The sequence below is a fragment of the Oncorhynchus nerka genome, linkage group LG9b, assembly GCF_034236695.1.
Source record: "Oncorhynchus nerka isolate Pitt River linkage group LG9b, Oner_Uvic_2.0, whole genome shotgun sequence".
Taxonomy (NCBI): domain Eukaryota; kingdom Metazoa; phylum Chordata; class Actinopteri; order Salmoniformes; family Salmonidae; genus Oncorhynchus; species Oncorhynchus nerka.
This window is the reverse complement of record NC_088424.1, coordinates 19,134,743-19,206,831: the sequence shown is the minus strand read 5'-3', so window position 1 is coordinate 19,206,831 and position 72,089 is coordinate 19,134,743. Positions and strand designations below refer to the sequence as shown.

The 72,089-nt window shown below is 42.0% G+C and overlaps 2 long non-coding RNA genes across 2 annotated transcripts; both read right to left on the bottom strand.

Annotated features, from left to right (window-relative positions):
* Positions 1-19,323: 19,323 nt before the first annotated feature.
* On the bottom strand, positions 19,324-20,283 carry LOC115114394 (uncharacterized). The gene is made up of 2 exons (XR_010461785.1): positions 20,119-20,283; positions 19,324-20,004 (listed from the first exon to the last, which is right to left on the bottom strand). It is a non-coding gene; the product is annotated as an uncharacterized LOC115114394 (long non-coding RNA).
* Positions 20,284-31,191: 10,908 nt separating this feature from the next.
* Positions 31,192-33,637, bottom strand: LOC135565686 (uncharacterized). The gene is made up of 3 exons (XR_010461786.1): positions 33,555-33,637; positions 31,372-33,187; positions 31,192-31,280 (listed from the first exon to the last, which is right to left on the bottom strand). It is a non-coding gene; the product is annotated as an uncharacterized LOC135565686 (long non-coding RNA).
* Positions 33,638-72,089: the final 38,452 nt, after the last annotated feature.

Genomic DNA, 72,089 nt, shown 5'->3' with positions numbered 1-72,089 from the left:
CGAGGATCCAGACCTGGAGCCCGTGATGGAGACCCAACACCATGCAGGATAAGCAGGATATACTGAGGAGCTGATCCAGGGTCCTGGAGATACCATTGAAGAGAGAATGCAGATGAGTAGGTGCATGAAAGTGTAATATTACTACCTGCTGGAGCACACACCTCCTCTCTGATTGGCTCAATGGTCTGACCATTACTGTCACCTGCAAGAGATGCAAAATATGTTATTCTTCTATTATTACTCTGTTATAGATCTATTTTCAATGCATCAAAACTAAGTTTAGATACAACAACAATTTACTGATTATAGTAGATGACTTACATGCAGGTACTTAAAGCTAAATAAATGTAGGGATTTACATTGTGGCTGAAACTGGAAGTTAAGTTAAAATTACAACACACAGCACAACAAGATTTGCATATACTTAAAAAACATCTTCCTTCGTCTGGTTCGGAATGGACCACCTCTTCTCAAACCTTTGAAACCCCTCCCCAAATATAGAGGTCCGGTTCCTCCGGCAACAATTCACGGTCCGGTTCCACAGAAGCGGAGGGATCAGTGTAGGGAGCGGGGACTACGCCCCGAACCGGAGCCGCCACCGAGGGTAGATGCCCACCCGGAACCTCCCCTATAAGTTCAGGTTTGCGGTCGGGATTCCGCACCTTTGGGGAGTACTGTCACGCCCAAAGGTGCCCCGTTTTATTTCTCTATTTGGTTAGGTCAGGGTGTGATTTGGGGTGGGCATTCGATGTTGTCTATTTCTATGTTGGCCTGATTTGGTTCCCAATCAGAGACAGCTGTTTATCGTTGTCTCTGATTGGGGATCATATTTAGGCAGCCCATTTTCCCACTTTCTGGTGTGGGATCTTGACTATGTTTAGTTGGCTGTCTGCACTAATTTGCATAGCGTCACGTTTCGTTTGTTGTTTTTGTTAAGTGTTTCATTCATTAAAAGAGAATGTACGAATACCACTCTGCGCCTTGGTCTCACTCATACAACGATCGTGACAGTAACAGCAGACGTTTTGCTGCTAGTTGATGTATCACCACCTGGTATGGCAACTGCACCGCCCACAACTGCAGGGCTCTCCAGAGGGTGGTGCTTTCTGCACAACGCATCACCGGGGGCAAACTACCTGTCCTTCAGGACACCTACAGCACCCGATGTCACAGGAAGGCCAAAAAGATCAAAAGGACAACAGCCACCTGAGCTACTGCCTGTTCACCCCGCTACCATCCAGAAGGCGAGGACACTACAGGTGCATCAAAGCTGGGACCGAGAGACCGAAATCTTTAAAAAAACAACAACTCTCAAGGCCATTCAACTGCTAAACAGCCATCACTAACACAGAGAGGCTGCTGACCACATACAGGCTTCAAATCATTGGCCACTTTAATAAATGGATCACTAGTCATTATAATAATGCCACTTTAATAATGTTTACATATCTTGCATAATTCATCTCATATGTACAGTGGGGAGAACAAGTATTTGATACACTGCCGATTTTGCAGGTTTTCCTACTTACAAAGCATGTAGAGGTCTGTAATTTTTTTATCATAGGTACACTTCAACTGTGAGAGACGGAATCTAAAACAAAAATACAGAAAATCACATTGTATTATCTTTAAGTAATTAATTTGCATTTTATTGCATGGCATAAGTATTTGATCACCTACCAACCAGTAAGAATTCTGGCTCTCACAGACCTGTTAGTTTTTCTTTAAGAATCCCTCCTGTTCTCCACTCATTACCTGTATTAACTGCACCTGTTTGAACTCGTTACCTGTCAATCAAACAGACTCCATCCTCTCCACAATGCCCAAGACCAGTGTAAGGACCTCAGGGCTAAAATTGTAGACCTGCACAAGGCTGGGATGGGCTACAGGACAATAGGCAAGCAGCTTGGTGAGAAGGCAACAACTGTTGGAGCAATTATTAGAAAATGGAAGAAGTTCAAGATGACGGTCAATCACCCTCGGTCTGGGGCTCCATGCAAGATCTCACCTTGTGGGGCATCAATGATCATGAGGAAGGTGAGGGATCAGCCTAGAACTACACGGCAGGACCTGGTCAATGGCCTGAAGAGAGTTGGGAACACAGTCTCAAAGAAAACCATTAGTAACACACTACGCCATCGTGGATTAAAATCCTGCAGCGCACGCAAGGTCCACCTGCTCAAGCCAGCACATGTCCAGGCCCGTCTGAAGTTTGCCAATGACCATCTGGATGATCCAGAGGAGGAATGGGAGAAGGTCATGTGGTCTGATGAGACAAAAATAGAGCTTTTTGGTCTAAACTCAACTTGTGTGTTTGGAGGAAGAAGAAGGATGAGTACAACCCCAAGAACACCATGCCAACAGTGAAGCATGGAGGTGGAAACATCATTCTTTGGGGATGCTTTTCTGCAAAGGGGACAGGACGACTGCACCATATTGAGGGGAGGATGCATGGGGCCATGTATCACGAAATCTTGGCCAACAACCTCCTTCCATCAGTAAGAGCATTGAAGATGGGTCGTGGCTAGGTCTTCCAGCATGACAACGACCCGAAACACACAGCCAGGGCAACTAAGGAGTGGCTCCATAAGAAGCATCTCACGGTCCTGGAGTGGCCTAGCCATTCTCCAGACCTGAACCCAATAGAAAATCATTGGAGGGAGCTGAAAGTCCGTATTGCCCAGCGACAGCCCCGAAATCTGAAGGATCCGGAGAAGGTCTGTATGGAGGAGTGGGCCAAAATCCCCACTGCAGTGTGTGCAAACCTGGTCAAGAAATACAGGAAAAGTATGATCTCTGTAAATGCAAACAAAGGTTTCTGTACCAAATATTAACTTCTGCTTTTCTGATGTATCAAATAGTTATGTCATGCAATAAAATTCAAATTAATTACTTAAAAATCATACAAAGTGATTTTCTGGATGTTTGTACCTATGATAAAAATTACAGACCTCTACATGCTTTGTAAGTAGGAAAACCTGCAAACTCGGCAGTGTATCAAATACTTGTTCTCCTCACTGTATATACTCTATTTTATACCATCTATTGCATCTTATCTCAGATCTACTTCTGTACATAAAGTATATTGAAATGCATATTGTGCTTTTGTCCCAACTTTTCACTGGTACTGAATGTTTCTATAGACACATGTGTAACTTATAGTTTTTGTAAGGGGGCTGTATATCCTGTTGTCACAGTGGGCCTCAGAGCACAGTAGTACACAGCAGAGTCAGACAGCTGTAACCTCTGGATCGTCAAGGGGACTGATTTTGATTCGGATTTAAATGTAGTTAAATTGAGATGGGCATCGAATCTCCTCTGGAATTCAATGGCATTATCTGATCCAAAAGTAGCCCGTTTCAGCATATACTTTGGGAAGTCATTAGCTCCCTGCTTGTACCAGAACAGATCTGGATTTCTATCTACAGTATCAAATTGACAGCCCAGTGTGACCTGTTCTCCCTCAGTAGCGGTCACATCTCCTGGTGGCTGAATGACTGAATCTTCTCCTTTGCATTCTGGAAAATAATGTAATACACATTTGTATTTGGAGGAAAATAATCGGGCAAACATGATTGAGGTGATAAAAACGCATTACATTAATACTGGTATTATTGTACTGAAATGTATATTTACAAAATAAAAGGGTTGGAGAAAAGACAGTAAGCAAATAAATAAATTAATAGTTATCATGATAAATGATAGTTATCATACCACAACAAAATGCAGCAAGGATCAGAAGTTTATTCAGCCAAGATTCCATGTCAACTGTGAGATGGATAGGTAAGGAGAGAGCAAACACACTCGCACAGTACGTGTCAAGAGCTTTTGAAACCACTTCTTTAACTCTGCCTTATGAAGCATTGAGGAGGAGCTTCCACTAGCCTCTCTAAGAGTCTTATATCACACAATCAAATCGTTTTTGGAAGGGGGGTGTTGTCACAGTGGACTTCAGAGCACAGTAGTAGCTGTACCCTCTGGATCATCAAGGGAGCTGATTTGGTGAAGGAATTGAGATGGGCATTTTTTCAAATTTAGCTTAAAATGTCATACTCAAATCTAACTGTCTGTAGCTCAGAACCTGAAGCAAGGATATGCATATTCTTGATACCATTTGAAAGGAAACTATTTGAAGTTTGTGGAAATGTGAAATGAATGTAGGAGAATATAACACATTAGATCTGGTGAAAGATAATACAATGAATAAAACATGCATTTTGGAGTCATTAAAACGTGTTTTTCAACCACTCCACAAATGTATTGTTAACAAACTATAGTTTTGGCAAATCGGTTAGGACATCTACTTTGTGCATGACACAAGTCATTTTTCCAACAACTGTTTTTCAGACATATCATTTCATTTACAATTCACTGTATCACAATTCCAGTGGGTCAGAAGTTTACATACACTAAGTTGACAGTGCCTTTAAATAGCTTGGAAAATTCCAGAAAATGATGTCATGGCTATAGAAGCTTCTGATAGGCTAATTGACATCCTTTGAGTCAATTGGAGGTGTACCTGTGGATATATTTCAAGGCCTACCTTCAAACTCAGTGCCTCTTTGCTTGACATCATGGGAAAATCTAAATAAATCAGCAAAGACCTCAGAAAAAAAAGTGTAGACCTCCACAAGTCTGGTTCATCCTTGGGAACAATTTCCAAACGCCTGAAGTTACCACGTTCTTTCTGTACAGACAATAGTACGCAGGTTTAAACACCATGGGACAACTGAGCCATACCGCTCAGGAAGGAGACGCGTTCTGTCTCCTAGAGATGGACGTACTTTGGTGTGAATCAATCCCAGAACAACAGCAAAGGACATTGTGAAGATGCTGGAGGAAACAGGTACAAAAGTACCTATATCCACAGTAAAACAAATCCTATATCGACATAACCTGAAAGGCTGTTCAGCAAGGAAGAAGCCACTGCTCCAAAACCGCCATAAAAAAGCCAGACTACGGTTTGCAACTGCACATCGGGATAAAGATTGTACTTTTTGGAGAATTGTCCTCTGGTCTGATGAAACAAAAATAGAACTGTTTGGCCATAAAGACAATCATTATGTTTGGAGGGAAAAGGGGATGATTGTAAGCCGAAGAACACCATCCCAACCGTGAAGCACGGGGGTGGCAGCATCATGTTGTGGGGGTGCTTTGCTGCAGGAGGGACTTGTACACTTCACAAAATAGATGGCGTTATGAGGGAGGAAAATTATGTGGATATATTGAAGCAACATCTCAAGACATCAGTTAGGAAGTTAAAGCTTGGTCGCAAATGGGTCTTCCAAATGGACAATGACACCAAGCATACTTCCAAAGTTGTGGCAAAGAGGCTTAACTTCTTTGGGGTACCCCCCCTTCTTCTCAATTTCCGCCTAAAGACATACCCTAATCTAACTGCCTGTAGCTCAGGCCCAGAGGCAAGGATATGCATATTCTTGATATCATTTGAAAGGAAACGCTCTGAATTTTGTGGAAATGTGAATTGAATGTAGGAGAATATACCACAATAGACCTGGTAGAAGAAAATACAAGGGAATAAACGTACATTTTCTGTTTTTTATTGTTGCTGCATCATCTTTCAAATGACGAAGAACAGCCAAACATAGATAGGATGCTGGGGATGGTTCAAATGAAGAACATAAGATGGCAACAATAGATGAGCAAAGTTTTAGACAGATAACTTCAAAAATGAGCAAGCTACATGACATTGAGCATGAAGTCACCCAGGTGTCCCACACAAATGTACCCAAATGTACCCAAGTGGCCGAATTGGTACAGTGATACATTTGAAGGAAATAACTATATACAAAATACATAAATGATATTCTAACACACCCCCCCCCCCCCAAATAAATATATATATGATAAAAATAATAAAATAAATAAATAATAATAAACAAACAAATAACAAGGGTAAACTATTTACACATTTTCTATTTACAATATTGTGGAGACCCTCAATCCTCTACAGAATATTGTGCTGCTGGTGCCATGGCCCATAGCAGTCTCTTTCTGCTGTAAAGCAGAGGCTTACTGAACAGGTGGTGCAGGTGATGGGGCATTTCCTGTGACAAAGGGCACAATGACATCGCCCTACTGTGCCCTTTTTGCCCTGTGGCACATTCATGCCTGCAGAGATGAATCTGGGCAGGTGAACACCACTGGTTGGAGCAGAAGGTGCTGCAGTGGACTTGCTGTGGCTAGCAAGCTCCTGGATGAGCAGCTCCCTGAAGGCTAGGTGTGAGATGGGGGACTGTCCACAGCTCTTGGCCATTTCCTTCTGGAGGATGAAGGAATTCACCACAGCAATGTCAATGAAATGATAGAAAAATGTTTTGTACCATTTCATGGTCTTGTGAAGAACATTGTAGTATCTTATCAGTGCATCTGACAGGTCCGCACCTCCCATGCTCTTGTTGTAGTCCTTTACAGCAGCTGGAATGGGGACATTTTTTTGTGGTCCATGCCCCGGCACCGTCCTTCACACGCCTGACGACGTGATCTCCACTGAAGGACTTGTGGATACTGGAGCACATGACCACCTCTCTGGTATCTATCCACTTCACAAACAGCAGGCCATCTTCACGGATCCATCACATGGTACCCCGCTCAGCCCGCTTAGGCATGTCATTCACCTTGGTCTTTGGAAATCCCACCCTGTTGGTACGAATGGTGCCACAAGCCGACACCTCCCGCTTCATCAGCTCTGTAAATAGGGTAGTGCTTGTGTAGAAGTTGCCCACAAACAGTTTGTAGCCCTTCCCCAGCAGTTGAAAATCCAATAACTCCATAACGGAATCATAACTCAGTCCATTCCCGGTAGCAAAACTGTTTTTCCCCTCATAAACAAAAAAAATTGCAAGTGTAGGCACACACAGAATCAGCCAAAACAAACAGCTTGTAACCCCATTTGGTTGGTTTGTTACACATGTATTGTTTGAGGCTGATTCTGGCCTTTGAGGCTACCATCCTCTCATCGATGGACAGGTTCTGGGCGGGCTGAAAATAAGTCTTTCAGGCATCAACGATGCTGGGGTAGAGAGGTTTTATTTTACAGAGCCTATCAAACCTTGGTGTGCCTCTCTTCTTGTCATTCTCCCCATCAACTTCTGGGTCACTGATGTGAAGCGCCCGTGAGATAGTCAGAAACCTTTTACAAGACATGCCAGTCATGGGGAAAGGCAGTTGATAGAGAGCTGACGTTTTCCAGTAGTCCCTTAGAGTTTTCTTCACCAGTCCCATGTAAATGACCATTGAAAAGTAGCAGAAAAGGTCTGACATGGAAATGGTCTTCCATGCCTCTTTCTTTCCTGCCTGCTTCTTACATTTACATTTAAGTCATTTAGCAGACGCTCTTATCCAGAGAGACTTACAAATTGGTGCATTCACCTTATGACATCCAGTGGAACAGTAGTGCACCTAAATCTTTTAAGGGGGGTGAGAGGGATTACTTTATCCTATCCTAGGTATTCCTTAAAGAGGTGGGGTTTCAGGTGTCTCCGGAAGGTGGTGATTGACTCCGCTGTCCTGGCGTCGTGAGGGAGTTTGTTCCACCATTGGGGGGCCAGAGCAGCGAACAGTTTTGACTGGGCTGAGCGGGAACTGTACTTCCTCAGTGGTAGGGAGGTGAGCAGGCCAGAGGTGGATGAACGCAGTGCCCTTGTTTGGGTGTAGGGCCTGATCAGAGCCTGGAGGTACTGAGGTGCCGTTCCCCTCACAGCTCCGCAGGCAAGCACCATGGTCTTGTAGCGGATGCGAGCTTCAACTGGAAGCCAGTGGAGAGAGCGGAGGAGCGGGGTGACGTGAGAGAACTTGGGAAGGTTGAACACCAGACGGGCTGCGGCGTTCTGGATGAGTTGTAGGGGTTTAATGGCACAGGCAGGGAGCCCAGCCAACAGCGAGTTGCAGTAATCCAGACGGGAGATGACAAGTGCCTGGATTAGGACCTGCGCCGCTTCCTGTGTGAGGCAGGGTCGTACTCTGCGGATGTTGTAGAGCATGAACCTACAGGAACGGGCCACCGCCTTGATGTTAGTTGAGAACGACATGGTGTTGTCCAGGATCACGCCAAGGTTCTTAGCGCTCTGGGAGGAGGACACAATGGAGTTGTCAACCGTGATGGCGAGATCATGGAACGGGCAGTCCTTCCCCGGGAGGAAGAGCAGCTCCGTCTTGCCGAGGTTCAGCTTGAGGTGGTGATCCGTCATCCACACTGATATGTCTGCCAGACATGCAGAGATGCGATTCGCCACCTGGTCATCAGAAGGGGGAAAGGAGAAGATTAATTGTGTGTCGTCTGCATAGCAATGATAGGAGAGACCATGTGAGGTTATGACAGAGCCAAGTGACTTGGTGTATAGCGAGAATAGGAGAGGGCCTAGAACAGAGCCCTGGGGACACCAGTGGTGAGAGCACGTGGTGTGGAGACGGATTCTCGCCACGCCACCTGGTAGGAGCGACCTGTCAGGTAGGACGCAATCCAAGCGTGGGCCGCGCCGGAGATGCCCAACTCGGAGAGGGTGGAGAGGAGGATCTGATGGTTCACAGTATCGAAGGCAGCCGATAGGTCTAGAAGGATGAGAGCAGAGGAGAGAGAGTTAGCTTTAGCAGTGCGGAGCGCCTCCGTGATACAGAGAAGAGCAGTCTCAGTTGAATGACTAGTCTTGAAACCTGACTGATTTGGATCAAGAAGGTCATTCTGAGAGAGATAGCGGGAGAGCTGGCCAAGGACGGCACGTTCAAGAGTTTTGGAGAGAAAAGAAAGAAGGGATACTGGTCTGTAGTTGTTGACATCGGAGGGATCGAGTGTAGGTTTTTTCAGAAGGGGTGCAACTCTCGCTCTCTTGAAGACGGAAGGGACGTAGCCAGCGGTCAGGGATGAGTTGATGAGCGAGGTGAGGTAAGGGAGAAGGTCTCCGGAAATGGTCTGGAGAAGAGAGGAGGGGATAGGGTCAAGCGGGCAGGTTGTTGGGCGGCCGGCCGTCACAAGACGCGATATTTCATCTGGAGAGAGAGGGGAAAAAGAGGTCAGAGCACAGGGTAGGGCAGTGTGAGCAGAACCAGCGGTGTCGTTTGACTTAGCAAACGAGGATCGGATGTCGTCGACCTTCTTTTCAAAATGGTTGACGAAGTCATCTGCAGAGAGGGAGGAGGGGGAGGGGGAGGAGGATTCAGGAGGGAGGAGAAGGTTGCAAAGAGCTTCCTAGGGTTAGAGGCAGATGCTTGGAATTTAGAGTGGTAGAAAGTGGCTTTAGCAGCAGAGAGATTAGAGGAAAATGTAGAGAGGAGGGAGTGAAAGGATGTCAGGTCCGCAGGGAGGCGAGTTTTCCTCCATTTCCGCTCGGCTGCCCGGAGCCCTGTTCTGTGAGCTCGCAATGAGTCGTCGAGCCACGGAGCAGGAGGGGAGGACCGAGCCGACCTGGAGGATAGGGGACATAGAGAGTCAAAGGATGCAGAAAGGGAGGAGAGGAGGGTTGAGGAGGCAGAATCAGGAGATAGGTTGGAGAAGGTTTGAGCAGAGGGAAGAGATGATAGGATGGAAGAGGAGAGAGTAGCGGGGGAGAGAGAGCGAAGGTTGGGACGGCGTGATACCATCCGAGTAGGGGCAGTGTGGGAAGTGTTGGATGAGAGCGAGAGGGAAAAGGATACAAGGTAGTGGTCGGAGACTTGGAGGGGAGTTGCAATGAGGTTAGTGGAAGAACAGCATCTAGTAAAGATGAGGTCGAGCGTATTTCCTGCCTTGTGAGTAGGGGGAAGGTGAGAGGGTGAGGTCAAAAGAGGAGAGGAGTGGAAAGAAGGAGGCAGAGAGGAATGAGTCAAAGGTAGACGTGGGGAGGTTAAAGTCGCCCAGAACTGTGAGAGGTGAGCCGTCCTCAGGAAGGAGCTTATCAAGGCATCAAGCTCATTGATGAACTCTCCGAGGGAACCTGGAGGGCGATAAATGATAAGGATGTTAAGCTTGAAAGGGCTGGTAACTGTGACAGCATGGAATTCAAAGGAGGCGATAGACAGATGGGTAAGGGGAGAAAGAGAGAATGACCACTTGGGAGAGATGAGGATCCCGGTGCCACCACCCCGCTGACCAGAAGCTCTCGGGGTGTGCGAGAACACGTGGGCAGACGAAGAGAGAGCAGTAGGAGTAGCAGTGTTGTCTGTGGTGATCCATGTTTCCGTCAGTGCCAAGAAGTCGAGGGACTGGAGGGAGGCATAGGCTGAGATGAACTCTGCCTTGTTGGCCGCAGATCGGCAGTTCCAGAGGCTACCGGAGACCTGGAACTCCACGTGGGTCGTGCGCGCTGGGACCACCAGATTAGGTGGCCGCGGCCACGCGGTGTGGAGCGTTTGTATGGTCTGTGCAGAGAGGAGAGAACAGGGATAGACAGACACATAGTTGACAGGCTACACAAGAGGCTACGCTAATGCAAAGGAGATTGGAATGACAAGTGGACTACACGTCTCGAGTGTTCAGAAAGTTAAGCTTACGTAGCAAGAATCTTATTGACTAAAATGATTAAAATGATACAGTACTGCTGAAGTAGGCTAGCTGGCAGAGGCTGCGTTGTTGACTATGTAGGCTAGCTGGCAGTGTCTGCGTTGTTGACACTACACTAATCAAGTCGTTCCGTTGAGTGTAATAGTTTCTACTGTGCTACTGTGCTGCTATTCGGGGCTAGCTGGCTAGCTAGCAGTGTTGATTACGTTACGTTGCGTTAAAAGAACGACAATAGCTGGCTAGCTAACCTAGGAAATCGCTCAAGACTACACAATTATCTTTGATACAAAGACGGCTATGTAGCTAGCTATGTAGCTAGCTACGATCAAACAAATCAAGCCGTTGTACTGTAATGAAATGAAATGAAAAATGTGATACTACCTGTGGAGCGAAGCGAAATGCGACCGGATTGTTGAGTGCGGAAGTTCTGTTCGGTAGACGTTGGCTAGCTGTTGGCTAGCTAGCAGTGTCTCCTACGTTAAGGACGACAAATAGCTGGCTAGCTAACCTCTTAGCCCCATACTTATTGGTGTTCGCCACCAGGGAATCAACAACTGACGAGGTGAAGAACAGTTGAAAAAGTTGAAGGGGACTGTGCTTTGCAGTCATGTCCAGTTGAGGTCCTGGCTGCCTTTTGGGTCTAAAAACTGGTGGATTTGGTTCCACATCATCTTCTAACACAGAATGCCAACGACCCTCTGGCCCTCTGTCTGCAGGTTTCTCTCTTGCCCACCTCCTCTTCTTTGTCACTGACTTCTCTAGATGGCCGGTTAGGTGTGGAACCGGAGACAGCGGGGGTCCGGCTGGATGAACCAGCTTCAGAGGGAGATGGACACCTAGACATTGGCGGCTCATAATCAGAATCACTGCCACTGTGAAAGATTTAAAAAATCAGTAACAATACTTCCACGTATGAGCTCTGTATCAACACGTAAAATAAACAGATATATATAGAGTACAGGGAACATAATCACTATGGTGAAGTGCTGTTCCCTGTTCCCTGTACTTTACACATTTCATTACAGATGATATTTTTATATAATGCAAATAAAATAAGAAAATCAACCAAAAAAATCTCAAATGAATAATATTTCATATTCATTTCAAACAATGACATTAGCATTAGAATGTATCAATCCAGCATGGCATCCTAGATGGCAGCCGTGTATGTGCAAGTTTTAGATTGATTCAATGAACTATTGTATTTCTGTAAAAAAATGTTGTATGAAGTCTGCCCAATTGTGCCTAATTGGTTAATATATACATTTTGATGTACATAACTATGCACTCTCCTCAAACAATAGCATTGTATTTTCACTGTAATAGCTACTGTGAATTGGACAGTGCAGTTAGACTAACAATAATTTTGTAATGAACACTGGGGAGACAGAGAGCTGGTTTCAAGGGCAGAGCACAGCAGGTGTTTAGTGAAAGGCACCATAGGATGAGGAAGATAGCTGGGTCCAGGGGAGGGCAGAAGGTCATACACGGTAGGTTCAAAAATGGCAACAGTACAGGCAAGGAATAGGCGAAAGGCGTTGTGAGTGAGGCAGGTAAAAGCTCAGAAAAAGTGTGTCTCAAAACAAACAATACCTCACAGTGATGAGGTGCAAGGAACTGAACTAAATCACGTGGGATGATTACATGCAGGTGTGTGAACAGGTGATTAGAATCCCGGTGATTGGGATCTGGAGAGTGAACTGGAAAGTGGGATGAATTCAGGGGATCTAAGTGTTTGGGAGTGTGAGTTTGACGCAGACGTTACAAATGTAAGCTTTCTGCCCATATAAGATATGTCTATGTCCTGGGATGTTTTCTTGTTTACTTACAACCTATTGCTAATCACATTAGCGCACGTTAGCTCAACGATCCCGTAGAGGATAAATCTCCACTTGAACCTATCATCAATACCCCCTGGTCCATCCTTCTGCAAAACATATTCAGGGTAATAATTTGTGGATTTAATGTACCAGAAGATGGAGCTGATTAACTGGGGTTATATTTATAGCTGAGAGACACATCTTCTCCTTCATAAGCAGTCACTTCTCTCTTCGACTGAGTAACACTGTCTGCTCTGCTGCACTCTGGAAACAAAGAAGAATGCCATGGGACCACAAGGTTTTATATGACATTTTTGTGGAAAACGTGTTAGTAACATATCTAATTGATATTTGGATGGTTCTTCATGGTCTGTGTAGTCAGATTTTTCTATCTGTAATTGCAACACCCTAAACAAACTGACTTACTTTTTTTTTTTTTTTACGTGCTTTTACACCTGCATTGTTTGCTGTTTGGGGTTTTAGGCTGGGTTTCTGTACAGCACTTTGAGATATCAGCTGATGTACGAAGGGCTATATAAATAAATTTGATTTGATTTGATTTGATTTGACTTACAAATGTCTCAAGATTTTGATAATCTGCACTTTAGGTACATTTAAGGTGATAATATTAATGGGTTATGAAAGAACAATTAATTGCAAAACAGTTCTCAGATCTCGAATGTGAAATCTTTGATGCTCAATTACATTGCTTTGCGCAGATAGAGTCTTAAAGTCCCGTGGTCACAAAATGTCAGGATTCCAGTGACATCAGGGTATGAGAAAAAGATAGGGAGAGCCATTTCCTACCAAAGATAAGTGCAGCAAGAACCACAGAGGTCCACAGCCAATGTCCCATACTTATCATAGGATACAAAGAGCAAGACACCCTGATGTTACAATATAGAAACTGGTGTGCTATCTTGGTTTCTGTTTTTGAAGCAGCACAGGCCTAGACCATGCAGCACAGCGGGGATGTTCAAATACTGTAAACAAGTCATTTTAGAGTAGAAAGCAACGCTTACTGGATAATGTGGCCCTCTTGTGGTTGATGCTGGTTGATGATTACTCTATTCACAATACTGAATATTGTAGTAACACTACTTGGCCAACTGTAAAAATTAAGCAATGGTCTATTTTCTAATCTATGACATATTGTAATGGAATTTTAATGTCTCTTACATCTACATTTACAACCTGGTCTCAGAGCATTTCGTATTATCCTGTAAGTAAATCCAACCACTCCATTTGTTGTTACATTTCGTATATATTGTGTACTAATATTATGCACTAATTTGTGGATGTCTATCATACATTTTCAAGATATTTTTAGAATTATAATTTATATAATATGCTACGACTTTGCTAAATGTATGATATGTTATGAATTCCAATTTGTTGATGCTAAAGTTAGCTATGTGACTAGGTGGCTAACATTAACGTTAGCATTAGGAGTTAGGTTAAAGGGTTAAGTTAGGGGAAGGGTTAGTTAAAAGGGTTAAGGATTTGCCTTAAGTAACTTTCTGTTTTATGTAACCATAACAAACATAATATTCCATGCTAATTTGAGTGTACCAGATTCAAATGTACTGTTACGTCTAGTCTATGACACCAGGCTGACATTTAGAGCTGAATTGGAAGAGGTAGCTTTATTGGCATAAAAAATGACTTACTCTACAATCATCATTAACATTGCACTGATTATCATCATCTGCTTACCACTAGTCTTGGTAGTATCAAGGAGGTAGTGTGAAAGTTACTGTGTCAATTTCAAAGTGGTGTTGTATACTATACAGACAGGTGTATTGTCAGTGTGTAGCTCAGTATGTTTTTGTAAAGGGGTTGTATCTCCTGTTGTCACAGTGGGCCTCAGAGCACAGTAGTACACAGCAGAGTCAGACAGCTGCACCCTCTGGATCGTCAAGGGGACTGATTTGGAGTTGGCATCTAGATCGGCATGAAATCTCTCCTTGAAGTCAGCAGCATTGTCCCCAGTTCCAAAATTGAATCGCATAAGCATATACTTGGGGAAATCGTTTTCTCCCTGTTTGTACCAGAATAGATATGGATTTGGATCGTCTGTTTCGTAATGACAGGCAACTTTTATTTGTCCTCCTTCAGTAGCCGTCTCAACTCCTTTTGTCTGTAACACTCTGTCTCCTCTGCATTCTGGAGAGAAATTATATACGTAGAAAAAGAAAGGCTGTTTGATGATTTATACACATTAAATCACTAGAAGCATATAGATTGAGCAACTTTATTTTACATGATAATAGAAAGGTATCATTTAAGCAATGGCTAGTAAGCAAATATATATATTTTTTATCATACCACAACAAAATGCAGCAAGGATCAGAATATTCTTCAGCCAAGATTCCATGTCTACTGTGAGATGGGTAGGTAAGGAGAGAGCAAACACTCACATGTGTCACCACTTCTTTAACTCTGCCCAAGGAAGTATTGAGGAGGAGCTTCCACTAGGCTCTCTTACAGAGTTATTTTTGTATATCCTGTTGTCACAGTGGGCCTCAGAGCACAGTAGTACACAGCAGAGTCAGACACCTGCAACCTCTGGATCGTCAAGGGGACAGATTTTTCTGTGACATTCAGACGGGCATGAAATCTCTCCTTGAACTCAGTAGCAGTTTCCCCAGTTCCAAACGTATCCTTTCTCAGAATAAACATGGGTTTGCCATTTGCTTGATATTTGTACCAAAATAGATATGGCAATAGATCAGTTGTATCAAATGTACAACTGAGTTTTGTTGGTTGTCCGTCTACGACCATTACATCTTCTGTTGGCTGTGTTACATTGTTAATCACTATCAAATAGTTTCTCAAATCAAATCGAATTTATTTCTATAGTCCTTCGTACATCAGCTGATATCTCAAAGTGCTGTACAGAAACCCAGCCTAAAACCACAAACAGCAAGCAATGCAGGTGTAGAAGCACGGTGGCTAGAAAAAACTCCCTAGAAAGGCCAAAACCTAGGAAGAAACCTAGATAGGAACCAGGCTATGTGGGGTGGCCAGTCCTCTTCTGGCTGTGCCGGGTGGAGATTATAACAGAACATGGCCAAGATGTTCAAATGTTCATAAATGACCAGCATGGTCCAATAATAATAAGGCAGAACAGTTGAAACTGGAGTAGCAGCACGGCCAGGTGGACTAGGGACAGCAAGGAGTCATCATGTCAGGTGGTCCTGAGGCATGGTCCCAGGGCTCAGGTCCTCCGAGAGAGAGAAAGAAAGAGAGAAAGAAAGAGAGAATTAGAGACACTTAAATTCACACAGGACACCGAATAGGACAGGAGAAGTACTCCAGATATAACAAACTGACCCTAGCCCCCCGACACATAAACTACTGCAGCATAAATACTGGAGGCTGAGACAGGAGGGGTCAGGAGACACTGTGGCCCCATCCGAGGACACCCCTGTAAGCGGGCTGTATATCCTGTTGTCACAGTGGGCTTCAGAGCACAGTAGTACACAGCAGAGTCAGACAGATGTACCCTCTGGATCGTCAAGGGGACAGATCTTGAGTCTTTATCTAGATGGGCATCTGTTAGTGTAATTTAATTATGCCAATGTGCTTTCATTAATTGAAAACCCTTAATCTATTTTATGAGAATTTGTAAGATTCTTATTTGCATAAAATAGATGGAGACCAGTCTTTTCAATGATAGGTAACAGAATTTATTCTCAGAGCGGGCTGCCACTTAACCACGAGCAACGGTTTATATACAGATCATTTCATTGCTTTAACAGAATTCCCTCCTCTCGACCGGGACAAAGTGAGGTGAAAAGTTAATTCTAAATCAAATCAAATCATTGTAACTTACTAACACACTCCCAGGTAACTTTTGACCCCTCAACATTATCAATCACCACTGAGCTGACAGTTCTAATTAACAGAAAACCTAGGAATGCACTCACTGTCTTGTCTAAAAACCCCAGAGCTAAGTTTCTGTAGGTTCAACCATAGGTTAACGACCTCATGTGTTTACACAGTCCACAACCCATTCGTTTCTTCCTAGTTGCAATGGTGTTCATTAACTTTAATTACTCCTTGTCCGTGTCACACAATCCCATCGTATGAACTCATATTGTTAATCAGATATAATAAAACAGAGTATAAGTTTACTTAGTTACAGTTCCATTTAAATTGATTTGTTCAGTCATTTAATCATAATTTTACCAACAGCATCAAATCTCTCCTCAAATCCAGTGGCATTTATACCTCCAAAAGAAAAACATCCCAACATAAACTTTGGGAAGTAAGTAGATTCATACCTGTACCAGAACAGATTTAGATTTGTAGTAACTAAAGTCTCAAATTGACCATCCAGTGTGACCTGTACTCCCTTAGCGGTCACATCTCCTGGTGGCTGAGTGACTGTCTTCACCTGCATTCTGGAAAAGGACACACATTTGTATTAGGGGAGAGGGGAGTTAAGCAACATGATATAGGGATTTAAAATGTATAAAATTAGTAGTAGTTGTAGAAAACTTTAACATATGTTTGAATAAAATAAAGGGCTTGGAGCAAAGGCAGTAAACAGATTAGGAACATATGATCATGCCATAACAACATGCAGCAAGAATCAGTACATTCCTCAGCCACTGATGTAACAAGGCCATGATGAGACTCTTCCTCTTTCTGTGTATCATCTAATATTGAGAAGCTTGTGACATTGTCTGAACAACACTCTGTGTTGTTGTATATTGACTAAATCTCCTGCTGCCACAGTGGGATTCAGAGCACAGTAGTAAGAAGTAGTCAGGCAGCTGCAACCTCTGGATCATCAAGTGGACAGAGGTAGATGTGAAATGGAGCCTTGAATCAAACCTCTTCTTTAACTAGTCACCATTGCTCCCTTCTGCCTAAATGACTACCGACCCATAGCACTCACGTCTGTAGCCATGAAATGCTTTGAAAGGCTGGTCATGTCTCACATCAACACCATTATCACAGAAACCCTAGACCCACTTCAATTTACATACCGCACCAACAGATCCACAGATGATGCAATCTCTATTGCACTCCACACTGCCTTTTCACATCTGGACAAAAGGAACACCTATGTGAGAATGCTATTCATTGACTAAAGCTCAGCGTTCAACACCATAGTGCCCTCAAAGCTCATCCCTAAGCTAAAGACCCTTGGTCTAAACACCTCCCTCCGCAACTGGATCCTGGACTTCCTGACGGGCCGCCACCAGGTGGTAAGGGTAGGTAACACATCCGCCACGCTGATCCTCAACACGGGGGCCGCCTTTGGGGTGCGTGCTCAGTCCCCCCCTGTACTCCCTGTTCACCCACGACAGCATGGCCAGGCACGACTCCAACACCATCATTAAGTTTGCAGATGATAACAGTGGTAGGCCTGATCACCGACAATGATGAGACAGCCTATAGGGAGGAGGTCAGAGATCTGGCCTGGTGGTGCAAGAACAACAACCTGTCCCTCAATTTAAATTAAGACAAAGGAGATGATTGTAGACTACAGTAAAAGGAGGACCGAGCACGACCCCATTCTCATCAACGGGGCTGTAGTGGATCAGGTTGAGAGCGTCAAGTTCCTTGGTGTTCACATCCCCAACAAACTAGTGTTGGGTTCGACATTTGGAACATGGAGATATTAAATCAATGATAGAGAAGAAGCATAGAATCAAAGGAGAAAGTTAACTGTTCTCTGTAGAAAACCAGCAGGCTTTGGAATGTGTTTGATGGAGGAGAGGAGAGTGACGTGTTGATATAGGGAAAACAGAGGGATATCTGTGAATTAGGTGAAGGAGGGGTGAGGTCAGTTCCCCTTAAGGGAGTAATCAGGGTTTAGTATCTGGTTACATTCTTCCTGTTGGGTATAAACTAGAAGGATTGGAGAGAGGGAGTGTCTTCAGTGGGATATAAATATATGGATGGGACAAATGTTGGGTTGTCTGATTACAGCTGTACAGAACCTTTGGGAAAATTTTAACTTGGTTAAAGTTTCTCTAGTGTCCGTGGGTTATTAACTCTGAAAAATAAGAAGCTAACACTATCATGGTGCAAACACACCAAAACAGTTGTGAAGAAGGCACGACAAAGCCTATTACCCCTCAGGAGACTGAAAAGATTTGGCATAGGTCCTCAGAGCCTCAAAAGGTTCTACAGCTGCAACATCGAGAGCATCCTGACTGGTTGCGTCACTGCCTGGTACGGCAACTCCTTGGCCTCCGACAGCAAGGCACTACAGAGGGTAGCGCTAAGCTGCCTGCCATCCAGGACCGTTACACCAGACGTTGTCAAAAAAAGGTCCCTAAAAATTGTCAAAGACCTCAGCCATTGCCTGTTCTCTCTGCTTCCTCGGGCAAGCGGTACCGAAGCGCCAAGTCTAGGACCAAAAGGCTTCTCAACAGCTTTTACCCCCCCAGCTTTTACTATTTTCATTGTGTCCCCGTGACTCCTCTACACCCCCCAACCCCTCTTTTTTCTAATTTTGAATGGACCATCTCTTCTCAAACCTTTGAAGCCCCACCCCAAATACAGAGAGTTGTCAGATGAGCAGAAGTAACAGACTTCTTGTTGCTGCTTGATTCCACTGTTACAGCCTCAAAATGCAGGGCTGCACTGAAATGTGATTACCTTAGTCTCCCTCTACTGGATAATTGTCACAGGCGTTAAATGAAGAGGACCAAGGTGCAGCATGGTGAGCGTACATTTCCCTTTATTTGGAAAATGACGCCAAACAAAACAATAAACACTACAAAACCAAACCATGGCGCTAACAGCTATGTGTCCTAAACAAAGTCTACTTGCCACAACCACAGGTGGGGAAAAAGAGCAGCCTAAGTATGGTTCTCAATCAGAGACAACGATAGACAGCTGTTCCTGATTGAGAAACCTAACCTGCCAAAACATAGAACTACACAACATAGAACATAGAATACCCACCCCAACTCACGCCCTGACCAAACCAAAATAAAGACATAAAAAGGATCTCTAAGGTCAGGGCGTGACAATATTGGATAAAACTGTCTTATTTATTTCCATTTATTTTCTTGATTTTAGGGTAGGAGAGTTGCTTCATGCAAGATCTTCAAGATATACATTTATTCAATATGAGGCATTCATTCATTCACAGTTTTTTGCTTTCCTATTGAAATCTACAATCTAAAGTATAAATAAGCAACACATTCAGGTAGATTGAGTTTTGTCACTCTTCCATTCAACATTTTTAACATTTGTTTTTTGTTATTCATTGAAAAGCTTTCATTGTTCATGTTCAGTGTGTGTGTTTTGTTTACACAAAGTAATGATGAAATAAAAAATGACAGGATGTCTAGGGGATGTCAGTTTTTTTCTCCAGGTTTTTGTAGAGTCTTCACAGGTTTCCTCTCACTGTGGGCTGCAGGGCACAGTAGTACACAGCAGAGTCAGACAGCTGCACCCTCTGGATCGTCAAGGGGACTGATTTTGAGTCCGCATCGAGGAGGGCATCAAATCTCTCCTTGAACCCTGCAGCGTTGTCTCCAGATCCAAATGAATAACGGCTCAGCATATGTTTAGGGAAGTCATTTTCTTCTTGTTTGAACCAATATAGATATGCATTATTAGCACTGGTGTTATATTGACAACTCAGTGTTACCAGTCCTCCTTCTGTAGCAATCACACCTCCTGGTTGCTGTTGAACTTGGTCTGCTGTGCACTCTGGGAGTAAAAGAAAGACTGAGTGGTAAATTGAAAGATATTAGAAATGATAAAACCATTGTGAAAACGTGTTAAAGATACGATAAACCAATGAGGTTAAAGGTTCCATCATACCGAAGCAGAATACATGAAGAACCAGCCAGATGATCAGACAGAGTACCATGGTTATACAGAACACACTGAGAGTGACTGTGAGTTACAGTAAGAGGTAGAGATCCTCTCTCTCTCTTGCATGTCCATCTCAGCCTGTATATCACCATCAACTGACAGACATGAAGGAGGAGCCTGTTTAGAGAGAGGAAAGATTGTAAAGAAATGTATTGGTCAATATTACCTCATCAGTATTAGATATAAGCACTCTTTGCATTACATTAGTCAAAGTAAAAAGCTTACGTCTAGCTCACATAAAATGGAAAGTAGCCTAAAGCAATTTTCAACTACATAAATGTTCCTTAAAGTATGTATGATAAACTTATTTTTCTGATATGTTGTGAAAACATACACGTATTCTTTAAAAAATTATGAACAAACACTTGTGGAGCCTACAGAGTAAATCATTCAGATCTACTTCTGTACATAAAGTATATTGAAATGCATATTGTGCTTTTGTCCCAACTTTTCAGTGGTACTATATGTTTCTATTGAAACATGTGAAACTTATAGTTTCTGTAAGAGGGCTGTATATCCTGTTGTCACAGTGGGCCTCAGAGCACAGTAGTACACAGCAGAGTCAGACAGCTGCAACCTCTGGATCATCAAGGGGACAGATTTTGCTGTGACATTCAGACGGGCATGAAATCTGTCCTTGAACTCATTAGCAGTTTCCCCAGTTCCAAATTTATCCTCTCTCAGCATAAACATGGGTTTGCCATTTGCTTGTTGTTTGTACCAGAAGAGATATGGTGATGGAGAAGTTGTATCAAATGTACAACTCAGTTTTGTTGGTTGTCCTTCTACGACCATTACATCTTCTGTTGGCTGTATTACATTATCTTCTGCTCTGCACCCTGAAAATAAAGATAAATATATCTTCACAACATATAATAATAATGTATATAAATAAAATTAGCAACTGCACAGAAAGAGACAGATAAACTGAGTGATGTTATACCAAAGCAGTATGCAGCCAGAACATGAAGGATCAGCCAATTTCTCATGACTAGTCAGTCAGTTTGAAGTGGAAAAGGTAACGAGCAGAACAATGCTGATCTATCTATCACATAGCTTTGACACCCTCTGTTCTACTGTTGATGCTTCATGTTGTTCTGTATTACATGCAGCAGTAGACCATGGGGAGGTGTCTGTCTGTATGGCATCCTCTGATTCAGGGGTTGTGTGCTTTGTTAGGTTGCCCCCTTCAGGTTGACTTTCATACTACACCACCAAGTGGTATAAACTGTGAAGAGTAACTACAAATAATAATATTTTTGCACTTTTGTCATATTCCCACGTGCTTTTCCAACCACATAAAGAAAGTAAGGAATTGAAAAGTACTAGTTGAAGAGAGAAGAATACATTTTTCTCACAGTTTATTGAATATGAAGACAGAGAAACACTAGACCACCTGGTGATTGCACAAAGCACATCACAATTCTCTGATCTCAACCTCTGCCATTATGTTATGAAATTGTGGTTTGATGTTCAAATTTGATCCCCGCTTCATCAAAGCATTTCTGCTCAGCTGGTTTTAGAACAGCATCTTTTACACATTGTCTCATGGGTTATATTCTCTGAGAGCACAGTAGTAGAGTGCTGTCTGCCAGGGTGAGACTTGTTATGATCAGTTGAGTAGATGTCTGAGACGTTGTGGATGTATATGTTCCCTACCGCTTTCTGATCTTGCACCTTTATACTGTAGAACTGAGGAGCCTGGTTAGGGTAATGCCTGTACCATTAAAGGTCAATACATTCACAGCGTATATCATATGAGCAGCTCAGAGTCACAGGTTCTCCCTCTGTACCTATGACGTCATGCTTTGCAGGACTAATGTGATCCCCAGCAATCTGTCCTGTAAAGAAAATAGAGAAACTAAAACAATTGACAGGAATTTAAAAAACTAACTAGCATCAACAATACAGGCTCACTTACAAATTGTAGAGATCATCCAGATCAAACCAAGTAACATCATAATTTTTATTTATTTATTTTATTTAACCTTTATTTAACCAGGTAGGCTAGTTGAGAGCAAGTTCTCATTTGCAACTGCGACCTGGCCAAGATAAAGCATAGCAGTGTGAACAGACAACACAGAGTTACACATGGAGTAAACAATTAAACAAGTCAATAATACAGTAGAAAAAAGGAGTCTATATACATTGTGTGCAAAAGGCATGAGTAGGTAGGCGAATAATTACCATTTTTTGCAGATTAACACTGGAGTGATAAATGATCAGATGGTCATGTACAGGTAGAGATATTGGTGTGAGAGCATAAAATAAAATAAATAAAAACAGTATGGGGATGAGGTAGGTAAAAATGGGTGGGCTATTTACCGATAGACTATGTACAGCGGCAGCGATCGGTTAGCTGCTCAGATAGCAGATGTTTGAAGTTGGTGAGGGAGATAAAAGTCTCCAACTTCAGCGATTTTTGCAATTCGTTCCAGTCACAGGCAGCAGAGAACTGGAACGAAAGGCGGCCAAATGAGGTGTTGGCTTTAGGGATGATCAGTGAGATACACCTGCTGGAGCGCGTGTTATGGGTGGGTGTTGCCATCGTGACCAGTGTACTGAGATAAGGCGGAGCTTTACCTAGCATGGACTTGTAGATGACCTGGAGCCAGTGGGTCTGGCGACGAATATGTAGCGAGGGCCAGCCGACTAGAGCATACAGGTCGCAGTGGTGGGTGGAATAAGGTGCTTTAGTGACAAAACGGATGACACTGTGATAAACTGCATCCAGTTTGCTGAGTAGAGTGTTGGAAGCAATTTTGTAGATGACATCGCCAAAGTCGAGGATCGGTAGGATAGTCCGTTTTACTAGGGTAAGTTTGGCGGCGTAAGTGAAGGAGGCTTTGTTGTGGAATAGAAGGCCGACTCTTGATTTGATTTTCGATTGGAGATGTTTGATATGAGTCTGGAAGGAGAGTTTACAGTCTAGCCAGACACATTCATCTACTATATGTTGGACCAACTAACTAACTGAAATATGTCACTTGTCATCATATGTACAGTTTGAACAGGATCAGTTGTATGCATTATTAGCACTGGTGTTATATTGACAACTCAGTGTTACCAGTCCTCCTTCTGTAGCAATCACACCTCCTGGTTGCTGTTGAACTTGGTCTGATGTGCACTCTGGGAGTAAAAGAAAGACTGAGTGATAATTTGAAAGATATTAGAAATGATAAAACCATTGTAAAAATGTGTTAAAGATACGATAAACCAATGAGGGAAAAGGTTCCATCATACCGAAGCAGAATACATGAAGAACCAGCCAGATGATCAGACAGAGTACCATGGTTATACAGAACACACTGAGAGTGACTGTGAGTTACAGTAAGAGGTAGAGATCCTCTCTCTCTCTTCCATGTCCATCTCAGCCTGTATATCACCATCAACTGACAGACATGAAGGAGGAGCATGTTCAGAGAGAGGTAAGATTTAAAGAAATGTATTGGTCAATATTACCTCATCAGTATTAGATATAAGCACTCTTTGCATTGCATTAGTCAAAGTAAAAAGCTTAGGTCTAGCTCACATAAAATGGAAAGTAGCCTAAAGCAATTTATAAATTCATAAATGTTCCATAAAGTATGTATAATAAACTTATTTTTCTGATATGTTGTGAAAACATACACGTATTCTTTAAACAAACACTTGTGTAGCCTACAGAGTAAATCATTCAGATCTACTCCTGTACATAAAGTATATTGAAATGCATATTGTGCTTTTGTCCCAACTTTTCAGTGGTCCTGAATGTTTCTATGGGCACATGTGAAACTTATAGTTTCTGTAAGAGGGCTGTATATCCTGTTGTCACAGTGGGCCTCAGAGCACAGTAGTACACAGCAGAGTCAGACAGCTGCAACCTCTGGATCGTCAAGGGGACTGATTTTGCTGTGACATTCAGACGGGCATGAAATCTGTCCTTGAACTCAGTAGCAGTTTCCCCAGTTCCAAATTTATCCTCTCTCAGCATAAACATGGGTTTGCCATTTGCTTGTTGTTTGTACCAGAAGAGATATGGTGATAGATCAGTGGTATCAAATGTACAACTGAGTTTTGTTGGTTGTCCTTCTACGACCATTACATCTTCTGTTGGCTGTATTACATTCTCTTCTGCTCTGCACCCTGAAAAGAAAGATAAATATATCTTCACAACATATAATAATGTATATAAATAAAATGAGCAACTGCACAGAAAGAGACAGATAAACTGAGTGATGTTATACCAAAGCAGTATGCAGCCAGAACATGAAGGATCAGGCAATTTCTCATGACTAGTCAGTCAGTTTGAAGTGGAAAAGGTAAGGAACAGAACAATGCTGATCTATCTATCACAGAGCTTTGACACCCTCTGTCCTACTGTTGATGCTTCATGTTGTTCTGTATTACATGCAGTAGTAGACCATGGGGAGGTGTCTGTCTGTATGGCATCCTCTGATTCAGGGGTTTGTGTGCTTTGTTAGGTTGCCCTCTTCAGGTTGACTTTCATACTACACCACCAAGTGGTATAAATTGTGAGGAGTAACTACAAATAACAATATTTTTGCACTTTGTCATATTCCCAAGTGCTTTTCCAACCACATAAAGAAATTAAGGAATTGAAAATGACTAGTTGAAGAGAGAAGAATACATTTTTCTCACAGTTGAATATGAAGACAGAGAAACACTAGACCACCTGGTGATTGCACAAAGCACATCACAATTCTCTGATCTCAACCTCTGCCATTATGTTATGAAATTGTGGTTTGATGTTCAAATTTGATCCCTGCTTCATCAAAGCATTTCTGCTCAGCTGGTTTTAGAACAGCATCTTTTACACATCGTCTCACGGGGTATATTCTCTGAGAGCACAGTAGTAGAGTGCTGTCTGCCAGGGTGAGACTTGTTATGATCAGTTGAGTAGATGTCTGAGACGTTGTGGATGTATATGTTCCCTACCGCTTTCTGATCTTGCACCTTTATACTGTAGACCTGAGGAGCCTGGTTAGGGTAATGCCTGTACCATTAAAGGTCAATACATTCACAGCCTATATCATATGAGTAGCTCAGAGTCATAGGTTCTCCCTCTGTACCTATGACGTCATGCTTTGCAGGACTAATGCGATCCCCAGCAATCTGTCCTGTAAAGAAAATAGAGAAACTAAAACAATTGACAGGAATTTAAAAAACTAACTAGCATCAACAATACAGGCTCACTTACAAATTGTAGAGAACATCCAGATCAAACCAAGTAACATCATCATTCAACTACTATATGTTGGACCAACTAACTAACTGAAATATGTCACTTGTCATCATATGTACAGTTTGAACAGGATCATTTGTAGCTCTTCACTTTGACATAAAACCCATTCAATGCTTTCTCTTAATGAAGTGTGGTGGTGGTGACGAAGGTTTAGTTTACTAAATCACTGTAAAGATAGAATCAATGATATTTCTATGAGAGAATGTTTAGAATGTTTAGTCATATACATGCCTTTCATTTTATTTCCAAATATAAAATCTGGTCACTGGTATATTTAATACAGTGAAAAGAGTGAACACAAGTATACTGTTATGACAGAATGACTCCCCTGGTTTCTCACTGTCAGCTATAAAAGGAATTTCCTTTTCTCTGCCTCAATTATACACTGCTCAAAAAAATAAAGGGAACACTAAAATAACACATCCTAGATCTGAATGAATGAAATATTCTTATTAAATAATATTTTCTTCACATAGTTGAATGTGCTGACAACAAAATCACACAAAAATTATCAATGGAAATCAAATTTATCAACCCATGGAGGTCTGGATTTGGGAGTCACACTCAAAATTAAAGTGGAAAGCCACACTACAGGCTGATCCAACTTTGATGTAATGTCCTTAAAACAAGTCAAAATGAGGCTCAGTAGTGTGTGTGGCCTCCACGTGCCTGTATGACCTCCCTACAACGCCTGGGCATGCTCCCGATGAGTTGGCGGATGTGTGTTCCGGAGTTCCAAATTGAGCAGCTGCTGAAAAATGAGCTCCTGTATATATTGAGATTTAAATGTTTTTTTAGAGTGAAGTACATCGAAAAAATCAAGAGAAAACTGCAAGACTCAATAGAAGACAAAACAAGGAACAAACCAAAAAGACAGGCTTTTGAAGAAGTAACTATTTTGTACAGTTATCTTAGCTAGCTGAATTGTTTACTTGTTGCTAAGCAGTTGCTAGGGACTCTCCTGGAAGAAGCTAGCTAGCTTACAAAGAATAACAACAAAAAATATCTAGTTAACAGAAGAAAGGAAGACAAAATAAGGACAGAAGAAAAAGGAAAAGAAAAAGGACAACAAAGTGAAACCTCTAAAGAAACAAGAGACCATAATACAAGAAACAGCACTATAGAGAGATAGAACAACAACAACGCAGCCACTGCCAGCTAGCCTACTTCAGCAGTACTGTATCATTTGAATTATTTTAGTCAATAAGATTCCTGCTACGTAAGCTTAACTTTCTGAACATTCGAGACGTGTAGTCCATTTGTCATTCCAATCTCCTTTGCATTAGCGTAGCCTCTTCTGTAGCCTGTCAACTATGTGTCTGTCTATCCCTGTTCTCTCCTCTCTGCACAGACCATACAAACGCTCCACACCGCGTGGCCGCGGCCACTCTAATCTGGTGGTCCCAGTGCGCACGACCCACGTGGAGTTCCAGGTCTCCGGTAGCCTCTGGAACTGCCGATCTGCGGCCAACAAGGCAGAGTTCATCTCAGCCTATGCCTCCCTCCAGTCCCTCGACTTCTTGGCACTGACGGAAACATGGATCACCACAGATAACACTGCTACTCCTACTGCTCTCTCTTCGTCCGCCCACGTGTTCTCGCACACCCCGAGAGCTTCTGGTCAGCGGGGTGGTGGCACCGGGATCCTCATCTCTCCCAAGTGGTCATTCTCTCTTTCTCCCCTTACCCATCTGTCTATCGCCTCCTTTGAATTCCATGCTGTCACAGTTACCAGCCCTTTCAAGCTTAACATCCTTATCATTTATCGCCCTCCAGGTTCCCTCGGAGAGTTCATCAATGAGCTTGATGCCTTGATAAGCTCCTTTCCTGAGGACGGCTCACCTCTCACAGTTCTGGGCGACTTTAACCTCCCCACGTCTACCTTTGACTCATTCCTCTCTGCCTCCTTCTTTCCACTCCTCTCCTCTTTTGACCTCACCCTCTCACCTTCCCCCTCTACTCACAAGGCAGGCAATACGCTCGACCTCATCTTTACTAGATGCTGTTCTTCCACTAACCTCACTGCAACTCCCCTCCAAGTCTCCGACCACTACCTTGTATCCTTTTCCCTCTTGCTCTCATCCAACACTTCCCACACTGCCCCTACTCGGATGGTATCGCGCCGTCCCAATCTTCGCTCTCTCTCCCCGCTACTCTCTCCTCTTCCATCCTATCATCTCTTCCCTCTGCTCAAACCTTCTCCAACCTATCTCCTGATTCTGCCTCCTCAACCCTCCTCTCCTCCCTTTCTGCATCCCTTGATTCTCTATGTCCCCTATCCTCCAGGCCGGCTCGGTCCTCCCCTCCTGCTCCGTGGCTCGACGACTCATTGCGAGCTCACAGAACAGGGCTCCGGGCAGCCGGCGGAAATGGAGGAAAACTCGCCTCCCTGCGGACCTGGCATCCTTTCACTCCCTCCTCTCTACATTTTCCTCTTCTGTCTCTGCTGCTAAAGCCACTTTCTACCACTCTAAAGTCCAAGCATCTGCCTCTAACCCTAGGAAGCTCTTTGCCACCTTCTCCTCCCTCCTGAATCCTCCTCCCCTCCCCCCTCCTCCCTCTCTGCAGATGACTTCGTCAACCATTTTGAAAAGAAGGTCGACGACATCCGATCCTCGTTTGCTAAGTCAAACGACACCGCTGGTTCTGTTCACACTGCCCTACCCTGTGCTCTGACCTCTTTCTCCCCTCTCTCTCCAGATGAAATCTCGCGTCTTGTGACGGCCGGCCGCCCAACAACCTGCCCGCTTGACCCTATTCCCTCCTCTCTTCTCCAGACCATTTCCGGAGACCTTCTCCTTACCTCACCTCGCTCATCAACTCATCCCTGACCGCTGGCTACGTCCCTTCTGTCTTCAAGAGAGCGAGAGTTGCACCCCTTCTGAAAAACCTACACTCGATCCCTCCGATGTCAACAACTACAGACCAGTATCCCTTCTTTCTTTTCTCTCCAAAACTCTTGAACGTGCCGTCCTTGGCCAGCTCTCCCGCTATCTCTCTCAGAATGACCTTCTTGATCCAAATCAGTCAGGTTTCAAGACTAGTCATTCAACTGAGACTGCTCTTCTCTGTATCACGGAGGCCCTCCGCACTGCTAAAGCTAACTCTCTCTCCTCTGCTCTCATCCTTCTAGACCTATCGGCTGCCTTCGATACTGTGAACCATCAGATCCTCCTCTCCACCCTCTCCGAGTTGGGCATCTCCGGCGCGGCCCACGCTTGATTGCGTCCTACCTGACAGGTCGCTCCTACCAGGTGGCGTGGCGAGAATCTGTCTCCTCACCACGCGCTCTCACCACTGGCGTCCCCCAGGGCTCTGTTCTAGGCCCTCTCCTATTCTCGCTATACACCAAGTCACTTGGCTCTGTCATAACCTCACATGGTCTCTCCTATCATTGCTATGCAGACGACACACAATTAATCTTCTCCTTTCCCCCTTCTGATGACCAGGTGGCGAATCGCATCTCTGCATGTCTGGCAGACATATCAGTGTGGATGACGGATCACCACCTCAAGCTGAACCTCGGCAAGACGGAGCTGCTCTTCCTCCCGGGGAAGGACTGCCCGTTCCATGATCTCGCCATCACGGTTGACAACTCCATTGTGTCCTCCTCCCAGAGCGCTAAGAACCTTGGCGTGATCCTGGACAACACCCTGTCGTTCTCAACTAACATCAAGGCGGTGGCCCGTTCTTGTAGGTTCATGCTCTACAACATCCGCAGAGTACGACCCTGCCTCACACAGGAAGCAGCGCAGGTCCTAATCCAGGCACTTGTCATCTCCCGTCTGGATTACTGCAACTCGCTGTTGGCTGGGCTCCCTGCCTGTGCCATTAAACCCCTACAACTCATCCAGAACGCCGCAGCCCGTCTGGTGTTCAACCTTCCCAAGTTCTCTCACGTCACCCCGCTCCTCCGCTCTCTCCACTGGCTTCCAGTTGAAGCTCGCATCCGCTACAAGACCATGGTGCTTGCCTACGGAGCTGTGAGGGGAACGGCACCTCAGTACCTCCAGGCTCTGATCAGGCCCTACACCCAAACAAGGGCACTGCGTTCATCCACCTCTGGCCTGCTCGCCTCCCTACCACTGAGGAAGTACAGTTCCCGCGCAGCCCAGTCAAAACTGTTCGCTGCTCTGGCCCCCAATGGTGGAACAAACTCCCTCACGACGCCAGGACAGCGGAGTCAATCACCACCTTCCGGAGACACCTGAAACCCCACCTCTTTCAGGAATACCTAGGATAGGATAAAGTAATCCTTCTCACCCCCCTTAAAAGATTTAGATGCACTATTGTAAAGTGGCTGTTCCACTGGATGTCTTAAGGTGAACGCACCAATTTGTAAGTCGCTCTGGATAAGAGCGTCTGCTAAATGACTTAAATGTAAATGTAAATGTCTCCTGAGGGATCTCCTCCCAGACCATGAGCCACATGAGGTCTAGCATTGTCTTGCATTAGGAGGAACTCAGGGCCAACTGCACCAGCATATGGTCTCACAAGGGGTCTGAGGATCTCATCTCGGTACCTAATGGCAGTCAGGCTACCTCTGGCGAGCACATGGAGGGCTGTGCGGCCCCCCAAAGAAATGCCACCCCACACCATGACTGACCCACCGCCAAACCAGTCATGCTGGAGGATGTTGCAGGCAGCAGAACTTTCTCCACGGCGTCTCCAGACTGTCACATGTGCTCAGTGTGAACCTGCTTTCATCTGTGAAGAGCACAGGGCGCCATTGGCGAATTTGCCAATCTTGGTGTTCTCTGGCAAATGAAAAAAGTCCTGCACGGTGTTGGGCTGTAAGCATAACCCCCATCTGTGGACGTCGGGCCCTCATACCACCCTCATGGAGTCTGTTTCTGACCGTTTGAGCAGACACATGCACATTTGTGGCCTGCTGGAGGTCATTTTGCAGGGCTCTGGCAGTGCTCCTCCTGCTCCTCCTTGCACAAAGGCAGAGGTAGCGGTCCTGCTGCTGGATTATTGCCCTCCTACGGCCTCCTCCACGTCTCCTGATGTACTGGCCTGTCTCCAGGTAGCGCCTCCATGCTCTGGACACTACGCTGACAGACACAGCAAACCTTCTTGCCACAGCTCGCATTGATGGTCCATCCTGGATGAGCTGCACTACCTGAGCCACTTGTGTGGGTTGTAGACTCCGTCTCATTCTACCACTAGAGTGAAAGCACCGCCAGCATTCAAAAGTGACCAAAACATCAGCCAGGAAGCATAGGAACTGAGAAGTGGTCTGTGGTCCCCACCTGCAGAACCACTCCTTTATTGGGGGTGTATTGCTAATTGCCTATAGTTTCCACCTGTTGTCTATTCCATTTGCACAACAGCATGTGAAATGTATTGTCAATCAGTGTTGCTTCCTAAGTGGACAGTTTGATTTCACAGAAGTGTGATTGACTTTGAGTTACATTGTGTTGTTTAAGTGTTCCCTTTATTTTTTTGAGCAGAACACCTCCCATTGACTTAAAAAAAACACAAAGTACTGTACACACCCACGTGCACACATGGTGTTTTTGTAATGGGGCTGTATATCTTGTTGTCACAGTGGGCTTCAGAGCACAGTAGTACAAAGCAGAGTCAGACAGCTGCACCCTCTGGATCGTCAAGGGGACTAATTTGGTGATGGAACTGAGATGGGCATCAAATCTCTCCTTGAATCTATCATCAATATCCCCTGGTCCAATGACATCCTTCCGCAAAACATATTCAGGGTAATCGTTTGTGTATTGAATGTACCAGAAGAGAGATGGAGCTGATAAACTGGTGTTATATTCACAGTTGAGAGACACGTCTTCTCCTTCATAAGCAGTCACTTCTCTCGTTGACTGAGTAACACTGTCTGCTCCTCTGCACTCTGGAAACAAAGAAGAATAACTCTGTGAAAAATGTCAGGGTTCCAGTAACATCAGGGTGTTGAGAAAAAGATAATGAGAGCCATTACCTACCAAAGATAAGTGCAGCAAGAACAACAGAGGTCCACAGCCAATGTCCCATAATTATCATAGGATACAAAGAGCAAGACACACTGATGTTACAATATAGAAACTGGTTTGCTCTCTTGATTCCTGTCTTAGTGGCAGCACAGGCCTAGACCATGCAGGACAGCACAAAGGGGATGTTCAAATACTGTAAACAAGTCATTTTAGAGTAGAAAGCAACACTTACTTGGTAATGTGGCCTCCTTGTGGTGGATGTTGGCTTTTCCATTACTCTGTACACAATACTGAGTATAACTTTTTTCTCTGCAATTAATTTAGTTAGACTCTACTAGCTGTATGTGTTCTAATAAATTAGATATTGTAATGGCATTTTAATGTCTCTTACATCTACCTTTAGAGCTACATTGGAAGAGATAGCTTTATTGGCATCAAAAATGACTTATTGCATAACCATCACCATCATCATCATTGTCATTATCATCCTCATCCTCATCACTGTGATTATCATCATCTGCTACCACTAGTCTTGGTACTATCAGGGAGGTAGTGAGAAAGTTACTGTGTGTCAATTTCAAAGTGGTGTTGTATACTGTACAGACAGGTGTATTGTCATTGTGTAGGTCAGTATGTTTTTGTAAGGGGTTGTATATCTTGTTATCACAGTGGTCCACCGAGCACAGTAGTACACAGCATATACTTGGGGTACTCGTTTGCTCCGTGTTTGTACCACAACAGTTATGGATTTGTATCCATAGTATCACATTGACAGCCCAGTGTGACCTGTTAAGGTTAATGGTCACATCTCCTGGTGGCTGAATGACTGAGTCTTCTCCTCTGCATTCTGGAAAATGATGTAATACACATTAGTATTAGGGAGAAAATAATCAAGCAGCATATTTGTGTGAATAAAAACACATGAAATTAATACTTGTAGTGTTGAACTGAGAAATATGTTTGATAAAAGAAAGGATTGGGAGCCAAGACTAAACAAATAATACAAAAATAACATTATAATAACATAACAAAATGCCTTGGGACTTTTCTATCTGACATTTTTGTGGAACATATTTTCGTCACATCACATCTAATTGATAGAATCCTAAAGTCCCATGGTTACTAAATGTCAGGATCCAAGTAACATCAGGGTATTGAGAAAAATATCATGCGATCTGTATCCTACCAAAGATAAGTGCAGCAAGAAGAACAGAGGTCCACAGCCAATGTCCCATAATTATCATTGGATACAAAGAGCAAGACAAACTTATGTTACAATATAGAAACTGGTTTGCTCGCTTGATTCCTTAGTGGCAACACAGGCCTAGACCATGCAGCACAGCACAGAGGGGATGTTCAAATACTGTAAACAAGTCATTTTAAAGTAGAAAGCAACACTTTCTTGGTAATGTGGCCTCCTTGTGGCTGATGCTCGATGATCTTTCCATAGAGTGGATTTTCCATTATTCTGTACACAATACTGATTTTTGCTTTTTCTAAATGTGTCCAAGTAACACAATTAGGCCAATTCTAAAAATTAAACAATCGTCTATTTTCTAATCCATGAGATATTTTAGTGGAATTGTATTGTCTCTTACTTCTACATTTGGACCTGAATTGGAAGAGAGCTTTATTGGCATGAAAAATGACTGAAAATAATCGAGTAATATGATTACAAACATGACATTAATACTGATACTGAGAAATATGTTTCATAAAATAAAGGAATGGGATCAAAGGCAGCAAATGAATTAGGAAAATAATATTATAATACCATAACAAAATGCAGCAAGAATAAGTAAGTTCCTCAGCCAGGGCTCCATGCATTCTGTGAGATGGGTATAAGGAGAGAGAAAACTTGTCTCATAGGCTTGTGAAACCACTTCCTTAACTCTGCCTTAGGAAACATTAAGGAAGAGCTTACACAAGGCTCTCTAAGAGTCTTATACAGTATAAGACTATCAAATAGTTTTTGTAAGGGAGCTGTATATCCTGTTGTCACAGTGGGCCTCAGAGCACAGTAGTACACAGCAGAGTCAGACAGCTGCAACCTCTGAATCGTCAAGGGGACAGAGCTAGATGTGAAATTCAGCCTGGAATCAAACCTCTTCTTAAACTCATCACTATTGCTCCCTTCTGAATAACGATCTCTTCTCAGGACATACTGAGGAGAGTCCCTGGGTAACTGGACGTACCAGAAGAGATCAGGAGATGGACTACTGGTAGTGTAGTTACAGCTGAGTGTTACCAGTCCTCCTTCAAGGGCAGTAACATGTCCACTCTGCTGGTCAACAGCCTCTTCACCTCTGCAATCTGAAAAAGTAGCAATAATAGTTTTTTAAATAATCAATAATTGTATAATAACACATTAGCTAAGATTCAGATAAAGAGAATAGGAAGGAAAAACACTATACCGTACCAAAATAGCATGCACCCAGGATAAGTAAAGTATTCCTAAGCCAATGTGCCATTATGATTCATGTGTAGAGGAAGAGTAGACTGTTAAAGACTTTATGTTCCATCCACTGTAGCTGAGAAGTCTCATATTTGCGGGGCTCTGCAATAGGGGAGGAGCTAATTGTATATTCAATTGTTTAGTTGAATTGTTGGGGGAAATGATACCACACCGAAACCTGCAAAGTGGAAAATGAAGCTAGTAGATTTGGAATTTTATGACCCCTTTAGGTGTATTTTTTTTAAACAAAATTACTTGATAAATTTCGGCCTTTACTATTAAATCCTGTAGAACCGCATTGAATAACGGCAAAAAGAATACTCAGAAATATATATATATATATATATATATACTGTATATATATATTGTTTAAACAAATATTTAAACGTTTAAATTCTCCATCGTGTTCGTGAGAATATACCCTTTCCACAGTGGAGTCACATTAGTTTGTAGCCCAAACGGTACGTTACAAGTTGGCACATCGACAGCGAGAGTCTTTCCATAGAGTGGTCATATACATTTTGTAAGCCAAACGCTATACACCCTATAGACATATTTGTGAGAAGATCGATTTTCGGGATGTCTCATGGTCTGACAAACACCGCTGCAGCTCGGCCACCTTCCACCGCAGATGCAGAAGACCACCATTGGCTGATGTTGTGGATTGAGACACAGCCCATGAAAAACCTTTTATCTCCAGCTGAAAGGAATAGAAGCAACCTATGAGACTCCACTGACACATATTGACTCTCACTAGTAACTTGCCCTTGAAAATAGAAGCAATGTCAAGGTTTCACCTTGTTGGGCAGAATGTTGAACACTAGATGGAACTATTGTATCATTATTATACATAGAAAAACATTGTCACTTCATAACTGTGGAGGACAGTCTATAGGAGGAGGACGGACAAAGAAGATCTGTCATATAACTGATCAGGAGGCAGAGAGAACATCTCATTGGTTGTGGCTGAAGAGTGAGAAGCAGTGGACGAGCCACCTGGCTCACTTGGGCCTAATCAACCCGTCCTTCAGGAGGTGTAGTGGGCAGCACATGCAGGATAAGAAGGTACCTCACCTAAAGATCAGCCAGGAGCAGCAGAAAAGGCAGTTTATGGATAAACATAAGACAAAAAAAACTTGACACTTACATTTGCTTACCATATTTAAATGTTGAGGAAGTTCTAAGGATTACAAGGTCAGTAATATTTTTGTAGTCTATTTTTGCATAAATAACTAATTGTCAATTGTATTGTATGTTGTGCACATTTCACTTTATAGGACACTAAATCGTCACACAAAAAATGAAATATTAGGACATGATGATATGTGAAATTGAATTATTTTTCGTATCTCGTGATCCAGACCAAAACAGTTTAAGATCCTTTTATGTTTGTCTTGTCCGTTACCAGTCAGTTGGCTTCAGGTATGCTCCTCTAAAGAGTGCAGCACATGGATTTACCACCAGAGGTCCAAACCACTGAGCAGGTCCATGTTGAGAGCAATGATGTTATGTCAACGATGCATATTGTACGTATATCAGTGGAGGCTGGTGAGGGGAGGACGGCTCATAGTAATGGCTGGAAAGGAGACAATGGAAAGGTATCAACCACATGGAATCCATGTTTGATATCATTCTATTCACTTCAGAGGATCTGCTTTCTTTGTAAACTCTGAACCTGAGATGTAGAGGAATAATTCTGGCCTTTGTGCTGTGTCTTGCTGATACCAATAGAATTCATCTCCAGCAGTAGCTGCTCTGGAATAGTTGTACGACAGCGTAACAGCATGAGGGTCCTCACAACTGACACATGCATAGAGAATGGTTTTAATATACATACATTCAATTGTTCATGAAAATGTATTTGAAATGGAATTAAATTCAAATGGCAATGAATTGGATTGTGTTGTATTTTTATTGTATTAACTCAATATGGTCAAGAATGAACATAGAGAAACGGACAGAGAGATCTAAGCAGTCTCTGAAAGTTTCCTCCTGTTTTTATGTTTCTATACTGTTGTTCAGATCATCCTCTACCATAAGTCCCTCCCCTTAACATTCAGTAGGCATGTTACTTATATATGTCATACAGGATGTCTGTTTCCTCCCATGGTTCTTGACAGGTTTTTGTACAGTGTGTGAGAGTTTTCTGTCACTGTGGTTTTCATGGCACAGTAGTACAGAGCAGAGTCTGTCACATCAGCAGAAGATATCTTCAGATCCACAAGTTTCTCCACTTTGTCAATTGAAATTGTCATACGAGGAGGTGGGGGAGTAGCTTTAAATATAGACCCTTCTGGTGTGATGTACAAGAGGAATTCTGGTTTGGACCTGGGATATTGGCGGTACCACTGTAGATTGTAGACAGTGCCATCATATTTGCAGGAGAGATGGACATTCCTTCCCTCCTGAACAAGCTCTTCTGTAGTCGCAGGGTTTATTGAATCCCCAAAACTGTTTCCTGCAAAAATATTTGGACAAATAACATCTGTAACTGTACAACTGTGCAGTTGTAACTGATATTTACAAATGATTAATGTGCAATTACCATGTTTTTGTGTTGTTCATTCACTGTAAGATTAAATTAAAACATTTCAATCCATATAATAACTCACCTAAAAAAGATGAAAAGAGAATAAATGAGAAGAAAAACATCTTGCTAGACCGACAGACACCACTGAGAGACCTGATTAACTAGCTACTTCCTGAACAAAACATCTATAAGCTACATGTGGGTCTTTGATTATACAGCCCCTCCTCTTGACACCATTTTGAAATGTTTTCTGTTATGGCTTTCTACAGTACACTGTATGTTGTCAGGTTTTTGTACAGTGTTTTTTCGTGTCCTGTCACTGTGTGCTTCAGTACATAGACTGTCACCTCAGCAGAGGTGATCTCCAGATCCACATGGGTCTTATCTTCATGTAGTTTAACAGACAGGCGAGGATGCGTCGATTCATTATGTATCTTTAACCCTTCTTCAGGGAGCAGGAATTCTGGTTTTGATCTGAGGTATTGTTGGTACCTCGGTCAAGTATCAGTACTGTAGGAGCCAGTGTAGTTGCAGGACAGAGTAACACCATCATCCTCAAAAACACACTCTTCAGATGTGGCTGATATTAATTCCTCCTCATAACTGCTACCTGAAAGATATTATGTTAAACATGTTTTGAATAAATCATATTGCAATTCATGTACCATAAATGCATTATCGGCATATGTCTGCAATCTAAAAATGTATTGCAGAACCTATGCACTTACCAATGAACATTGAAAAATGCAGAATTGCATAAAACATCTTCCTGAATGACTGGCTTTATACGTTGTCAGGTAAGAGTGTATCACTATTATCTCCTCAAACATATTGTAGACTACATACTGTAATATTAAAGCACTCATTGACTTTGTAGCTCTACCTCTCTACACTAAAGGTGGTTGGGTATTTGAGTTCAACTGTCTTTCTGGGTTGGAATTCTGCTAAATGTCATCTTCTAGATTCTGCTATTGTTCTAAATAGAGATATTTCAGCTCATAACTGCCCTCTATTGATATTGCCTCAAAATGCATGCTGTTGACCAAAATATGAAGAATAAGACAATTACTGCCCTGAATCCTCTAAACAGTGGTTCCCAAACTGTGGGGTGTACACCCTAGTGGGCGTGCGAGGGGTCGGCAGGGGAGGCGCGGGAGTCCAACACCACATTTTCTTTTAAGGAACTCAGTTTGGCTTTAAACTTATTCTTGAAAGTTGTAATAGTAGAATGCACAAGTTGCAATTTTGAAATTGGGTAGTGCATCATCAGTTCCTCTTGTCATGTTATTCATTGCATACCTTAGAGAGCTATTTATAACTTGTCAGCAGTGTCCAGATCAACTAGCCCATGTCAGTTAAAGTTTTTTTTAAACATTTTTTTTGCCCATATATGTTGTAAAAAAAATGTCACTCAAATATCACTTTAAAACACATTAGAAAATGTTATTTAAAACGGACAAATGTTCTTTGCACCCCATGACTAAATGTATAGAATTTCAGGAAATAAGCTTAAAAACGGCAAAATTCTCTCTACCATCAGGAAGGGTGTGTACAGTTTGTGTCATGAACAGTGCTTGTACCCTTTACAAAAATAGGTGGCTGAGGTCGCGGGATGTTCCACAATGCTGCAATGGGGGCACATAAGTGAAAAAGTTTGGGAACCCCTGCTAAAAGGAAGCAAAACAACACCACACATTTTCTTCATTCTGTGTTTATTCAGACTGGTATCTTTGATCATGTTATATCAGAACAGGAAGATGCAGACAGTATAAAGTATTATATCCTGAATAATATGAATATTAAATGTGTTTTATTGTGGAGATACAAGAAAAAATAAATGTATTAATGTACACTAAATAATAACTGATTGATCAGAGTACAATGCACTGTTCATCCCCAAGGGTCTTGACAGGTTTTTGTACAGTGTATCTGGGTTTCCTGTCACTGTGGGCTGCAAGGCACAGTGGTACAGAGCAGAGTCTTCCAATTCAACAGAGGAGATCATCAAGTCAACACGGGTCTTCTCTTCATTCAGTCTACCAGTGTGTCGTGGAGTCGTAATGGATGTATTCTGTACATACTTGTTGGTTGGTAGGATCCAAAGAAGACATTCTGGTCTGGATCCGGGGTATTGACGGTACCATTGGAGATTGATAATGTTGCCCTTGTAGTTGCAGGAGAGAGTGATGTCTGTTCCTTGGAGAGCATTGACTTCATGCTTCACTGGAGTTATTGTTTCCTGCTCCATACTATCACCTGCAACAACATAAGTATTGTCATTCTGTTCATGTTTATTTCTAAAGATAAAAAATACATGGATTAGGTGCCCATAAAGTATGACAAGCGAAAGAATTGAAACTTTCCAGTAAAATGCTTCTTAGTTTTTAATGCAATCATTAATTGATAAATGCAATGTGACTGTATTCAAAATGTTATTTGGTTTAACCTGAGTATTCAGCACTCACCTATAAACGCTGAGAGGAGCAACAGTAATATGAGTGACATCCTGACACAGACTAGATAAACCAACTGAGAGATAAGACAGTGAGAGAGCTGAGTATATCCTCTACAGAGACATCCTCATGGTTGCAGGTATACCCAGCCTATACCAGTGTTTGACTTTGAGGCCCCTCCTCTGATAACTGGATATGTAACTCTTCTTCTGTGGTTAGTGATGAAGGGTTTTCAGTTCCTATTGGCCTCCTCCTCAGATTATTTTAGACTTAATTTCTATCTGAAAATGTATTGTTTTTGCTGTTTCTTTTTGTTTTTTTCCCAATAGACCATATATACCATATATACCATCTGCAAATAAACCACTAATAATAGTAGAATATTGTGTCACTGTTGATGAGAATGAAGATCATCAGCCTTCATCTCACATCTTTGAGTCATACTGTCTGTGGGCTCCATGGCACAGTAGTACAGAGCAGAGTCTGTCACTTCAGCAGAGGAGATCTCCAGATCCACACGTTTGGAATTTTTCCTTCTCTTGATTTAGAGTGAACCCCGGTGTAATATCCCCATACTCCATAACCAGTAACTGTGGTACTGATTTGGGATATTGTGATAGCAGTTTACAAATGATTCATATCATGTAATTTTTGTTACTTACAACCTCATGCTAATCACTCCTTCCGTGGCCTCCAACTGCTCTTAAACGCTAGTAAAACCAAATGCATGCTTTTCAACCGATCGCTGCCTGCACCCGCATGCCCGACTAGCATCACCACCCTGGATGGTTCCGACCTTGAATATGTGGACATTTATAAGTACCTAGGTGTCTGGCTAGACTGCAAACTCTCCTTCCAGACTCATATCAAACATCTCCAATCGAAAATCAAATCAAGAGTCGGCTTTCTATTCCGCAACAAAGCCTCCTTCACTCACGCCGCCAAGCTTACCCTAGTAAAACTGACTATCCTACCGATCCTCGACTTCGGCGATGTCATCTACAAAATGGCTTCCAACACTCTACTCAGCAAACTGGATGCAGTCTATCACAGTGCCATCCGTTTTGTCACTAAAGCACCTTATACCACCCACCACTGCGACTTGTATGCCCTAGTCGGCTGGCCCTCGCTACATATTCGTCGCCAGACCCACTGGCTCCAGGTCATCTACAAGTCCATGCTAGGTAAAGCTCCGCCTTATCTCAGTTCACTGGTCACGATGGCAACACCCATCCGTAGCACGCGCTCCAGCAGGTGTATCTCACTGATCATCCCTAAAGCCAACACCTCATTCGGCCGCCTTTCGTTCCAGTACTCTGCTGCCTGTGACTGGAACGAATTGCAAAAATCGCTGAAGTTGGAGACTTTTATCTCCCTCACCAACTTCAAACATCAGCTATCTGAGCAGCTAACCGATCGCTGCAGCTGTACATAGTCTATTGGTAATTAGCCCACCCATTTTCACCTACCTCATCCCCATACTGTTTTTATTTATTTACTCTTCTGCTCTTTTGCACACCAATATCTCTACCTGTACATGACCATCTGATCATTTATCACTCCAGTGTTAATCTGCAAAATTGTAATTATTCGCCTACCTCATGCCTTTTGCACACATTGTATATAGACTCCCCCTTTTTTTTTTCTCTACTGTGTTATTGACTTGTTAATTGTTTACTCCATGTGTAACTCTGTGTTGTCTGTTCACACTGCTATGCTTTATCTTGGCCAGGTCGCAGTTGCAAATGAGAACTTGTTCTCAACTAGCCTACCTGGTTAAATAAAGGTGAAATAAAATAAAAAACAGTAACCTATATCAGTAACCTATGTTAGCTCAATATTCCCCACGGGGGGACACCGATCCCCCAAAATATCAAAAAGAAATTATGAACTTAAAATAACCCTCTTGGCAGCAATCGTTCAGTCTTGCTGATTTGAGAAAATGTTGTAGCTCTACCTACTGGCAAATACAGGGGGTGGGGATGAACAAAATGTGTTAATATGTGTGCCATGCAATCCTTGATGAATGTTTAATGTACATTGTAGTAAAGATTTTTTTTTAAACTATTCTACTCCACGCTATACTGCGTTATGAAGAAAACAGTTTGAAATGAATAGTGTGCAATTGTTAGTGTTTAGGAGATATTCGTCTTCATTCTACTGCCTGTTGATAACTTTCTCCTCTCAATCAGATGTTCTAGGTCTTTGTACAGTGTTTCTGGGTTTGCTGTCACTGGGGGCTGCAGAGCACAGTAGTACAGAGCAGAATCAGTCACTTCAGCAGAGGAGATCTCCAGATCCACACGGATTTCCTATTTTTCATGTGTGATGGTCCATTTTGTACTATCAGTGTTGGTTCTGACCCCAGAGTAGTCCAGTTTAAGGAACTGTGGAGAGGATCCAGGTTGCTGGAGGTACCATAACAGACTGTTGGTTAATGAGCTGTTGTATCTACAGGAGAGTTGAACACTACTACCCTCCATAACATCCACTACATCTCTGTCTGGAGTAATTATGTCTTAAACACTTGTACATGTAAAAAATAACAACATGGATTACTGAGTCAATGTAGACAGTGTACAGTATATCCACACTTGGTGTTTCAAAGTGTATTACCTCTTGATATTGATAATACCATATTGTAATGAATACCGAACAGTGTACATTCTGTTAGTACACATTCCGTTAATGGAGAGTGAACTCACACCTACAAGTGCACTGAAACAAGACTGATTAGAGCAGCATCATAGTCACTGGGTGTTAGACAGAGACTTCTCTAATGATCTTCTCTTGGAACATTCACTCTCTGGGTGAATCAGTTCCACTCATTACATGTTATGTGTAATACTAAGCTCCTCCTCTTGACATAATATACTGGGGGCATGTTGACTCCACTTGATGGTACTATTGTCAAATAAAACCTTGAACTACAGAGTTGAAATACTCTCTCATGTGATGTTAGGTTTTTGTGCAGTGTTTCTGGGTTTCCTGTCACTGTGGGCCTCAGAGCACAGTAGTACAGAGCAGAGTCTGTCACTTCAGCAGAGGAGATCTCCAGATCCACACGGGTTCTCTCCGTGTTCTGTGTAACAGTCAGTCGAAAGTCTTGTGGATCACCTCTCACTTCATATGGAATATTGGTTGTTGTTACAAGGTAAAGGAATTGGAGACCTGATCCAGAGTACTGTCTGTACCACAGCAGAATATCTGATTTTACTGTATAGTTACAGGAGATTTTAACTCTGATACCCTCTGAATAATACTCCTCAGGACTGGTTGGAGTAATATCATCCTCTAAAGTATCACCTGTGAAGGAGAAGAAAACAAGCATGAGACTAAACATGAAAACCTCTTATTTTATATTATAATCAGCCCAATATGTACCAACTAAATAATGACAGACAGTGTGGGAATTACTTCTCATAAAACCTTACTTACCAACAAGTGCTGAAAACAGTAAGATTGAAATGAGCAACATCATGGTGTATTTGACAGAATGCAGCTAGGAAAGAGGGTTTACCAAACTGATATGTGATATACAGTGTACTGTGATCTGCAGGGTGTGATATGTAGTGTTTGGCTGATGTCTGTCTGCCCTGCAACTACCTCCACTGTCAGGAGGAGGAGCCACCTGCTCAGAGAAATAGAGGTTGGTATAGTGCTGAGGTGAGGCTCTCTACGTAAGAAATGTAGTTAAATAAATCTTGTAATTTACATGTTATTAATTTGAGTATTACATTTCTGGTAATGTAAACTGTAATCAGTTGTAATCCTTATTACTGGTAATGTAAACTGTAATCAGTTGTAATCCTTATTACTGTTAATGTAAACTGTAATCAGTTGTAATCCTTATTTCTGGTAATGTAAACTGTAATCAGTTGTAATCCTTATTTCTGGTAATGTAAACTGTAATCAGTTGTAATCCTTATTTCTGGTAATGTAAACTGTAATCAGTTGTAATCCTTATTTCTGGTAATGTAAACTGTAATCGGTTGTAATCCTTATTACTGTTAATTAAACTGATAATTCACATATTTTGATAATTCTGATAATACTGAAAGCCAAGACATACTGATAATTCACATATTTTAAACGGTTCACAATAAGGATTTTTATTCCCTGATTCTGTACAGTTGTACAGTATGTCTTGGCTTTCCTGTCACTGTGGGCCTCAGTGCATAGCAGTACAGAGCAGAGTCTGTCAGCAGAGGAGATCTCCAGATCCACACAGTCGGCCACTTTGTCAACGTTAACTGACGGTCGAGGATACGGTGGATCTGCAGTAACTATTGTCTCAGCAGATGCTGAATACACTGAGAGGAGGAGGAGGAATTGGGGAGCAGATGTGTGATATTGGTGATACCATAAGACACTGCCTCCACCAGATACTGTGTAGTTGCAGGAAAGCTTGACACTGGCACCATGTATCACATCCTCCTCAAGACTGATGGAGAAAATTCCATCCCCGTAACTATCACCTGCAGAAAACTAACGTGAGATAAAAGTGATCTTTTTCCAAGCTTGTGAGGAAGTATTTACACATTATCATTACTGTTAAATGTATTTTAATTACCCACAAATGTTAAAAAGAACAGGGTGAACCAGCACAGCATGGTTAATGTTAGAGAGAGAAGCTTACATGGCACTAAGGAAAGACCTTCATGCCATGTTGAGTGTCTCCTTTTCATTCTCATACTAGCTCCTCCTCTAAACACAACACAACTCATTTTTCAGAGGATCTTCTGAAGTGAATAAAAGGAAGAAACATGCATTTTCAAATGATTTGGTTTACATATTCATAATATTCTCTAATTTGTACATAATATAAGTTTCTCATATTATGCTAAATGTGTTTTTACGTACTCTAACAACAGAAGTGACCAACAAGCTCATCTAAAACAAGTCATTTATCCGTGTTCTAGTTTTTTTTTTTACATCCTCTCAGAGACTCTGTATCGCTGGATGTCCTTCAGGGTACATTAGTAGAGAGCTGTGTCTGCCAGAGTTACATGTTTTATCATGAGTTTAGTTGACGTTTGGGACGTTGTAGATTCATACCGATGACTAGAGATATGGTCAACACTATTCGCTCTGGCACCTTTATACAGTAGGTCCTGAGGTGCCTGGTTAGGGTATTGTTGGTACCAGTGAAGGTAGATGTTACTGCTGCTTGTTTCATATGTACAGCTCAGAGACACTGTTGATCCCTCAGTGGGGGTGTACTCCTCCTTGTCAGAAGTCACACCATCTCCAGATACCATTCCCCGAAGAGGAAAAATAGATAATACAACTGATTGAAACACGTGCTTATGTTTTAAGACTTTTTAGAAATCAACTTAGTTATTCACATTTAAATTATTTACTTCATCAAAATATGTTTTACTACCAATACCATAATGTAATAATCTGATTATAAGGATGCAATGAGTTCAAATGTTGAGGTATTGTTTACCTGTAGTCATAATCAGAATGATCAATACACTGATTGATTTCTCCATCTTCAGACTGATGTTTGGATGCATTCACTCTCTTCTGAAATGTTCTTCTGTGTATTACTGTGTGAGGTATGCAGCCCTGCTAACATCACACCCACACAAGGATGGCATTTTTCTACATTAGCGCAAAGGCTACACTAGTTTTTGTAGGGGGGCTGTACATCCTGTTGTCACAGTGGGCTTCAGAGCACAGTAGTACACAGCAGAGTCAGACAGCTGCACCCTCTGGATCATCAAAGGGACAGATTTTGAGTCTTTATCTAGATGGGAATAAAACCTCTCCTCATATCCAGTGGCATTTGTACTTCTAAAAGAAAAAAGTCCCAGCATGAACTTAGGGAAGCCATGTAATTCATGCTTGTACCAGAACAGGAAGAGATTATTACTATTAACTGCATCAAATTGACAGTCCAGTGTGACCTGTCCTCCCTCAGTGGCAGTCACATCTCCTGGTGGCTGAATGACTGTGTCTTCTCCTCTGCATTCTGGAAAAGGACACACATTTGTATTAGGGGAAAGAGGAGGTAAGTAACATGATAGAGGGAATTAAAATGCATACCATTAATTGTAGTATAAAACTGAAAAATATGTTTGAAAAAAGAAAGGGATTGTAGAACAGGACGTAAACAAATAAGATTAATAATATTATTAAATAAATAATATTATAATACCATAACAAAATGCAGCAAGAATCAGTACATTCCTCAGCCAGGGTTCCATGTCTGTTACTGTGAGATCAGTGGGAGAAGAGTAATACCACTCTGATGTAACTAGACAATGATGAGATGATGAAATCCTTGTCTCCTCCTCTTTCTGTGTATCGTCAAACATTGAGAAGCTTGTGACATTGTCTGAACAACACTCTACCGTGTGTTGTTGTAAAGTGACTGAATCTCCTGTTGTCACAGTGGACCTCAGAGCACAGAGGTACAAAGCAGAGTCAGACAGCTGCAACCTCTGGATCGTCAAGGGGACAGAGCTAGAAGTGAAATTCAGTCTGGAATCAAACCTCTTCTTGAACTCATCACTATTGCTCCCTTCTGAATAACGATCTCTTCTCAGGACATACTGAGGAGAGTCCCTAGTTAACTGGATGTACCAGAAGAGATCAGGAGATGTACTACTGGTAGTGTAGTTACAGCTGAGTGTTACCAGTCCTCCTTCAAGGGCAGTAACATGTCCACTCTGCTGGTCAACAGCCTCCTCACCTTTGCAATCTGAAAAACTTGTAGTTTCTAGTTTCTTAAATAATAGTTTCTTGTGTAATAACTTGTTAGCTCAAAATCAGACAAAGATAATAGGAAGGAGAAGCATTATACTGTACCAAAATAGCATGCAGTCAGGATAAGTAAAGTATTCCTAAGCCAATGTGCCATTATGATATATGTATAGAGGAAGATTAGACTGTTTTAGACTTTATGTTCCATCCACTGTAGCTGAGAAGTCTCATAATTGTGGGGCTCGGCGTTAAGGGAGGAGCTTATGGTACATTCAATTATTTTGTTGAGTTTGGGGAGGGGTTATAAGTTGACATATCTAATTATTAATAATTTTGCTATTTGATTTTGAATTTTAGGTATAAAAAACCCAGTGGACATATATCATTATTTTAAGATGCTCATACCAGTGATCATTTAGCTATTTTTGATTTGGAATTGTAGGACCCCTTTAGGTATAAAAAATATATAGCAAAATGATTTGATCAAACACAGTATTGTTTTTGAGAAGACCGATTTTCGGGATGTCTCATGGTCTGACAAACACCGCTGTAGTTCGGCCACCTTCCACTGCAGATGCAGAAGACCGCCATAGGCTGATGTGGTGGAATAAGAAGCAGCCCATACGACAAAACTGATAACTCTCTCTTAAAGGAAAAGAAGCAAACTATGAGACTCCACTGACACCTATTGACTCTCACTAGTAACTTGCCCTTGAAAATACAAGCAATGTCAAGGTTTCACCTTGTTGGGCAGAATGTTGAACACTAGATGGAACTATTGTTATTATTATTCATTATTATACATAGAAAAACATTGTCACTTCATAACTGTGGAGGGCAGTCTATAGGAGGAGGACGGACAAAGAAGATCTGTCTTATAACTGATCAGGAGGCAGAGAGAACATCTCATTGGTTGTGGCTGAAGAGTGAGAAGCAGTGGACGAGCCACCTGGCTCACTTGGGCCTGATCAACCCGTCCTTCAGAAGGGGTAGTGGGGAGCTCATGTAGGATAAGAAGGTACCTCACCAGGAGCTGCAGAAAAGGCTGTTTGTGGGTAAATATAAAGAAAACCCTTTATACTCTACTTTCACTTTGCTGACCGCATTTAAATGTTGAGTAGCTTCTGGGAATAAAGACACTAAATCCTCACATGAATAATGAATTATTATACATGCACAAACTTTATTTACTTTTTATATCCAGTGACCCAGACCAACAGAGCAGTTTGTCTGGTCCATTACCAGTCAGTTGGCTTCAGGTATGCGCCTCTAAAGAGTGCAGTACATGGATTTACCACCAGAGGACCAAGCCACTGAGCTGGTCCATGTTGAGAACAATGATGTCATATAATTTATGCATATTTTATGTATATGATGTGGTTAAGAGTCCTGACTGTAGCAGAATACGAATACACATCAAATTGGAAGGAATTTTCCTGTCACTGTGGTGCTCACAGCACAGTAGTACAGAGCAGAGTCTGTCACTACAGCAGAGGAGATCTCCAGATCCAAACGGTTTATCTCTTCATTCAGTTATTCGAGTGGTCAGTGGATCTGCTACTTTTATCATCTCTGAACCTGAGATGTACAGGAGTCACTCTGGCCTTTGTGCTGTGTCTTGGTGATATCAACAGACTTCATCTCCACCAGTAGATGTCCTGGAGTAGTTGTAAAACAAGGTAACAGGGGTTCCCTCTAAACAGTAATCTCTTTCCTGAGTGGAGTGAGGTCCTCACAACTGACACCTGCATAGAGAATGGTTATAATACACATATATTTAATTGTTGAATAAAATATATTGAAATTAAATTGAATTCATATTGACAATCATGGCAATGCAGTGTGTTGAATTGTATTGTATTGTCATGTATTGTATTGCATCACCTACCCAAAAATATGGTCAGGAACAACACTGAATCCAGCAACACCATCTTGGATAAACAGAGACAAACTGACAGAAAGATCTCAGTAGTCTCTGAATGTTTCCTCCTGTTTTTATGTTTCTATACTGTTGTTCATCTCCTCCTCTACCACAAGTCCCTCCCCTTGACATACAGTAGGTATGTTAGAAATGTATGTCATACATGATGTCTGTTTCCTCCCATGGATCTTGACAGGGTTTTGTACAGTGTTACTGTGGTCTTCATGGCACTTCAGCAAAAAATCCAGAAAATCACATTGAGGATTTTAAATTTATTTATTTACAAATTATGGTGGAAAAAAAGTATTTGGTCACCTACAAACATGCAAGATTTCTGGCTCTCACAGACCTGCAAATTCTTCTTTAAGAGGCTCCTCTGTCCTCCACTCGTTACCTGTATTAATGGCACCTGTTTGAACTTGTTATCAGTATAAAAAACACCTGTCCACAACCTCAAACAGTCACACTCCAAACTCCACTATGGCCAAGACCAAAGAGCTGTCAAAGGACACCAGAAACAACATTTTAGACCTGCACCCGGCTGGGAAGACTGAATCTGCAATAGGTAAGCAGCTTGGTTTGAAGAAATCAACTGTGGGAGCAATTATTAGGAAATGGAAGACATACAAGACCACTGATAATCTCCCTCGATCTGGGGCTCCACGCAAGATCTCACCCCGTGGGGTCAAAATGATCACAAGAATGGTGAGCAAAAATCCCAGAACCCCACGGGGGGACCTAGTGAATGACTTGCAGAGAGCTGGGACCAAAGTAACAAAGCCTATCATCAGTAACACACTACCTCGCCAGGGACTCAAATCCTGCAGTGCCAGGCATGTCCCCCTGCTTAAGCCAGTACATGTCCAGGCCCGTCTGAAGTTTGCTAGAGAGCATTTGGATGATCCAGAAGAAGATTGGGAGAATGTCATATGGTCAGATGAAACCAAAATATAACTTTTTGGTAAAAACTCAACTCGTCGTGTTGAGTGTTGCATCCAAAGAACACCATACCTACTGTGAAGCATGGGGGTGGAAACATCATGATTTGGGGCTGTTTTTCTGCAAAGGGACCAGGACGACTGATCCGTGTAAAGGAAAGAATGAATGGGGCCATGTATCGTGAGATTTTGAGTGAAAACCTCCTTCCATCAGCAAGGGCATTGAAGATGAAACGTGTCTGGGTCTTTCAGCATGACAATGATCCCAAACACACCGCCCGGGCAACGAAGGAGTGGCTTCGTAAGAAGCATTTCAAGGTCCTGGAGTGGCCTAGCCAGTCTCCAGATCTCAATCCCATAGAAACTCTTTGGAGGGAGTTGAAAGTCTGTGTTGCCCAGCAACAGCCCCAAAACATCACTGCTCTAGAGGAGATCTGCAATTAGAAAACAGATAAACCAAAGGGAAAGTTTTGGGATTTACATACTACAGGCCACTAAGTACCCTGGTTTATATTAAGATATGAATTTCCCACCTTTTGCTGTCATCTAATGGACTTTTTGCTCTATTGCCTCAGGTATGTTTAGACTGTTGTGTTTCATTTTTGCTGTGTTCTGGTGTACTGTGAAGTAGAGGCTGTCCGTGATTGGGAGTCTCATAGGGCGGTGCACAATTGGCCCGGTGTTGTTAGGGTTTGGCTCGGGTGGCCTTCATTATAAAGAATAAATTGTTCTTAGCTGATATATTTAGTTAAATAAAAAAATAAAAATGTACGTATGTCTCCAAAACTGCGGTGCAAAACCTATGCACTCACAAATGAACCTTGAAAAAAGCTGGCTTGATGAGCTGTCAGGTAAGAGTGCATCACTATCCTCTCCTGAAATATATTGTAGACTACATACTGTACTGTCAAATCACTCTTTGACTTTGAAGCTCCACCTCTCTACACTAAAGGTGGTTGGGTATTAGAGTTCAACTGTCTTTCTGGGATGGATTGCTGCAAAATGTCATCTTCATGATTTTGCAGTTGTTCTGAAGAGATATTTTAGCTCTTTACTGGCCTCTATTGGTATTGTTTCAAATGTCTTAAAAAACGACTCACAACACAAAGTACTGTAAACACGCATCCACGTGCACACACAGTGTTTTTGTAAGGGCGCTGTATACCCTGTTGTCACTGTGGGCTTCAGAGCACAGTAGTACACAGCAGAGTCAGACAGCTGCAACCTCTGGATCATCAAGGGGACTGATTGTGTCTTGGCATTTAGACTTGCATTGAATCTCTCCTTGAACCCTGCAGCATTGTCTCCAGATCCAAAAGAAAAACGGGTCAGCATATGTTTAGGGAAGTCATTTTCTTCTTGTTTGTACCAAAATAGATATGCATTATTATTATTAGCACTGGTGTTATATTGACAACTCAGTGTTACCAATCCTCCTTCTGTAGCAATCACACCACCTGGTTGCTGTTGGACTTGGTCTCCTGCACACTCTGGAAGACAAAAAATTATAAAGTGAGTGCTAATGATAGTTGAAAATACATAGATGATGATTATATAACCAATGAGAGAAAAGGTTCCATCATACCGAAGCAGAATACATCAAGAACCAGCCAGATGATCAGACAGAGTACCATGGTTATACAGAACACACTGAGAGTGACTGTGAGTTACAGTAAGAGGTAGAGATCATCTCTCTCTCTTCCATGTCCATCTCAGTCTGTATATCACCATCAACTGACAGACAGGAAGGAGGAGCCTGTTCAGAGAAAGGAAAGATTGTAATGAAATGTATGAGTCAATATTACCTCGTCAATATTACATTAGCAGTCTCTGCAGTACATTAGACAAAGTGTAAAGCCTTTACGTCTAGCTCACATGATACTGAAAGTAGCCTAAAGGAATTTACAATGACTTAAATATTCCATGAAGTGAGTTCGATTCATATAATTATTTTAATATAGTTTAAAAACATACAGATGTTCTATTATAATTAATGTACAAATACTCATGTAGCTTACAGAGTATCTAATGCAGGTCTACTACCGTACATAAAGTATATTAATATACATTTTGTGCTTCGGTCCCAACTTTTCAGTGGTACTGAATGTTTCTATGGATACATGTGAAACTTCGAGTTTTTGTAAGGGGACTGTGTATCCTGTTGTCACAGTGGGCTTCAGAGCACAGTAGTACACAGCAGAGTCAGACAGCTGCAACCTCTGGATCGTCAAGGGGAATGATTTTGCCATGACATTCAGACGGGCATGAAATCTCCCCTTGAACTCATTAACAGGTTCCTTAACTCCAAACGTATACTTGCTCTGCAAAAACACGGGGTTGCCATTTGGCTGTTGTTTGTACCAAAAGAGATATGGCGATAGATCAGTTGTATCAAATGTACAACTGAGTTTTGTTCGTTGTCCTTCTACGACCATTACATCTTCTGTTGGCTGTATTACATTCTCTTCTGCTCTGCACCCTGAAAAGAAAGATAAATATATCTTCACAACATTTAATATGAATGTATATACATCAAATTAACAAATGCACAGAGTGAGTGAGACAGGTGAAGAGAGTGATGTCATACCAAAGCAGTATGCAGCCAGAACATGAAGGATCAGCCAATTTCTCATGACTAGTCAGTCAGTTTGAAGTGGAAAAGGTAAGGAGCAGAACAATGCTGATCTATCTATCACAGAGCTTTGACACCCTCTGTCCTACTGTTGATGCTTCATGTTGTTCTGTATTACATGCAGTAGTAGACCATGGGGAGGTGTCTGTCTGTATGGCATCCTCTGATTCAGGGGTGTGTGTGCGCTTTGTTTGGTTGCCCCTTTTAGGTGGACTTTCATACTACACCACAGGTAAATGTGAATTGTGAATAGAACCAACTGCAAACAATAACATTGTTGCACTTTGTCATATTCCCAAGTGCTTTTCCAACCAATATCAACATGTCTAAGTGGAAGTGAAGACCACTGATTGAAGTGTGAATAATATGGCACCTTTAATACAATAGAAACTGAGGTGCTTGGTACCAGTATAGTCAAATATTACTGCTGCTTGAATTATAATACTTATCATCACTTTATCTAGCTATGACAATCATTTTGTATTGCTAGTGCTCTAAGGATTGGGATTACGCTTAATTGTTTAGCTAGCTAGCTAACGGTGACTAACCCCATTCCGTACAAATGTGTGCAACCGCGACATTCAAACGAGGCTGCAATGAAAACTAATGGAACTGTAGTGACTGTGTTGACATCAAAATCTGGGGTGTTAACTATGTTTCTATTCAAGCGTTGAATGACATGGTAATGGCTCTATAGTATTGGAGAAAAGTTGAAAAAAACGGAACCCTCCGACGCTGTACGTTACATCGTGACGTGTTATGGTGTTATTATACTTTTTTATCCTGCTGCTCTGCCACTTTACCCCTGATTGTATACATATACTGTAACTACCTCATCTATCACTGATATTGTTATTTATATTGTTCTTGAACATACTATTTTATTTATATTAACACTATCTATTTCTGATATTGCTACTATACAAGTAACCATTTTGCTGTACCGTTTACACCTTCTGTAGAGACTCATCCACTTGGCAAGATGTGGCTAGGGGTTACTGCATTTCTTTCACATGACCATTTACATTTACATTTAAGTCATTTAGCAGACGCTCTTATCCAGAGCGACTTACAAATTGGTGCGTTCACCTTAAGACATCCAGTGGAACAGCCACTTTACAATAGTGCATCTAAATCTTTTAAGGGGGGGGTGAGAAGGATTACTTTATCCTATCCTAGGTATTCCTGAAAGAGGTGGGGTTTCAGGTGTCTCCGGAAGGTGGTGATTGACTCCGCTGTCCTGGCGTCGTGAGGGAGTTTGTTCCACCATTGGGGGGCCAGAGCAGCGAACAGTTTTGACTGGGCTGCGCGGGAACTGTACTTCCTCAGTGGTAGGGAGGCGAGCAGGCCAGAGGTGGATGAACGCAGTGCCCTTGTTTGGGTGTAGGGCCTGATCAGAGCCTGGAGGTACTGAGGTTCCGTTCCCCTCACAGCTCCGTAGGCAAGCACCATGGTCTTGTAGCGGATGCGAGCTTCAACTGGAAGCCAGTGGAGAGAGCGGAGGAGCGGGGTGACGTGAGAGAACTTGGGAAGGTTGAACACCAGACGGGCTGCGGCGTTCTGGATGAGTTGTAGGGGTTTAATGGCACAGGCAGGGAGCCCAGCCAACAGCGAGTTGCAGTAATCCAGACGGGAGATGACAAGTGCCTGGATTAGGACCTGCGCTGCTTCCTGTGTGAGGCAGGGTCGTACTCTGCGGATGTTGTAGAGCATGAACCTACAAGAACGGGCCACCGCCTTGATGTTAGTTGAGAACGACAGGGTGTTGTCCAGGATCACGCCAAGGTTCTTAGCGCTCTGGGAGGAGGACACAATGGAGTTGTCAACCGTGATGGCGAGATCATGGAACGGGCAGTCCTTCCCCGGGAGGAAGAGCAACTCCGTCTTGCCGAGGTTCAGCTTGAGGTGGTGATCCGTCATCCACACTGATATGTCTGCCAGACATGCAGAGATGCGATTCGCCACCTGGTCATCAGAAGGGGGAAAGGAGAAGATTAATTGTGTGTCGTCTGCATAGCAATGATAGGAGAGACCATGTGAGGTTATGACAGAGCCAAGTGACTTGGTGTATAGCGAGAATAGGAGAGGGCCTAGAACAGAGCCCTGGAGGACGCCAGTGGTGAGAGCGCGTGGTGAGGAGACAGATTCTCGCCACGCCACCTGGTAGGAGCGACCTGTCAGGTAGGACGCAATCCAAGCGTGGGCCGCGCCGGAGATGCCCAACTCGGAGAGGGTGGAGAGGAGGATCTGATGGTTCACAGTATCGAAGGCAGCCGATAGGTCTAGAAGGATGAGAGCAGAGGAGAGAGAGTTAGCTTTAGCAGTGCGGAGGGCCTCCGTGATACAGAGAAGAGCAGTCTCAGTTGAATGACTAGTCTTGAAACCTGACTGATTTGGATCAAGAAGGTCATTCTGAGAGAGATAGCGGGAGAGCTGGCCAAGGACGGCACGTTCAAGAGTTTTGGAGAGAAAAGAAAGAAGGGATACTGGTCTGTAGTTGTTGACATCGGAGGGATCGAGTGTAGGTTTTTTCAGAAGGGGTGCAACTCTCGCTCTCTTGAAGATAGAAGGGACGTAGCCAGCGGTCAGGGATGAGTTGATGAGCGAGGTGAGGTAAGGGAGAAGGTCTCCGGAAATGGTCTGGAGAAGAGAGGAGGGAATAGGGTCAAGCGGGCAGGTTGTTGGGCGGCCGGCCGTCACAAGACGCGAGATTTCATCTGGAGAGAGAGGGGAGAAAGAGGTCAGAGCACAGGGTAGGGCAGTGTGAGCAGAACCAGCGGTGTCGTTTGACTTAGCAAACGAGGATCGGATGTCGTCGACCTTCTTTTCAAAATGGTTGACGAAGTCATCTGCAGAGAGGGAGGAGGGGGAGGGGGAGGAGGATTCAGGAGGGACCCATCAATTTATCAATTTAATTTATGACCCATGTGTGTCTGGGTAAGCGTCATCTAAAATTTGTAAAACATTTTTATCAGGAAACTTTCTGTTCACATGGTTATTTTCCTTTTCCACTTTCAGTCTTAATTCTTAATACACTACTCACTGTTTAGCACATGACCTCACATGTGAATCCTTAAATAGATGGGTGGGGCTGGCTGTATATTTGAACCAAATACTTTTACTTAAGTAGTATTTTACTTTTACTTGAGTTTCCACTGTTCACACCCTCTTAAGAATTTTTTTTTTTTTTAACCTTTATTTAACTAGGCAAGTCAGTTAAGAACAAATTCTTATTTTCAATGACGGCCTAGGAACAGTGGGTTAACTGCCTGTTCAGGGGCAGAACGACAGATTTGTACCTTGTCAGCTCGGGGGTTTGAACTTGCAACCTTGCGGTTACTAGTCCAACACTCTAACCACTAGGCTACGCTGCGGCCCCAAGTATGTGTATGTGTCTGACATAAAGAAAGAGTTGCAAGCTGCCTACAAATATGCAGAGACCACGAATGAAAAACAGAAAAAAGTAAACAAACAAAGATATTATGAGAAGATTCACTATTCTCATCTTATGCCTGGAGATAGAGTCCTGATTCAGAACCAAGGGCTGAGAGGAAAGCAAAAGTTGGCAGATCACTGTGCCTTGACGCCATATGTTATTGAAAGTCAAATGTCAAACTTACCTGTCATCCGGTTGAAGTCCGAGAATGGAGATGGACCATTGTAAATCCTTCATCGGAATCACCTGTTACCACTAGGACAGGAAGTGTGCCTCAAATCTGTGGCTGATGTTGAACCAACACCTTGTCAGAGAACCCTGCAAAAAAAGGAGGAATATTTTTTTTTAAGTGAAATGAACTTGAACTGAAAAATGCCCTTTGAGAAAAAAAGAAAGACCTGAAAAGGATGTGAAGAGTCCAGAATAATCTAAATAGTTTGAAGATATCATTTCAGAAAATGAAGACATTTGGATGTGTTATGATCTACCTGACAAAAACTTTCAAAACAGAGAAGATGAAGAAATGTCAGAACCTTACATTTTGGACTTGGACATTACATAGAAGAGGCAAGAGCAGGAGAGGAACATGAAACTGAGTCCATTGATGAAACAAACGAAGCTGAAGAAGCAGCATAAAGAAATAAAGCCAAGGAAGCTAATGGAACAAAATACATTGAAATAAATGAGGTTGGGGAATTTGACCCAGTTAAAGACAACCCAGAAGAAAGGGAGGAAGCAGAAACAGAGATATGAAGATCTCAAATAATCAAGAAAGCTCCTACTCTACGACACACCTGGAGTTCCTTGTGTGGTGTCTGTTCCTATAGTGAGATATATCTTCTCTTTTTTCAAGTGGATTGGGGAATACTATGTAGAAGTATTCCTTATGAGTTACACAAGGGTTGGCACATTTTCTGTGTTTGTACTTACATACCGTTCAAAAGTTTGTCCATTTTTTTGTCCATTATTAAAAGTTAAATGAAGGCGTTATAACAAAAACACTAACTTGAAGCGTTTTCATAATATGTATATGATGTTTACATACTTTACGTTGTGTAGAAAAATCCAGATTAAAGACAATGTTTTGTAACGCTACGACTGTGATTTTAACTAGCTACGCCCCAGGGAACACAGAGAGTGTGTCAGGAAGACGGAAGCTCTCTGTGAGTTAGGAATTAACATATCAGACTAAGATGACCACTCGCTACAGCCGAGGTCTACGATTAGTCACGAGCCAAACGCATGACGAGGTTGAAGACAAAGGAACCTCTTATTTCCCTTTCTCTGCAAGAGCCATCGCCTTTGTGTAGCGATAGGTAATGGTGCTTCGAGGGTGACTGTTGTTGATGTGTGCAGAGGGTCCCTGCTTTGAGCCCAGGTAGGTGCGAGGAGAGGGACAGAAGCAAAACTATTACATTGGTGCCATGATCTGGATCACTGGTTGCTGCGGAAAAGGAGGAGGTCAAAAGCGGGGGTGCGTATAACCGGTGTGAAATGGCTAGCTAGTTAGCGAGGTGCGCACTAATAGTGTTTCAATGAGAGACCTTGAAGTAGTTGTTTCCTTTGCTCTGCAAGAGCCGCAGTCTTTGGGAGTGATAGGTAATGATGCTGTGGATGGACCCCCTGATGGGGTTTCAGGATTTATTGCCAACTTTCCGAAAATCATGATCGCTTCCGTCCCACTGGTGATCCTAGTATAAAGACCTCATTAGGTCTTCCATTGCACGTGTGCGCCTGTGTACATAGTAGGTGCACACGCCAAGGGAAATAAGACCAAGGATCATGGTAACAGTCAGGATAGTGTCCGGCACCGTCCAAGAGTGAGTGACAGATCAATCTTTTGGCTTGTAGTCAGTCGGGTGAACTAAAAGTGCCTCATCCAGTACTCTAAGATCAACAGTCATTGATCCCTAGTACTGGATTTGGTTTTGAATGGCTCGTGGTAACTCAAGGGAATGTTTAGCAAAAGTGTCAGGCATTTCAGTATCTGTGTCTATCCTGTCGTCGGAAAGTTGCCCTCTGTTTCGTTGATTGACTGTCTTTTAACCCAATGACCACTGATCGTCTTGAAATCTAGCTGGGTAGATAGCCAATGAGCTGAGCTAAACGGCAATACGCCATGTTTATGTGTTGCAAGACCAACCCATGTAGTAAGCTCCAGCGTAAAGTGAGTCATTCGCTATTGAAGTTTCATACCGGAAGGAACTACGCATATTACACACGCATTGTTTGGTGAACGCGCAGATTCAGCTGTTTATATATCAAACATTATGGCGAGTCAGGGAAAGCTAATTCTTAGTCTAGATATACAGATGTACACACAATTTTAGAATAAATTGATTGGGAAGGTGAGACAGAGATTGTTGTAGAACGATTCATTTAGCGATTGTGGAGGAATATTTTTTGAACGGGAGAGGACATGGGGTGGCAGGGTAGCCTAGTGGTTAGAGCGTTGGACTAGTAACCAAAAGTAACCGCAAGTTCAAATCCCTAAGCTGACAAGGTACAAATCTGTCGTTCTGCCCCTGAACAGGCAGTTAACCCACTGTTCCTAGGCTGTCATTGAAAATAAGAATTTGTTCTTAACTGACTTGCCTAGTAAAATGAAGGTTAAATTAACATTGTTTTGGACTGGTAAGTTCTTATCATGCTAATGCGCTTGTTTGAAATAATAATTAATAATATAAAATATTATTTGTGTTTTATTTTTAAATTTTAGAAGCAATATATAAACATGTATTGTCATGAAATGTGAGATGCGTGTGTCTGCCGCCCCACCCCAACCCACATGAAATAGCCTATTTGTGTAAAGGTTTTCCTCCTCTTCGTCTGAAGAGGAGGTGTAGCAAGGATCGGACCAAGATGCGGCGTGGTAAGTGTCCATGGTTGTTTATTTAAAAACATGAACTGAACACTCAATGAATACAAAACAATAAACGTGAACAAAACTGAAACAGTACCGTGTGGCGAACAAACACAGACACGGAAACAATCACCCCCAAACACACAGTGAAACCCAGGCTACCTAAGTATGATTCTCAATCAGAGACAACTAATGACACCTGCCTCTGATTGAGAACCATACTAGGCCGAAACATTGAAATTCCCAAAACCTAGAAAAACAAACATAGACAACCCACCCAACTCACGCCCTGACCATACTAAATAAATACAAAACAAAGGAAATTAAGGTCAGAACGTGACAATTTGAGGCTGTTGAGGAGAGGGCAGGACCACATCAATGGCCAAAGTGAAATGGAAACAGTAGATACAGCTGGTCTGTTGTAATATAATAAAGACAGTAGATCTAGCTGGTCTGTCATAATATAATAGAGACAGTAGATCTAGCTGAAATATCATAATATAAAAGAGACAGTAAATCTAGCAGGTAATAGTAATATAATAACATATTCAACCTAATATATTCAACCTTCAATCTTCAACTCTCTATATATATCTGTTTATCATACCTGTTGATACAGAGCTCATATGTGAAACTATTCTATCTGAACATTTTCTTTCACAGTGACACTGACTCCGAATGGGAGTCTTATCCGGTGTCCTGTGTGAATTTAAGTATGCTCTCTCTAATTCTCTCTCTCTCTCTGAGGACCTGAGCCCTAGGACCATGCATCAGGACTACCTGGCATGATGACTCCTTGCTGTCCCCAGTCCACCTGGCCTTGCCGCTGTTCCAGTTTCAACTGTTCTGCCTGCGGCTATGGAACCCTAAACTGTTCATTTTTACTCTTGAGGTGCTGTCCTGTTGCACCCTCTACAACCACTGTGATCTCCACCCGGCACAGCCAGAAGAGGACTGGCCACCCCTCATAGCCTGGTTCCTCTCTAGGTTTCTTCCTAGGTTTTTGCCTTTCTAGGGAGTTTTTCCTAGCCACCATGCTTCTACACCTGCATTGCTTGCTGTTTGGGGTTTTAGGCTGGGGCTATATAAATAGATTTGATTTGATAGAGGACTGAGGGTCTTCCAAATAATGAAAGTGTGTAAATAGTTACCCATGTTATTTTGTAAATGTATATATATATTTTTTTTGTTATTCTACACTACAGTCCTAGAGGCATGGAGGATAAAGCTGATCCTGGATACTGTTTAATACCACAAAACATTATATGCTGAGGAGTATTTGCAGGAAAGCAAAACTACCCTCCTCTTCGCAAACTTAATGTCGGTTTGTCTGGATGGTCTGCTGAAAACTGCCACCGACAAATATGAATAGGTGACAGATCAATTACAAGATTGAGGTTATCGAAATGAGGAAATATCTTCGTATTTACTCTAAAATCCAATAGCGCAGATAAACTATAACCTAAACAACGTAGTAAAAATAATGACAGGAATACAGTCATTTACACACCTGTCAGAACAGAAAGTAAAATAACTGTGAAGAGAACCATCATGTTGTAGAGGAGGTTATATGCTGGAGTGAAGTCCAACACAGTTTTTTAAAGGATAATTTATTTTCATGAACCTACAGTAGGACGCCCCACCCCTGCCTTAAAAGATGCATAAGAGGTGTTTATTATAAGCTGTCAGGTTTTTGTACAGCGTTTCGGGGTTTCCTGTCACTTTGGTCTCCAGGGCTCAGTAGTATAGAGCAGAGTCTGTTACAACAGCAGAGGAGATCTCCAGATCCACACGGGTTCTCTCCTTATTCAGTTCAACAGACAGTCGTGGGTATGGAGGAGTAGCGTTCACTACAAAGGGGTTCGAGGAGACTGTAGTGAGGAGGAGGAAGATGGGAGATGATCCAGGGTACTGTTGATACCACTGGAGAGTTCTAGCAGAGGAGTAGTTACAGGACAGATTTATGACATCACCCTCCAACCCAAACGCCTTATCTGATGTTGGAGTAATGTCATTCCCATGACACCCACATGGAAAACAAAAATTAGTCAAGTGTATTAAAAATGGATAAAATGTAATTCACAGTAATATTACGCCAGGCTTCGTTAATAACATTGGATATGAAGAATAGTATCAAACTCACCCACTAGTGCATACTGTATATTAAAATGTATCCTGGTAACATGCTGATAAGTGTTATTTGACACAGTGAAAAGAGTGAACACAAGTATAATTCTGACAAAATGACTCTCCTGGTTTCTCACTGTCCGCTACAGTATAAAATGCATTTCTCCTCCTCTGCCTCAATTATGTAACACCTCCCATTAAAAAACATCACACAACACAAAACACATGCACAGCAGTTTTGTAATGGGGCAGTATATCCTGTTGTCACAAGGGGCATCAGAGCACAGTAGTACACAGCAGAGTCAGACAGCTGTAGTCTCTGGATCTTCAAGGGGACTGATTTGGCTGTGAAATTCAGACGGGAATCAAATCTCTCGTTGAACTCAGTAGTAGTGTCTGCAGATGAACATCCCTTCTCAGTATAAACATGGGGTTGATATTTGCTAGTTGTTTGTACAAAAGAGATATGGTGATTGATTACACATAGACAAGTGAGTGTTGTTGGATGTCCTTCTTTACGTCCTTTTTGTTGGCTGTGTTACATTCTCTACTGCTGTGCACCCTGAAAAGAAAGAGAAATATATCTTCACAACATATAATGATAATGTATATAAATTAAATTAACAAATGTGTCTGTCTGTATGGCATCTTCTGATTCAGGGGTGTGTGTGCTTTGTTAGGTTGCCCCCTTCAGGTTGACTTTCATACTACACCACCAAGCTGTGTGAATTTTGAATAGGGCTAACAATAATGATATTTTTGCACTTTGTCATATTCTCAAGTGATTCTCCAACCAATATAAGATAAAATGCCTGTGGTAAATGAATTTGAAGACTACTGATTGAAGAGTGAAGAATACATATTTCTCACATTGCATTGAATATGAAGCCAGAGAAACACTAAATCACCTGGTGATTTCACACAGCACAGGTGTGACCACAGTTCTCTGATCTCAACTTCTGCCATCGTGACATCAAATGTGGTTGCTGTTTATTTATGATTTCCACTTCATCAAAGCCTTTTGGTCTGCAGGTTTTTGTACAGTGTATTATGCACTTTGTATCACCGTGTCAAGAGCACAGTAGTAGAGAGCTGTGTCTGCCAGGGTCAGGCTTGTTATCACCAGTTCAGTTGATGTCCGGGATGTTGTGGATTTATATCTGTTATCAGAAATGTGTTCATTGCTCCATGATCTGGCACCTTTATACAGTAGAAACTGAGGAGCCTGGTTAGGATAATGCCGGTACCAGTAAAGCCTAATCTCTTCATAGCTTGTATCATATGAGCATCTCAGAGTCACAAGTTCTCCCTCTGTTGTGATCACTTCATTATTTACAGGAGTAATGTGATCCCCAGCAATCTGTCCTGTAAACATAGAACAGTAAAATTGTAACAAAGTGTAACAAAGTGTAAAAGCTACGTGCTGTAGAAATTGGGGTGGAAGTAAATGTGACAAAAAAACATAATTATTCATCATAACATGATATAAAACTTTATATTAAATATTGTTTACCTGAAGCTATAATGAGAACCAGTATCAGAGAGTTCTCCATGTTGAACAGAAATACCAGATCAGATCAGATCTCTGCCTTGGTTTACTGGATTCTGTTGCTGCAGTTCTTGCTGCTGAGAGTTTTCTGCAGAGAGAAAGGGGATGTACATTACCCAGACAGGAAATAGCTGGTTTATAGGCACTTTTCATTGTGTTGTCAATAGCATTAAAATTAACTGTGTATATGCATGTGTCAGATCATGTTTTTGTACAGTGTTTCTGGTTTCCTGTCACTCTGTGCCTCAGAGCACAGTAGTAGAGAGCAGAGTATGTTACTTCAGCAGAGGAGATCTCCAGATCCACCCGGTCGGTTTGAACCTGAGCTGACATGCGAGGAGTGACAGGTTTCTGGACATATCCTGATTCAGTGATGAGAAACAGGAACTCTGGTTTAGACCTGAGATACTGACGATACCATTGTAGATTGTTTACAGAGCCAATGTAGCTGCAGGATAGGGTGATGGTATCACCCTCCACACCACCTACCATAGACCTAGTAGGATTAATGTCATCTTCAAAACTACCACCTGTCAGAATAGTAAAGACGTGCTGCTGTTTTAATAGCTTTTTTGACAACTATCAAATATATTCTGGAGTTGGAATTAAAATGATGAAAATTAATCAAATCAAATCAAGTTTTATTGGTCACATACACATGGTTAGCAGATGTCAATGCGAGTGTAGCGAAATGCTTGTGAATACATCACTGACCCAAAAATACATCACTCACCAACAAGGACTGAGAGGAGAAGTTATGAAAGGAGCAACATAGCTGATAGATACAGTATAAAAACGTTTCTAACACAAAACAGGTAGAGTTGAAAATCTCTCTCTGTAGCAATCTTCCAGTCTTGTTGATTGGAGAAAATGTTGTAGCTCCACCTACTGCCAAAGACAGGGGGTGGTGAACAACCACATTTCTTTACGTGTGTGCCATGCAATCCTTGTTTAATCGTAGGATTGGTGCATTCATTCATTTTTAACATTACTACTTCATTCATGTTATAGAAAAAAAGTTGAACTCTATACAGTGTGTCGTGGAAATTTCCTCTATTTACCAAATCATGAGAGCAAACCACACACAAGTCAGAGTTAGTTATCAAAGTCCATCTTTAATTATATGAGCTCTATCACAACCCTGTGACTCTCAGATCAATTCAGTGTCTATCAATGAATTCTCTGAGAGTCCCTCACACATTGCAGCTGAGATCCTTTAATAGCAAAAGACACACATAGCCCGACAGCATAGGCATAATTTATCGTTCAGCTTTGCTCTCTTCTCAAACTCAGAACCATAAACAAATCCTCCATATCAACAGGCAGTGTTGGTCCACCCACACAGACAGCATCGTGAAGAAGGCGCAGCAGCGCCTCTTCAACCTCAGGAGGCTGAAGAAATTCGGCTTGTCACCAAAAGCACTCACAAACTTCTACAGATGCACAATCGAGAGCATCCTGGCGGGCTGTATCACCGCCTGGTACGGCAACTGCTCCGCCCACAACCGTAAGGCTCTCCAGAGGGTAGTGAGGTCTGCACAACGCATCACCGGGGGCAAACTACCTGCCCTCCAGGACACCTACACCACCCGATGTTACAGGAAGGCCATAAAGATCATCAAGGACAACAACCACCCGAGCCACTGCCTGTTCACCCTGCTATCATCCAGAAGGCGAGGTCAGTACAGGTGCATCAAAGCGGGAACAGAGAGACTGAAAAACAGCTTCTATCTCAAGGCCATCAGACTGTTAAATAGCCATCACTAACATTGAGTGGCTATCGCCAACATACTGACTCAACTCTTGCCACTTTAATAATGGAAAAATGTATGTAATAAATGTATCACTAGCCACATTAAACAATGCCACTTTATATAATGTTTACATAACCTACATTACTCATCTCATATGTATATACTGTACTCTATACCATCTACTGCATCTTGCCATTTTGATGTCTATAAGGTAGTTGTTGTGAAATTGTTAGGTTAGATTACTTGTTACATATTACTGCATGGTCGGAACTAGAAGCACAAGCATTTCACTACACTCGCATTAACATCTTCTAGCCATGTGTATGTGACAAATAAAATGTGATTTAATTTAAAGCAGCAGATTTAATTTTTTAGTCAATACAGCCCAGTGCTGCTTACCTGAGATGCCATCTTCATAGTTGTCCGCTTTGACTTCCTTTTGTTAGAAAAAAGTTCCTTTCAGAAAAATTATTTTTGATTGAAAATAAAAAAGTGACAAAAAGACACAAATGTACCTCCATAGCATGTAACAATTTGCCTTTGAATAACCACACCTTCATTCAAATGTGCTACTGTATGCAGAATTCTTGATGCACAACCGAAGACACTACCATATCCTGCCAGCACGCCCACAAGCGAGCCACTCAGGAGCAGAATGAAGATGCGTGGAAGAGGGAATTGTAACGGCTTTCTTCCGTTGAAGGAGAGTCGGACCAAAATGCAGCGTGGTTAGTTCGATACATCTTTAATAGACGAAAAAACACGAACAAATACAAAAACAACAAACGGAATGCGAAAACCTACACAGCCTATCTGGTGAATATAACAAACACAGAGACAGGAACAATCACCCACAAAATACACAGTGAAACCCAGGCTACCTAAATATGGTTCCCAATCAGAGACAACGAGAATCACCTGACTCTGATTGAGAACCGCCTCAGGCAGCCAAGCCTACTCTAGACACCCCTACTCAGCCGCAATCCCAATACCTACTAAACCCCAATACAAAAACACACCATAACATAAACCCATGTCACACCCTGGCCTGACCAAATAAATAACGAAAACACAAAATACTAAGACCAAGGCGTGACAGGAATAGAATGAGATGGGAACAGAAATTTGTTGCAAGTTGGGGAGGAGGGCTAATAGCTGAACAATAGACTACTCAATCTTCACTAAAGAATAGTCTAATAGCTGAGCTAGGTGTGAAAACCTCCCTCCTATCACAGACCAGATTTGCCCTAATGACCAAAGGGTAGCTTGCTACTCAATGTAATGAAGTAATGCCTTTTCAAATAAGTTACCTAACATGTTATGTTGGCTCACAATATGTTAGCTACGCTGTCCTTATGAACCACATAGCATATCATTACAGCCAGTATGTACAGGTATGTTAGCTAGCTACCTAACATTAGTAGTTATACATCAAACTTGCCAGTATATTAACTATAAGCTATCTAACTACCCAACGTTTATTGACTTGATTGTTCTCGTCAATCTTAGCTTAGCCAAATCGTATAGTCGTTGTGCTTTCTCAATGGACATTTGGGTGCTTTCGTAAATTAGCTCTGGCTATCTATAGGCTGGACAATAGAACGGGTCAAAACGGCTTAAAGAACATTGGCTAAACTGGAACACTAGTGCTAGCCCACAGCAAATTAATGGAATCGAATGTTCGCAGAGCCTGTTTTGACTGGAGTAATGCTTAGAATTCCATTAAAAATGTGTCTATTTTTATTTTATCACTACAATCTTTTCATCGGACGAAATTGGAAAAAACAACTTGTGTAGAAAGTCAACATCCGCACCTCAATGGTGTCAACTGTGCTTATGTCAGCGTAATGAACAAGTAGGAAAAATATAAAAATTTCGGACTATTTCTCATCTATGACAAACGAGCTCGCTGCCCATACTTACATAATTACAAAGAGGAGAATCTCCTGATTAAAATTTTGCCCGTGTAACACTTTTGCTTCCGTTCCTCTCCTCGCCCCTACCTGGGCTCGAACCGGGGACCCTCTGCACAATATGGAATACTATCAAATGCTTCTCAAAGATGCCCTCTGGTGGTTAAACTAACAGAAGAAATGGTTGAGAATTAAATGACATGCCACAGAATGCTGCAGCAGCACACAGGGTGTGCCTCAGTATGACACAACTTTTAAAGGAGGACCACTGTATTGCCTCACCTTGGGACCTATACACCCGGTAAGATTAGCAGCCCTATATAGGCACACAAGTCAATCTCATCCATCCTTTTCCAGTTGTCTCCATATTCACGGAAACACTTTGTCATCTCCAGGATAATTTTTTTGATGGCTGGTGTAATGAACATGTAGAATGTTGAGGCGATGTCCTGGGCATGGGCAACTACATGTCCTGTGGGCCCTGTGGTCATCCTTATGACATGTTGTGCTACCATCCTGCCCTGTTTGTCATATTTTTATTATTTTATTTTTTTAACTTTATTTAACTTGACAAGTCAGTTAAGAAAAAAATCTTATTTTCAATGACGGCCTAGGAACAGTGTGTTAACTGCCTGTTCAGGGGCAGAACGACAGTTCCGGTTGCTAGTCCAACGCTCTAACCATTAGGCTACCCTGCCGCCCCAGGGTGACAAGGACCATTTTATTTTGCTGTTCTTTGACAAAAATGTCTCTCTTTCATCTTGGGGTATTTCTTCTTCATCTGAAGATGATGCATCGTGCTCTGGGTTGTGTTCTTCCCCGTCTTCTTCCTCAGATACCTCCTCTTCTAAATATTGTTCTCTTGTTCTTGGACATCTGAAAAAAATCAGATCTACGACCTGTTGGGTATTGACACATGCTCTCATGGCTTCAGCAAAGAGAGAACTGAGGGGACTGTCATCTGCAGCACCTTTATAGCCTCTGACTGCATTCCCCATCAGTTAACAATGCTTTCAAGAAATGTTTATTTTGTCTGAAATTGTTTTTATTTAGCCTGTGAACTTGAGTCACTTGTGGGGTCATGGAGGGGAGATGCTGCAAATGCACAACAAAGGTTTAGTTTTGTCTAAATTCAACCAGTAGCACAAATAATTTCAAATTCTCATTGTGTGTGTGTGTGTGTGTGTGTGTGTGTGTGTGTGTGTGTGTGTGTGTGTGTGCGTGTGTGTGTGTAGAGTCAAAGAGTAACTGCAGAGTCAAATATGACCCTAAGATAATCGTTGTACCTCGTGGTGTACAGCTTTCATGGAAATATGAACAAAGGCGATGTTTCTCTTTTTCTAATGTTGGGGTCACTAGGAAAAGTCATCGAATTTCAAGTTGTGAAGAAACATAATTTAGCGGGTTTTCTCTGCTGTTAAACATAGTGGCGGGTAATTTTTTACCCTTAAGACAACACAAAGGTTAAGGGCCCAACGGTACGGAATTGTAGGCAGGATCTGAACCCAGCAGCCCTCCAGTTACCAGATCCCCAGATTAGAACTGGCGACATACTGCACAGTTTATGACATAAAACCCATTCATTGCTGGTGGTGGGTACGACGGTTTGTCTTCCTAAATGACAGTAAAGATGGCTTTAATTCAGGTACATTTATGTGATATGTTTAGTCATGAAATTATTCTGATATTCATGACATGTTTTAATTTCCAAACATAAAATCTGGTCACTGGTAGTTGAAAATGCAAATAATTTCATATTTAAAACGGAGAATATAATTAATGGAAAATTATCTGTGTTTCTATTGTCAGAATGTTTTTCTATAGTGTTTCTGCGTTTCCTGTCACTGTGGGCCTCAGAGAACATTAGTACAGAGCAGAGTCTGTCACTTCAGTAGAAGAGATATCCAGATCCACACGGTTGTCCTCTTCTTCATGTATGAGGGTCCATTTTGGACTATCAGTGTTGGTTATGATCCCTGAGTAGTCCACTATGAGGAACTGTGGAGAGAATCCAGGGTGCTGGAGGTACCATAACAGACTGTTGGTTAATGAGCTGTTGTATCTACAGGAGAGTTTAACACTACTACCCTCCATAACATCCACTACATCTCTGTCTGGAGTAATTATGTCTTCAACACTTCTACCTGTAAAAAAATAACAACATGTATTACTGAGTCAATGTAGACAGTGTACAGTATATCCACACTTACTATATCAAATTGTCTTACCACTTCAAATTGATAATACCATATTGTAATGAGTACTGAACAGAATACATTCAGTTAGTACCCATTCAGTTAATGGAGAGTGAATTTTTACCAACAAGTGCACAAAAACAAGACTGAATAGAGCAGCATCGTAGCCACTGCGTGTTAGACAGAGACTTCTCTGTAAAATTATCTCTTGGAACATTCACACTCTGGTTGAATCAGTTCCACTCATTACATATTATGTGTAACACTATGTTCAACCTCTTGACCCAATAGAATGGGTACATGTTGACTCCACTTGATGGCATTATTGTCAAATAAAACGTTGAACTACAGAGTTGAATAGCATTGGCGATGTTAGGTTTTTGTACAGTGTTTCTGGGTTTCCTGTCACTGTGGGCTTCAAAGCACAGTAGTACATAGCAGAGTCTGTCACTTCAGCAGAGGAGATCTCCAGATCCATACGTTTGACATTTTTGTCATGATTTAGAGTGAACCCTGGTGTAATATCTGCATACTCCATAACCAGTAACTGTGGTTCTGATTTGGGATGTTGTCGATACCATAGAAGAGTGTTAACAGAAGTGTAGTTACAAGAGAGAGTAACTCTGTCCCTTTCTGAAGACACTTCTACATCAGTGTAGGGTGTTAATACCTGTTCTGAACTGATTCCTGTAAAACATAAAACATATATTACATTTAATATTTTAAAAACACATGTAAGATTTAATTGATTCCAAATGCAGTGTGAGGATACAAAATTATTCAAAGGAAAAAACTCATGTAGTGCATTATCTTCATGATCTTTGATTTGAAAAAATAGTACCTCTCAACATTATCACACTCAGTTTGAATGACAATGTAATTACTTACCTATCAAGTCAAAGAAGAGTAATAGTGAACAGAACAACATTGTAGATGGCAGGATGTGTAAAAGAAGCACCAGCTGCTGATGAAAAGCACAGCATCAACTGTGATCTTCATGGTAGTATCATGTCTTATCTTGAGGATTCATAATCTAATCCTGAGTTTCATATTCTAGCCCCTCCTACTGACAATGTAGAATCAAAGACATTTCATATACATTTGATTTATTCACTTGAGAATCCATTTGATGGCGCTATGGTCTAACAGAAGAATGCAGATGCTTGGAAATCCATGAAATTCAGCTCACTGCTGAGTCAATATGTTTTGCGGCACTGTGGACGTCACAGAACAGCAGTACAGTGCAGAGAGTTGTATGTTATTTGTACAGTGTTTCTCAGTTTCCTGTCATTGTGGGTTCTACAGCACAGTCGTACAGAGCAGTCTCACTTCAGCAGAGGAGATCTCCACGGGTCTTTTCTGTTCAGTTTAACAGTGAGGTGAGAGTATGAAGGTTTAGCTCTCACTACAGTCCTAGAGGCATGGTGGATGAAGAGGAGGAAATGGGGAGCTGATCCTGGATACTCTTTATACCACAGTACACTGTATTTTGAGGAGCAGTTGCAGGAAAGTTGAACATTACTACCCTCCTTTCCATACACTTCATGTTGGTTTGGCTGGATGGTCTGCTGAAAACTGACACCTTCACATATTCACAATACTCACAATAAACGTTGATCAAAGATACAAGTGTTATACATGGAATTTTAGATACACTTCTCCTTAATGCAACTGCTGTGTAGGATTGAATTTTTTTTAACGGAAAAAGCAAACCATGCAATAATCTGAGTACGGCGCTCAGAGCCCAAACAAGCCAAAAAGATATTTGCCATATTGTGCAGTCAACAGAAGTCAGAAATAACATGATAAATATTCACTTACCTTTGATCAGAATGCACTTCCAGGAATCCCAGTTCCACAATAAATGTTTGTTTTGTTCGATAAAGTCCATAATTTATGTCCAAATAACTTCTTTTTTTTAGCGCGTTTGGTAAACAAATCCAAACTCACGCGCGTTCACTAGTTGCAGACAAAATGTCAAAAAGTTCCGTTACAGTCCGTAGAAACATGTCAAACGTTGTATAGAATCAATCTTTAATAAAGTTCCAACCGGAGAATTCCTTTGTCTGTAGAATTGCAATGGAACACAGGTCGCTCTCACGTGAATGAGCGTGGCCAGCTCGTGGCTCTCTGCTAGACACCTGACTCATTCCCCTCTCATTCGGCCCCACTTCACAGTAGAAGCATAAAACAAGGTTCTAAAGACTGTTGACATCTAGTGGAAGCCTTAGGAAGTGCAACATGACCAATATCCCACAGTATCTTCAATAGGGAATGAGTTGAAAAACAACCAACCTCAGATTTCCCACTTCCTGGTTGGATTTTTTTCTCAGGTTTTTGCCTGCCATATGAGTTCTGTTATACTCACAGACATCATTCAAACAGATTTAGGAACTTTAGAGTGTTTTCTATCCAAATATACTAATAATACGAATATATTAGCAACTGGGACTGAGTAGCAGGCAGTTTACTCTGGGAACCTCTGGGCACCATATTCATACAAGCTACTCAATACTGCCCCCAGCCATAAGAAGCTTTAACACCCTCGGTCCTACTGTTGATGCTTCATGTTATTCTGTATTACATGCAGTAGTAGACCATGGGGAGGTGTCTGTCTGCATGACATCCTCTGATTCAGGGGTGTGTGTGCTTTGTTAGGTTGTCCCCTTCAGGTTGACTTACTACACCACCAAGCCAGTTAGGATTGTGAGGTGTAACTACAAACAACAATATTGTTGCACTTTATCAAATTACCAAGTGTTTATCCAACCAATATCAAAGCAATTGAAGACTACTGATTGAAGAGTGAAGAAGACATCTTTCTCACAGTGTGTTGAATGAGAAGACAGAGAATCACTTGGCCACCTGGTGATTGAACACAGCACAGGTGTGCCCACAGTTCTCTGATCTAAAGCTCTGACATTATGACATCAAATGTGGTTGATGCTTAATTATGATTTCTACTTCATCAAAGCATTTTTGGTCTGCATGTTTTTGTACAACGTCTTATACACATTGTATCACTGTGTATCATCTCTGCGGGCACAGTAGTAGAGAGCTGTGTCTGCCAGGGTTACACTTGTTATGACCAGTTCAGTTGATGTCCGGGATGTTGTGGATGTATATCTCTTATCAGAAATGTGTTCACTGCTCCATGATCTGGCACCTTTATACAGTAGAAACTGAGGAGCCTGGTTAGAATAATGTCGGTACCAGTAAAGCAGAGGATATTCACTGCTTGTATCATATGTGCATCTCAGAGTCACAAGTTCTCTCTCTGTACTGATCACTTCATTATTTACAGGATTAATGTGATCCCCAGCAATCTGTCCTGTAAAGAAAGAATAGTAAAATTGTAACAAAGTGTAAAAGCTACGTGCTGTAGAAATTGGGGTGGAAAGGTATTAACAGTAATAATATATTAACAAAGTAAAAGGGACACAAAATATATAATTGTACGTCATACCATGATATAAAACATTATATTAAATATTGTTTACCTGAGGCTAGAATGAGAACCAGTATCAGAGAGTTCTCCATGTGGAACATAAAAATACCAGATCAGATATCTGCCTTGGTTAATGAATTCTGTTGCTGCAGTGCTTGCTGCTGACAGTTTTCTGCAGCGAGAAAGGGGATGTACCTTACCCAGACAGGAAATAGAAGGTTTATAGGCTCTTATCATTGTGCTGTATTTGGCATAAAAATTAAATGTCTACATGCATGTGTGTCTGATTATGTTTTTTGTACAGTGTTTCTGGGTTTCCTGTCACTGTGGGCTTCAGAGCACAGTAGTACAGAGCAGAGTCTGTCACTTCAGCAGAGGAGATCTCCAGATCGACACGTTCGGCTACTTTGTCAACATTAACTGACAGTCGTGGATATGATGGATCTGCAGTAACTATTGTCTCAGCAGATGATGAATACACTGAGAGGAGGAGGAGGAATTGGGGAGCAGATGTGTGATATTGGTGATACCATAATACATTTCCTCCACCAGATAATGTGTAGTTGCAGGAAAGCTTGACACTGCCATCATGTATCACATCCTCCTCAAGACTGATGGAGAAAATTCCATCCCCATAACTATCACCAGCAGAAAAATGTACACGTGAAATAAAAGTTAGATTTGGCCAGTCAAAGCTTGGCATGAATACCGATGTGTTTTTTTCCCAAGCTTGTAATTAAGTAGTTACACATTATTATGACTGTTAACCTCTCTAGGGGGTGTGGGACATTAGCGTCCCACCTGGCCAACATCCAGTGAAATTGCAGAGCGCCAAATTCAAAACAGATATACTCATTATAAAAATTCATAGAAAATCGGTTATACATGAGTTTAAAGACTAACGTCTTGTTAATCCAACCACGGTGTCAGATTTCAAAAAGGCTTTATGGCGAAAGCATGCCATGCGATTATCTGAGAACAGCGCCCAGCAGACAAATCATTACAAACAGTTACCAGCCATGTAGAGTTAAACAAGTCAGAAATAGCGATAAAATGAATCACTTACCTTTGATGATCTTCATATGGTTGCACTCACAAGACTCCCATTTACTCAATAAATGTTTGTTTTGTTTGATAAAGTCCCTCTTTATATCCAAAAACCTCAGTTTTGTTCGCACATTTTGTTCAGTAATCCACAGGCTCAAAGGCAGTCACAACAGGCAGACAAAAAATCTGAAAAGTATCAGTAAAGTTCGTAGAAACATATCAAACAATGTTTATAATCAATCCTCAGGTTGTTTTTAGTCATAATAATCAATAATATTTCAAATGGTCAAAAGTATCATCAATATAAAAGGAAAACAAGAAATGCGCACTCTCGGTCGAGCGCATAAAAATCCTCTGGAACACTGCAGTGTCCACTCATTCAGAGTGGTCTTACTCCCTAATTTTTCAAAATACAAGCCTGAAAACAATTTCTAAAGACTGTTGACGTCTAGTGGAAGCCATCGGAAGTGCAATTTAAGTCATAGGTCAATGGAATCTGTATGGGCAGTCAATGGAAAACTACAAACATGCAAACATCCACCCACTTCCTGGATGGATTTTCCTCAGGTTTCTGCCTACCATGTTAGTTCTGTTATACTCACAGACATTATTTTAACAGTTTTGAAAACATTAGAGTTTTTCCTATCCAAATCTACCAACTATAGGCATATCCTATCTTCTGGTCATGAGTAGCAGGCAGTTTACTTTGGGCACGCTTTTCATCCGGAGTTGAAAATAGTGCCCTCTACCCTAGT